Genomic DNA, 72,089 nt, shown 5'->3' with positions numbered 1-72,089 from the left:
CATTTGTGGAGAGAGGACTGAGAGTCTAATCAAAGCTGGTAGGATCCATGATGCTGGTTCCTCGTCTTCATTAAAGAAACCCTTCTCTGGGGCACCTCGCCGTAGAGAAGGAGAGACCAATGCTGTACAGCACAGAGGGAGTGTGTACAGAACAAATGCTAACAGAGATCAATATCGTCCAGTAGCTGCAGTGACTATTCCGGCACCTCAACCTCGTCAACAACAACAACCAAGAGTTCAACAACCGCAACAACAACAACAACAGCAACGTCCTTATCAGCCCAGACAGAAATTGCAGGCTGATAGAAGATTTGATCCTCTGCCCATGTCTTACACAGAGTTATTACCCGAACTACTCAAGTTGGGGATGATTGAGTTGCGTACAATGGCTCCGCCTACAGTGCTGCCTCCTGGCTATGATGCTAATGTTAGATGTGACTTTCACTCTGGTGCACCAGGCCACCATACTGAGAAGTGTCGAGCTCTCCAGCACAAGGTTCAAGATTTGATTGATGCCAAGGCAATCAACTTCGCTCCAGTGCCTAATGTCGTAAACAACCCTATGCCTCAGCATGGTGGGCATAGAGTGAACAATATTGAAGGGAAAGAAGCTGAAGATCTGGTCGTTAATGTTGATGATGTTCAGATTTCTCTGCTAGTTGTGAAGTGCCGTCTGCTGAAGGGGGGTGTCTACCCGGGCTGTGAGGAAGATTGTTTGGGCTGTGCAGAATCTGAGAATGGTTGCGACCAGTTGAGGACCGGTATCCAGGGTATGATGGATGAAGGTTGTTTGCAATTCAGTAGGGCTGTAAAAGATCGTGGAACAGCGTCAACTATCACCATTTACTTTAAACCGTCTGAAGAACGCGGACAAAGGGTTGTCAGTGCACCCGCAGCAAATGGTACCCCAGTTACCATTCCCGTGCCTGTAACCATCAGTGTTCCAACTACTATCGTTGCGTCTGAAAGAAGGGCTGTTGAGAATAGTAGAGCTGTGCCGTGGAAGTATGATAATGCTCACCGCAGTTACAGAAGGGCTGAAGGTCAGACAAGACCAGTGAATCAAACTCCAGTGACAATTGGTTTACCGAATAGAGTTCCTGCAACTGTTGGTCCGGCTGTGGATAATGTAGGGGGTCCAGGAGGTTTTACCAGAAGCGGTCGTCTGTTCGCACCGCAGCCTTTGAGGGACAGTAATGCTGAGGCTCTCGCCAGAGCAAAGGGTAAGCAAGCTGTGGTTGAGGAAGAGCCTGTTCAGAAAGAAGCACCTGAGGGGTCATTTGAGAAAGACGTGGAGGAGTTTATGAAGATAATCAAGAAAAGTGACTACAAGATTGTAGACCAGTTGAATCAGACTCCGTCCAAGATTTCTATACTTTCACTGTTGATGTGCTCTGAAGCACACCGTAACGCCTTGCTGAAGATGTTGAATCTGGCTTACGTGCCTCAAGAGATTTCTGTCAATCAACTGGAGGGTGTGATGGCCAATGTGAGCACCAGGCATGGTGTAGGTTTCACCAACCTGGACTTACCACCTGAAGGGCGAAACCATAACAAAGCCTTGCACATCACCATGGAGTGCAAGGGGGCAGTGTTGTCTCACGTATTGGTAGACACCGGGTCGTCGTTGAATGTGTTGCCTAAGCAGATTCTGAGGAAGATTGATGCGGAAGGGTTTGTGCTTAATCCCAGTGACCTGATCGTTCGTGCTTTCGACGGTTCCAAACGTTCTGTGTGTGGGGAAGTTACCTTGCCTGTGAAGATAGGTCCTGAGGTTTTCGATATCATCTTCTATGTTATGGACATCCAGCCCGCCTACAGTTGTTTGTTGGGGCGTCCGTGGATTCATGCAGCAGGGGCAGTCTCGTCGACTCTCCATCAAAAGCTCAAGTATGTCTGGAACGGTCAGATTGTGACTGTGTGCGGTGAAGAAGAGATTTTGGTGAGTCATCTATCCTCGTTCAAATATGTTGAGGTGGATGGCGAGATCCACGAAACCTTATGCCAGGCGTTTGAGACTGTGGCTCTTGAGAAAGTGGCGTACGCTGAGCAGAGGAAGCCAGGTGCTTCAATTACTTCTTACAAGCAGGCTAAGGAGGTTGTTGATTCTGGCAAAGCTGAAGGCTGGGGCAAGATGGTGGATTTGCCGGTTAAAGAAGACAAATTTGGTGTCGGTTATGAGCCTTTCCAAGCAGAGCAGAATGGTCAAGCGGGTCCGAGTACTTTTACCAGCGCTGGGCTGATGAATCATGGTGACGTCTCGGCAACCGGTAGTGAAGACTGTGACAGTGACTGTAATCTGGACAACTGGGTTCGCCCTTGTGCACCAGGGGGGTCTATCAACAACTGGACGGCTGAAGAAGTGGTTCCAGTTACTCTTCTGACAGAGTAATTTTCTGTTGTTTTGTCATTTTGCATGAAAATCCTACGTTCTGCCCAAGGCGTAGTGATTCATTTTTGTAGGGCCTCATCATGTTTTAATGATTATCATTAATGAAGGACATTTTTTGAACAAACTTTGTGATCCTTGTCTTTCTATTTTTTTTTTTTTTTTTTTTTCATTTTTTCTTTTTTTAAAAAACAATAAAAATGGCAATGTTTTTTGTTTTTGTGACTTTATTGAACTCTTTTTCTAAAACAAAGCATCGAACATGCAGAAGCGACCTTATGGCATTCACTATGAACAGTTCTGTTATGGCTCAGTATGATTTCGATAATCCCATCTACCAAGCTGAAGAGGAGAGTGAGGAAGACTGTGAACTCCCTGCAGAATTAGCCAGATTGCTGAAGCAGGAGGAAAGGGTCATCCAACCTCATCAGGAGGAGTTGGAAACTATTAATCTGGGTACTGAGGACGACAAAAAGGAAATTTCAGATTGGGGCTACTTTAGAGGACTCTGTCAAGAGGAGGCTGATTGAGATGCTGAGAGAATATGTGGAAGTGTTCGCCTGGTCGTATCAAGATATGCCTGGTTTAGATACAGACATTGTGGTGCATCGATTACCTCTCAGAGAAGGGTGTCCTTCGGTCAAGCAGAAGCTTCGCAGAACGAGTCCTGACATGGCAACTAAGATCAAAGAAGAGGTTCAGAAGCAGTGGGATGCAGGTTTTCTGGCTGTTACCAGTTATCCACCGTGGGTGGCCAACATCGTTCCTGTGCCGAAGAAGGATGGTAAAGTCAGAATGTGTGTCGATTACCGGGATTTGAATAGAGCGAGTCCGAAAGATGATTTCCCATTACCTCACATTGATGTATTGGTTGATAATACGGCTCAATCCTCGGTATTCTCTTTCATGGATGTTTCTCTGGATATAATCAGATCAAGATGGCGCCAGAGGACATGGAAAAGACGACATTCATTACACCTTGGGGCACGTTCTGCTATAAGGTGATGCCATTTGGGCTGAAGAATGCTGGTGCTACCTATCAGAGGGCAATGACGACTCTCTTTCATGACATGATGCACAAAGAAATTGAAGTGTACGTAGATGATATGATTGCGAAGTCGCAGACAGAAGAGGAGCACCTGGTTAATTTGCAGAAGCTGTTTGACCGGTTGAGAAAGTTCAGACTAAGGTTGAATCCGAACAAGTGCACGTTTGGAGTGAGATCCGGGAAGCTCTTAGGTTTCATTGTCAGTGAGAAAGGGATTGAGGTTGATCCAGCAAAAGTCAAAGCTATTCAAGAGATGCCTGAACCGAAAACGGAGAAGCAAGTCCGTGGGTTTTTAGGGAGGTTGAACTACATTGCAAGGTTCATATCTCATCTAACTGCTACATGTGAACCAATTTTCAAACTGCTCAGAAAGAATCAAGCGATCAAGTGGAATGATGATTGTCAGAAAGCTTTTGACAAGATAAAAGAGTATTTACAGAAACCTCCAATCCTTATACCTCCAGTTCCTAGGAGACCTCTGATAATGTACCTGTCAGTGACTGAGAACTCGATGGGGTGTGTATTGGGACAGCATGACGAGTCTGGTCGAAAAGAGCATGCCATATACTACCTTAGCAAAAAGTTTACCGACTGTGAAACAAGATATTCACTGCTCGAGAAAACTTGCTGTGCTTTGGCCTGGGCTGCTCGCCGACTGAGACAGTATATGTTGAACCATACTACTTTGTTGATTTCTAAGATGGATCCAGTGAAGTACATCTTTGAGAAACCAGCTCTCACCGGACGTGTTGCCCGTTGGCAGATGATTCTAACAGAGTATGACATTCAGTACACGTCACAGAAGGCCATCAAGGGTAGTATTCTGTCAGACTACCTTGCCGAGCAACCGATTGAAGATTATCAGCCTATGATGTTTGAATTCCCAGATGAAGACATCATGTATCTTAAGATGAAAGATTGCGAAGAGCCTCTTGTCGAGGAAGGACCGGACCCAGATGACAAATGGACACTGATGTTTGATGGGGCTGTGAATATGAACGGTAACGGTGTTGGGGCAGTATTGATCAATCCTAAAGGTGCTCATATACCTTTTTCTGCCAGATTGACGTTTGACGTCACCAACAACGAAGCTGAGTATGAGGCTTGTATCATGGGGATAGAAGAAGCCATTGATCTGAGGATCAAAACCTTGACATATTTGGAGATTCCGCTCTAGTGGTCAATCAAGTCAATGGAGATTGGAATACGAACCAGCCGCATTTGATTCCGTATAGAGATTATACCAGAAGAATACTGACGTTCTTCAAGAAGGTGAAGTTGTATCATGTCCCCCGGGATGAGAATCAAATGGCTGATGCTTTGGCTACTTTGTCGTCTATGATCAAAGTTCATTGGTGGAATCATGTGCCACATATTGAAGTGAATCGACTCGAGAGGCCTGCGTATGTGTTTGCAGCCGAGTCCGTTAATGATATTGATGAGAAGCCGTGGTATTATGACATCAAGAATTTCCTCAAGACTCAGGAGTATCCTGAAGGTGCGTCGAAGAATGACAAGAAAACCCTGAGGAGGCTAGCTGGAAGCTTCTATTTGAATCAGGATGATGTGTTGTATAAGAGAAACTTTGACATGGTCTTGCTCAGATGCGTGGACAGACCCGAGGCAGACATGTTAATGCAGGAAGTCCATGAAGGTTCCTTCGGTACTCATGCCGGCGGACATGCAATGGCTAAGAAATTGTTGAGAGCAGGTTATTACTGGATGACTATGGAATCCGATTGTTTCAAGTATGCTCGGAAGTGCCATAAGTGTCAAATCTATGCTGATAAGGTGCACGTACCACCAAGCCCTCTGAATATCATGAATTCGCCTTGGCCGTTCGCCATGTGGGGCATTGATATGATTGGGAAGATTGAGCCTACTGCTTCGAATGGACATCGCTTCATCTTGGTTGCAATTGACTATTTCACCAAATGGGTGGAAGCAGCTTCCTATGCTAACGTTACCAAACAAGTGGTTACCCGGTTCATCAAGAAAGAAATCATATGTCGTTATGGAGTTCCTGAGAGAATCATCACTGACAATGGTTCGAATCTCAACAACAAGATGATGAAAGAGCTTTGTAAAGACTTCAAGATTGAACATCACAACTCTTCTCCTTACAGACCGAAGATGAATGGTGCTGTAGAAGCGGCGAACAAGAATATCAAGAAGATTGTGCAGAAGATGGTCGTTACGTACAAGGATTGGCATGAGATGCTGCCTTTCGCTTGCATGGGTACCGTACCTCAGTACGTACGTCGACCGGGGCAACCCCTTACTCCCTTGTGTATGGTATGGAAGCTGTCCTACCTGTTGAAGTGGAGATTCCTTCTCTGAGAGTTTTATTGGATGTCAAGCTAGACGAAGCCGAGTGGATTCGAACAAGGTTTAACGAGTTGAGCCTTATCGAGGAGAGACGGCTAGCAGCTGTATGTCATGGACAGTTGTATCAGCGAAGGATGAAGCGAGCCTTTGATCAGAAAGTGCGTCCTCGAAGCTATCAGATAGGTGATCTAGTGTTGAAGAGGATCCTCCCTCCCGGTGCAGATAACAGGGGCAAGTGGACTCCTAACTATGAAGGTCCGTATGTTGTGAAGAAGGTCTTCTCCGGCGGAGCCTTGATGCTTACAACTATGGATGGTGAAGATTTTCCGTCTCCTGTCAACTCAGATGTAGTCAAAAAATACTTCGCATAAATCGACCCGCTGGACAAAAAGAATAAAAGAGTCCAGGCAAAAAAAGGGCATCCCAACGAACCAAAAAGCAGAAAGAAAAGGTTCGGGCAAAAGTTAGGGATAAAATGAAAAGAATTTGTACACCCGGTAAGTCGAAAACCCGCAAGGGCGGCTTAGGCAAAAATGGGTATCCCGGTGGATTGAAAACCCGAAAGGGCGATCCAGGCAAAAGTTAGGGATTAAAGCGAAGACTACAGTCTGAGTTGTCTGTACTTCATCAAGCTTTATCGTCTGCCATCTCGAAAGATGTGATCCGTCCAGTCATTCTTCTCAGAAAGCAAGGAGTTGGGAGGAAACTGATGATCTGTGAGTTATAACAGAATTAGGAAATAGTGGATGCCGTGTTCACATTGCCATTAGGATAGATTTTTCCTTTTATGCGCAATTACCTCTTTCTAGGAATTGCTTCCCAATGTATTTTGCCTCTTCAGGCACATTTTCAATCAATAAAAGTCGTTATTCAGATAAATAGCTCTCTTGTTTTTATTTTTACTGTTTTGTTTGCAAAATGTCCGAATTTTTGATAAGCATTGCATATATAAAACATGAAGGCTACACAACAATTTGCAGAATGATAAAACATTTGAAAATCATTTTGAATGTTGAGGACACTTGAGCGTATTTTGTCCATGTATCCCCTGGGGGCATCTTGTTGTGCTGTTTTTTTCAGATTGGCATCTGTGAGGACATTTCCTCAGCAGATATTTTCCCCAAGCAAGTTTGGAAGCTATCGTAGCTACGTTCCCCCGCGAAGACGTCTGTGGATAGTGTCTTCTATTCCCCAACAGATCTAAGGATTGCCCAACCCCAGCCGGCCTGTGTTTGCCGATTTCCTCCCCGAGTGAGGCAGGTTTATTGAATTTTATCTCCAGCATTTATCCTACCTGTGGACTGAAGGATATCCCCAGCGGAGTTTATCTTTTCCCAGCAGCAGTGCTATTCTTCAACATGAGTGTGAAGTCGTTTCGCCATTCCTCAAGCAGAGTTCCCCGCAGATTATTTCCCCAAGAGGAGTCTCCCCACAGAGTCAGAGTATCTGATCATTTTGGCTCCCTAGCCAGGGTTCATTTGCATTTTGCATGTAGTAATCATTGCATCCTCAAACTGCGTAGCATTCTCATTCAAATATGGAGCATTACGCCATAGAAAAATTCAAACATATGCATTCATGTGTTAACTTCACCAGACCGTATCCCCGGCAGAGGCGGATCATTTTTGTTCAACATCAGCACCAAGACTGCTACAGTTGCTCTTGACGGCATTCAGATTTGTTTATTCCCCACAGAGGTTTATTTCCTCACCCGATGGCCACAGGGGTTTATTTCCTCACCCGATGGTGACAGAGGTTTATTTCCTCACCCGATGGTGACAGAAAGTTTGTTTTTCCTCAGTGAGACCCCCAGCAAGTGATCAGCCTTGCCTTGACATATCTCAGATGTCGTTTTTGTGATACCAGTAAGTGTCATGCTAGCACCCGCGTGTGTTTCTTTGTTTGGTGTCGGTAAACACCATTGTTTCGGTGTCTGTAAACATCGAATTTCTCATTCCCAGTCATCAGTAAATGTCTGGTCATCATTTTTGGTGTCGGTAAACACCATTGTTTCGGTGTCTGTAAACATCGAATTTCTCATTCCCAGTCATCAGTAAATGTCTGGTCATCATTTTTGGTGTCGGTAAACACCATTGTTTCGGTGTCTGTAAACATCGAGTATTTTCTCCAGTCATCAGTAAATGTCTGGTCATCATTTTTGGTGTCGGTAAACACCATTATTTCGGTGTCTGTAAACATCGAGTATTTCCACCCAGTCATCGGTAAATGTCTGGTCATTTTTGATGTCGGTAAACATCATCCTTCGATGTCGGTAAACATCGAGTCTTTTCCTCAGTCATCGGTAAATGTCTGATAATCCCCGGCTAAAAATCCCCAGTAGAGTCATCTGTAAATGTCCTATCAGGTTTCCAGTTGCAAATATTTGTATCTCCCCAATAAAATTCTCATTCCCAGTCATCGGTAAATGTCTGGTCATTTCTTTGGATGTCGGTAAACATCATCTTTCGATGTCGGTAAACATCGAGTCTCATCCCAGTCATCTGTAAATGTCTGGTCAACAAAATCAAGATCCCCAGAAGTCGTCGGTAAACGTCTTGTCTGGTATCACCACAAGGATTTTGTTCCTCCCCCGAGTGGAGATGCCATCGGTAAATGGCCCCGTTTTCTTCGATATCGGTAAATATCGGATCTCCAGTTGCAGCAGCCATCGGTAAATGGTCTTGCTGAGCTGACATCGGTAAATGTCAAGTTCCTTCGAAGCCACCATCGGTAAATGGTCTTGCTTCCTTTCAACATCAAATTTTGTTCCCAGCCACCATCGGTAAATGGTCTTGCTGAAGTTGATATCGGTAAATATCAAAGTTTCCAATTTTAACCATCGGTAAATGGTTTTGTTTTCCAGAAGTTTGTTTTCCCCAGCCGCCATCGGTAAATGGTCGTGCTGAAGTTGATATCAGTAAATATCAAGATTCCAGTTCCTCAACCATCGGTAAATGGTTTCACTTTTTTGAAGTTGTCAATTGCAGTCGTCATCGGTAAATGACGTGGTTCTTTGGTGTCATATCCAGTCTGTGCAAATTCTACGGTTCTTTGGTATTCAATCCCTGTTTACCCTGAAAGTCTGACAGCCATCGCTATCATCCATTCGGGTTCCCAGCTGATTGAATAGGGGCAGCTGTAGCACCTCAAATTTGCACCTATCATTATACATACATTTTCATATTAGGTCATAGCATGTCATGATCCATTGCATAGCATTTGCATTGTTCCTCAGTTGCCTTAAGTGCAAGCAGTCAAGAATTAGGTCAAACTAATCTCCTGATCAGTCAACCAAGCAAGCAAAGGAATTTCTCATTGAACCAAGGCCTTGGGGTTTGTCCAACAAGTTCACATGGTTTGGAGGTCTATTTGAAGTGTTCATGTCAAGGGTTAAGGGCTCAGAGGTCAGCAGTTCATGCCCAGACAGTCGAAAACCCTAGAAAAGTCAACTGTCAGTCAAAGCAGTGGATGGTGGTCATTCTTGTGGAATTTGGGCACCATGGTCAACAATCAAGAGTTCATACAACTTGGGACATCATTTGAAGTCAAATTCTCAAGGAATTAGGGTTTGGAATTCATCAGTCAATGCATAATCAGACAAAACCCTAATAGTCAACTGTTGGTCAACTGTCCATTTAATCAGAGATTCGATGATTGGAATTGGTTTGTGGGAGTTCATTCATGTCCAAATAGTCATCATACATCATGCCAAACACCATCATGGAAGAATTTGAAGCCAGATCATGAATTTCCCAAAATAGAAACTGGGCCTGTAATTGAAAACTGCCATAAATGGAAAGTTTTGATCCTCAAACTTACATCATGATACAAGCCTCAATTGAATTTTTGCCCAACATGAAAGTTGAAGATCTTGTTCTCCCATTTCCAAAAAGTCCTAGAACTCTCAATTCCCATGTGTGGTTGGCAAGTTATGATCAAATCGATTTCAGAAAATCTTGAACTTCAAAGGGCCATATCTCCCAAACCGTTTGGCCAAATTTGGTGGGGTTTTTTCCTACAAACCACATTTTTCATCCTCTTTCCAAAAATATAAATTTCATGACCCAAAACTTCACCAATCAAAATGTCATTTTTGGACCTTTTTCATTTAAATTCAAAGTTTGACCAAGAGTTGACTTTTTGACTCAAACATTTTTTCAGCATTTGGCCAATTGGGAAAGCTCATAAATGTCATTTTAAGTGTGTTTGCAAAGCCAAATTATGCAGAACATGTGAATCTTGTTTGTTTGCTTGAATTACAAGAAAAGTACCATTGCACCATACTTGTCCATGCCTTGCCTTGTACCTCAAGAGGACAGCAATTATGCAGCATTTTTTGATCATTCTTCTGTCACTTTTGAGGCCTTGTAGTGCAGCCATACTCCAATAGTACATATGGCCATATTTGTTTACTTGAATTTTGGAAAATGAGTACAAAGCAACCATTGATCCATGTTGCCACACCTTAATTTGTACTATCCAACAGCAGGGCATGGCATGATTTTCTGTCACTAATAGCAGCATTGGAAGCAAGGAGCAAATCACATTGCAGAACTAGCAACCAAAACAGCAGAAAACATATAGCAGCAGCAGCACAGTAGAGAAAAAACCATTGGAGCTTCATTCATTCAAATTCACTTTCTTGCATTTTCAAATTTGAGGCCATAACCAAAAGAGACCAAACACTTCTCACTGATTTTTTTTAAAACCTCCTCCTCATTATGCTTGGATTTGATCATTTGATGTCAAACCAAAACACACAAAATGAACTAAACTAGTTTGGCCAAATACCATTTCTTCTCATCATTTCCTGTCACAATACTGCAGCAGCAAAGGACACACATAGGACAGTAGAAAACCTGCTGCAGCAGCCCAAAACCATACCTTGCTGTGCAGTTCAAAGGACCAATACCATGCCATGTACTATGCAGCAATTGAGGCCATTCTTTCTGTCATGACAGCAATTAGCAGCAATTGGCATCAGAAAAAAGCCACTTGGCCAAGGCAAAGAAAAAGGCATGCTGATTAAAACAAAAACACTTGGCAATAAAAGAACAAAAACTGACATTGGGCATCTGATTTTTCTGCTATCCAAAACCATTAGCAGAAAAAAACATTTTTCACTCATTCTAAAAAAGATCTCATCCTTGCCTTGCTTCATGACACGACTGCCTTACCATGTGCTGCAAGGAGATGAAACATAGCAGACCAACAAAAGGTCAACTGATGCAAAAACAGGTTTGCTTGGCATTTGGCAAGATAGCAAGTGCTGTTTAAAAGTCACAATAGCAGTTTCTAACAGCAGAATTGAAAGAGAAAAACTGTCAAAATTCATGACCACAACAAGCAACATAGCACTGCAGCAGATTTTTTTTTTGATTCACCTCACCTTGCTTGTGTATTTTCTGCCAAAACCTCATCCATTCCAAACCCCTGCACCTACTCCCTCATTTTTTGGCCTTGGCATATCACTCTTTCTGTCCAAAACAAGTGGACCAAAAAACCTAACTTGCTGGTATTGCATTCCTATTTCTTCCTGTCCAACTCAGAACATTGCCTGGCCAACCATGACAGTTTGGTTCACCTCTATTTTGCATCACTTCTAAACTTTGCCAACATAACTAAACCTAACCTGCCTTGCATTTTCAAAAAGCTGTCCAAGCACAAGTGGACCAAACATCATCAAACCAACATGACCTAACCTCATTCATACAGGCTCATCCCACTTGCATTAACCAACAAAATCTAACCAATTTCCTACAATCTCTAAAACCACCTAACTGCGTTTTGGCCATTTCTTCACAAACCTGTCCCAAAAGCTCAATGAGCAAAAAGCTTGACCATGCCTAGTTTCATATCCCATTTGCATTTACCAAAACCACCAACCAAACCAGAAAATCTCATTGATACACATACATATCCTTGGCCTTTTCTTCCAAAAAACTGCTAACAAACCAATAGAACAAACTCACCACTGCAAAAATTCATTTTCTACTCCAAAATCCAAATTTGCAAAATCATATTTTCCTCAAGTCCCTTGCAAACCATCCATTCAAACACCTTCCATATAACAAGTAGAAGCTATTGTAGGCAGAAAATCCCATCTGTAATCATTAAATCATCATATCCAAACTTCAAGTCTTCACACTTGCATCTTGAATTGGCTAGAACAGTTGAGGAGGTTTCAAGGCAAACTCTCAAAAGCATTACATTCCTGGAGCATCAAAGGAGCTAAAGGGATCATCTAGCATCATTAAAAACACCTCTAACATCACATTCAACATTGCCCTGTTCAGGTTAGTAACTTGCTTTCGAATTGCTTGATAGAATGGTTTTCATGACTTGATGTGTGAATGAGAAATGCTATATTCAACCCCTTGAACATGATTGAATGCCTATTTTTATCCAATTTTGCTTATGTGTGGTTTTGAGTTTTGCTGCTAGGGAGTTAGGGTTTCTATGCTCACTATGATGTATCTTTGTGTATAGCGTACCATTTTAAAATTCAGGACCATGGTTGTTTTAAGCTCATGAAATAGATGAACATTGGTTTTTATTTCATTTGATTTCGTCCACTATAGAGGAAGATATGTGTTGCCAAAGATTGAGAAACATATTTGATTTTGAGGATGAAGATGGTGCCAGGGCGCGCGCATTTCAGATTTTTAAATTATTTGTTTTGTTTATCTTGACTTGGGAGTAAGCTTGTGTCACCAGGTGATTCACAGCCCAGTGGTGGGCGCGCTGAGATGCATTGCCAAGGGGAGGGGTTCGAATCCCATCTCCCCCATTTGTGTTTTTTTTTCTTTTTTAAGAAAAAGTTTTTTTAAGGTTTTCTTCTAGAACTTCCATTTTTGATTTTCATCTTTTGATTTTATTTTATTTAACATAGAATAAATATGTGAGCATGAAAATACCAAAAACATGAATGTTTGACTTTGTTGACTTTTTAGACCATTTTGTGAATCTATCCCGATTTTATGAGTTCTATTGATTAAATCCCATTGTTGTGTGTTTCATGTGGTTATTTTGACCTTTCAGACCTGGGATTTTTGTGTGAAATCAATTTAGGGTAGGAACATGCCCCCTTAAACACTTAGGATATTTTTTCACACAGTGTTCGTTTTAATTCTGACAAAGTCCCGATTAAATGTTGTTGACCTCCTAAACTGGTCCAAATGGGATGAAATTTGACATGCTTACCATGCTATGTGTTAGGTTTGATCATGATTTATTTGGTGATTTTTGAAAATGTTTAGATTGGTTTTGAATCAAGTCTTTCTGTTGACTTCTGTGGGTTTCTGTTTGCCTTACTTTGACCTAATTGGTTCATGAAATGATGACAGTGATTGGTATGAATGTGAACCCAATTGGTTGTGTTTCCTAATGGTTTGAACATGATTTTGGATACTTGACCCTTGCTGTCTTGACTTTCTCATTCACTTTTGACCCTAGGCTTGCCCTAGTGGTCCTGCTACTCACCTTTGAGTTTGTAATTTCAGGTTGACCATCAAATGGCCATTAAGACCAATTCTTTTGATTGAGCTTATCCAAGCATCATTGCCTAACCTCTTTGTTTTGTAGGTGGCTTGGCTCACATGCCATAAGCCTTGTGCCTTGCACATCCATGTGCCTCCAATTAACTATTGTGGTCTGTTTCTGTCTGTTTTGTTTGAAGCTGCATACTAACATCTGCTTGACTGTTTCAGGTGTTTTAGTTGCTTAGTTCCCTTGTGAACTTTTTGCTTTGCTTTGCTTGTATAAGCAAGTTGCATTGAGGTATGCCTCCTTTACTTCATGTAGTCTGGAAGACCTGGCCTGTTACTTGGCCAGGCAACTGTCTGAAGTCCTCCTTAAGAGGCAATGTTTGTGGATGTTTACTTTTGTCCTTGCATAGAGTCAAAGTCCTCCTAAGTGAAGAGGCAATTGGTGGAAGGTAGGGATATGCAATCTATCCCCCACTATTCAGTGTGTCATCCGCTTTGCTCACACCACTGTGTTGATGCATTGCAGATACAAACCCAAGATCTTGTACAACTGTACAGTTGAGTCAGTTTAAATGTGTAGAAGGGTTCCCACTTTCTGAACCCACACATTCTTGTCTTGAGCTCTCCCAGACCAGGGATAAGAGCTGTGAGGTCCCATCCTCACTTCATCCTTTCATCTGCTTCACCTTAGCCCCTCAATGGCAAGGTTAAGAAGCACATTCACCCAGTTCCAGAGGTTTGTTTGTCGAGGTTGATATGACCCCTTGACTAAAACCTAACCCTTGTTTGAGCCACTTGTTTGTGTATAGCGTGTGCTATCTGTGCTTGTAGGATTGTTTGACTTGCTTCCTGTGCAAGATAGGATTGTTTGACTTGCTTCCTGTGCAAGTTAGGATTAGTTTAGATTTGCTTCCTGTGCAAGTAGGTTTTACTTGGCTTGCTCCCTGCGCAAGTTAAGTGTGTGTGTGGCTTGCTTCCTGTGTGAGCCATGCTTAGGATAGGTTGGCCCGCGTGCCATTTAGCTAGAAACCTTAACTTAGGGATGATTTGCATGATAACATCTAGGCTCGAGTCGTAGTCTCCCTAGTTGTGTCTCCCTCTGTTATCTGGTTAGGCTAGTCCTTTGTCCCTGCGTAGGGGAACTACATCGCCCTGATCTTCATACCAGATGAAGTATGTAGGCAGGAGATTGAGCTGATCTCTCCGGGCGCCCTTTTTCTTTTGTGTGTGTGTTGTTTGACCTTTGCTAGGCTCGAGTCCCCGTACTCCTTAGTATTTGCTGTCTGTTTGTTTGTGTTTGACAGTTGTAGGCCGAGTCCCGGACTCCCTATCTGTCTGTTGTGTGCGTTTAGGTTCGGATGTCAATGTAAGTCCAGTGATTGGCATTTGGGCTCCACGTTTGCCTCTTTGCGTGTGTTTTAGGTTCGGATGCTGACATAAGTCCATCGATTGGCAGTCAGGCTCCACGTTTGCCTGTGTTTTGTTTGTGTGCGTGTCAGCCGAGCTACGAATGCTCTGATTCCTCTCTCGTCCGAGAAGATACGTATGCATAGGATGCGATATCCTAGCGAGCATGTGTCGTTTCCCCAGTCCGAACTACTTGGACTCTGATGTCTATGCCTGATAGACTAAGTAGGCCCAGGATGCGACATCCTGCCGAGTTCAGTTTCAGTCAGTTTCTTTTGTCTCTTTCAGCCAGTGTGTGTGAGTTTGAGCAGTGTTTAGCAACCAATATTCTTTCCTTTTGTGCGTGGATCCCGTAGAGTACTACGGATGCATAGGGGTGCTAATACCTTCCCTTCGCATAACCGACTCCCGAACCCATCCTCTTTGGTCGCGAGACCATGTTCTTTCCCAGGTTTACTCTGAGCGTTTCCTTTCCCTCTTTTGGGATAAATAACGCACGGTGGCGGCTCTGTTGTTTCTTTCTTTTCCCGCCGGTTTTTCGCGCGATGCGACAGTGGGCGCTGATGCTGATGCTGATGATGATGATGTTGATGATGAGGCTACCGGTTCTGATGCCGGTAGCGAGGAGGAGTCCTGAGCCCTTAGAGGGTTAAGTTTTTGTACTTTTCAGTTTTTATGTTATTTTTATTTGTATTTTCGGATTTTGTATCTTAACTTTGGTGTTGTACTATTGGGGTGTTTTGTCCCCCATGAACAAATTTATATTTTCAGTTAATGTTATTTATTTCTGTTTTTAATTTTGTTTGTTTAATACATTTTTGGGTGATTAAGTGGCAAACCTTCTAGATTGGTTGCTCCTCAAGAAGTACCCAATGAAGGTGCATCCGAGCTTGGATGGCAATGATAAGAATAAACAAGTGAATGAAGCTAAGGTACATAGTTACCTCCGGCTAGAATTTTAGAATGCATTAGGAACTTTACTCTTTTTGGTAAATTGAATATTGTCTTTTTGCAACATAATTGAATGAATGTTTCATCTAGAACTTAAAACCACAAATTGTGAGGAAACCTCCATTGTACACTTAAATGCTGGATTCTAATAAGTTGTGTTGATTCATGTGATTCATGCTTTGTCTGTTATTATTGTGAAATTGTGGAAGCAATTAGAAATGATCAAGGCACTTGTTTTCTTTTGAGCACAACTACATCCAAAAACAACTTACCTGTGAGCAGAGAGAGTATTTGTTAACCCCTTTGAGCTTAAACAGTTGAATCTCGGCTTGAAATAAAGCGAGATCTCAAAAATCTTTTTTTTACAACCCGGAAAATCTTGATTATTGTTCTTTTGCCGTAAAAAGTTAAGAGCATTCACTTAGGGTGTGTAAGAAATAAGTTGGGGAGAATTGGTAAGTACCACAACTCTTGAAAATAAAAATGAAAAACCGAGCAAGCATAAAAAAATATATGTATAGAAAATCTAGAAAAGAAACATCTGTTTTGTATATTTGATGTGAAAGAAAAGAACAAAAATAGAAAGAATGAAAATGAATGCTTGCTTGGAAGAAAAATAGTGAAAAAAATAATAATAAAAATAAAATAAAAATTGAGTTGTGGAATATGTGTTGTGAAGGTTTCAAATAAGAAACAAATGAAACAAAGTCGAGATGTGTGAATAATACTGTGAATGTCTCTTTTGCATCGGCACTTTCGTTTCAATAGCCTTAGAAATGACCCTTGTTTGTTAACCTAACCAAGCTTCAACCGAAAAGTCCTTAGTGATCTTTATGCTTCCACAGTACCATTTATAATTGTTAGACATTGTATGAATCTATTTGATTTCTTCATTGTTTGTTAGAGAGTGAGATTATTCCCGCGGTTGCAAACGCGTAAAATCTTCATTCCTTATTCGAAGAGGAGAGATAGGATGATTCATTCAGAATAGTATTGTTGTAGATAGATAAATATTTTGCATTGCTATTTAAGTTTTAGTTCTTGTGTATTATTTTATTCGAACCGTTGGAAACTTGTATATGCGGATTTCACTTGTGTTTGAGCCGTTTATCCAACTTCGGAGAAATCTTTTTCTTAAAGCAAATCCTCTTGTCCTTCAAGAGGCATACTTTGCTTGAGGACAAGCAAGAATCTAGTTGGGGAGAGTTGTTAGATGCTCAAAAGTTCTTATTTGAGCTATCATATGTGGGCATCTTTCACTCTATTTCCTTGCTAAATTGTCTAAATCACCTTTGTTTTAGATGAAATGCATTACATTGATAAACAAGTTTGGTGCCTTTGATTTGTGTGTTATTGTGCAGGAAGAAGGCATGAAATAATTGAAATTTAAGACACAAGAAAGTTGGCAAAGGAACCAAAGAAAAACAAGCATTCATCATCATGCTCGCTAGGCGAATGCTGTGGCGAATCCTGCTCGCTAGGCGAGCGCCCAGCGAAAAGCTCCAGTAAAATGTCAATAAATTCGCCAGGCGAGCTGATAGCGAAGGTGGTAGCGAGTTCGTTCAGTTTTGGTGGAAAGCGCAGCCAGCACTCACTCGCTAGGCGAAGCTCTAGCGAGTCCCCAACGAGCATTCCAGTAGCAAAACCTCTCAACCTCGCTGGGGCGAAGGTTGAAGCGTGTCCTTCGCTAGGCGAAGGTTTGTTCGCTAGGCGAACATGACAGTTCAACAGACCCTGTTTCTCTGGGCACAGGTGCCTTGTGTGCCACAATTAGACTCTCACTAGGCGAGCCTTTCTGCTCGCCTAGCGAGCATGACAGCCCAGTACTACTCTATAAGTAGCAGGTGCCACTTTTGAGCACCATACCTAGTTTTTACCTCATTTTTCCACTTTTGTACTTTTGTTAGATATTTTTACAGCATTGTTCTTGGGAGCTTTTATGCCCTAGTTTTCATTTCTCTTCATCTTGTAACCATCTTCTACAAAAAGAAGGTGGATTCCCATCCAATATCGATTATCCGACTTGGATGTTGATCAACCTTCTTCCGAAACTTGCCGACCAAGCTACCATGAAAATGAGTAGCTAAGTCCTCCATTTGTCAAGGTTAGATGTAGGTGATTACTAGCTTTGTGTGTAAATGTAAGGATCTTCATGTGTAAACTCTTTAATGGTGAATCTATGATGAAAACTTTGTTTCTATTTAAAACTCTTTGTGTTGGTTTATGATCGAGAGATGTTTACCAACTCTTGACCTAGGTTTTCATCCAATCTTGTTTGTTAGCTAGAGATATTAATGAATGATTTTGTTCACCATAAGGTTGAACTAAAAAGTTGTCATTTTGATAGATTGTGTTCGAGAGAAACAATGGATCAAAATGGGAAAACTCACAATGTGTGTTCGAGAGAAACATATTGGGAGGACTTTGTGAAATGATTTATCATCTAAAGGAGTTTATAAGATTGTTGACCGAACAAATACATGCAAAGTGATCATCGAACCCTAACTTTGGCAATATTTCTCATTTATTCAAACCATAACTTTTACCGCAATTTATTACCTTTTTATGCAAGATAACGTGGCAACCAACCAAAACCTTATTGTTACATTGAGTTAGAATTAATACAACCATCGAACGGCGGTGATATCTTACAATCCCTGTGGATACGATAACAAAAACCCGACACGTAAATTTACAACTAACACCGTCTCTCTTTGTAAATTTTGCCTTAACCGACAAACTTTCACCAGTTGAAGATGGCTTGTGCTCCTTTCGTTTGTTCAAATACTTAAAGTACAAGGATGATTTAACTTCTTCAAACGTCTAGACTATGTTCCATACAAGAGAGTTTCTTCGAAGTGAGCATGTGTTATGGGCAAAGCACACAACAGTAACAACGCTTGATTTTAATCCTCGATTTTTACATTGATATTTTCAAGATCAAGAATCATCTTGTTGAACATATCCAACTGTTTAGCCACAACCTTATCTTCTCTCATCTTGAATGAATATAAAGCTTGCTTCAGGTAGAGGCGATTGACCAATGATTTGGTCATGTACAAACTTTCGATTTTCTCCCAAAGACCCGACGTCGTCGTCTCCTTTGAAACCTGTCGAAGAACCTTATTGCCAAGACTCAATAAGATGGAGTTGTGGGATTTCTCTACCATAATCAATTTTCTTTATCCTTTAACGCAACGTCCATGGTTGCGGCTCCTTTCAACGCTTCTAAACAACCCTACTGAATCAGTATGACTTTCATCTTAAGCGCCACAAACCGAAATTGTTCACTTTCGGTGAACTTTTCAATCTCATATTTTGTTGACGACATCTACTTCATGCTCACTGCACCAATTTGTTGTGAAAATAAAGTCGAAATTACAAAGTATAATTAGTTTCCTGATCGGTAAGAAACCCACAAGGGTAGAAAAGAAGAAAATAATAAGAACACGGTGAAATTGGTTATAAACTGATATTCTTTACTTTCTCTTTGAAACAAGATTACAAATGTTACATAATAGAAAACAACCTCTCCCACTCTAATTAGGATTTGTGTTATACAATGATGCTAGACTAGTATGTTGTTTATAAGAAAACTAACACACTAAATTAATGGGTTTTTACGCACATGCCTATTACACAAACTAACTTAGAGAACAAGTTAACTTAAATAACTGAGCATAAAAAACATGCCCAATTCGACATGCTAACAATCCTAGCATATTTTGACTACAACATGTGAACAAACTTCAACGACCTGCTAAGGTCCTGTTGAATTATCGAACCAAGAGGCTACCCTTCGACCATACTTGAGTTCGATCAAGTATCTCACAATATCCATTTTAAAAAACGTGTACAGATCCATTAAATGCTATTGGCACATGCACTTTAATTTAACAGGTCATCGAATATCTATCGACACCTCTTATATAAATTTCACAAGCCAAGGAAGGCTTATTGGCGTTTGGGTCATGCTTTTTAAAAGCATGGAAAGACCTATTAGATGTTATTGGCACATCCACTATACTTTTAATAGGCCACTGGATACCTATTGGCGCCTCCATTAGATGCATGTACATGTTTTCGAAATGTATATAACAAATATTAATCCAAAACACCAACACAAACTAACTCACCTTCGCCAATTCACTACAAATATATCTATTAGATCAAATTGAGAGACATACTTCTCTAATATATTTGTATTTGTTTTTTTAAATATCGATGCTATCCGGTTTATAATAAATACAAAATCAAATTTCTTGCATTTCAAAGAGAGAATAAAGACAAAAATAATGTTCGGTACATTCTCACAGATTATATATAAAAATCCCATTTTTTACTAATAATCATGTCAACATTTTCCAAGTAAAGGTTTGAGATGAACATTTTGGATTCATCTATATTGAATTGTATATTTTATTCCATTAATCTTAACAATCTCAAATATTTGATTAATATCAAATAGTGGATCAATCTTAAATACCAGGTCAATCTCAAAGATTTGATCAATCTCAAATGTTTGAACAAGATGATGTACCAACTTCAATGACATCCACCAATGACATTGACAGTGAAAAAGAAGAAAGTAAGGCACATGTCAATTATATGGTGAATTTCTTCGGGATTGGCGAGTACTTTGAACATAGTGAATCTGAACATGAAGATCAATAGCCATTACCTTTAAGATGTATCCATTGTCCCTCTCAGCACATGACTAACTTGAATTTGAATGAAGATGAGTCATCCTAGGATATATTGTACACCCCTTCTATGAATTTGGAGGGTGGGTTAAACTTAAAGGTGGGAAACAAGTACTGCACAAGAATCGATTACGTGCAAGCTATAAAAAAGTTTCACATGAATCTTTTTGTTGATTATAATATAGATCATACAGATGCGGGGAGGTACATGGTATTTTGTTGTAATGAGCTTTGTATGTTTTGGCTAGAAACATCTTATCGAAAGAGAAGTGATACTTGGGAGATAAGTTTTATTTATCCATCTCATAGTTGCATTACCACAAATCTTCTACATGATCATGCTAAATTAAGCTCTCAAATAATATTCCAATATATTTTGCATCTTTTCGGCAAGGAGCCGACCGTGTAGGTGATCACAATAATCTCTCATATCGCTACACTATTCACTTACAACCCCTCATATAGGAAAGCATGGCTTTCAAGGACTAAGGCATTTGAATAGATCTAAAAAATTAGGAAAAAATGCCCAATGAACTTCCATAATATTTGACCACACTTCATAAACATGTTCCTGTAAAAGTTGTAATTATGGAGACATTTCCAACATATACACATGATGAAACTTGTGTTAATGGAAGTAGAATATTCCATTGGCTCTTTTGAGCCTTTCAACCATGCATCAGATGTTTTGGATTCTGCAAATCTATTATTCAATTTGATGGAACATGGTTGTACGAGAAATACAAGGGAACAATACTAATGACACTTATATAAGACGAAAACAATAATATCTTTCCAGTTGTCTTTGATCTGGTTGAAGTTGAGACTAATGGTGGTTGAAGTTTCTTTCTCAAGAATTTCATAACACATGTCACTCTAAAACCCAACATATGTTTTATTTCAAACAAACATGCATCTATTGAGAGTGCGTACAATAATTCTGATAATGGTTGGCAAAATCTCCCTTTTGCGTGTGTCTACTGCATAAGACACATTACACAAAAATTCATGCAGAAAATCAAAGACAAAAATCTTCGAAAAAAAGTTATGAATCAGGGTATGCTTTAAATCAACCATTATTCAAACACTATCACGAGGAAATAAGATTGTCAAATGTAAAGGCATTAAAGTGAGTTGATAACATTCTAGTGGAGAAGTGGACAAGGGCATTTGACGAGGGGCGATGTGTGGAACCTTTTTTTTTGCATGTTATTGATATAGGAAGATCTACTAAAGACGAACTTTATTTTGATGATGGCAACTAGTTCTCGATGATAACAACTAAAGTCAAGTATAAAGCGGTTAAAGATGCAACCAGATTAATAGGGTTTGATAAACTTGATTCTCTGATGATGACACCTACATGAAATATAACTGAAGTCTCAACTCAAAGCAAAGTTAAAGCAAATGTCTACAAGATTGAAATATTTGACAAGACTTGAAGTGTGAGAAAGCTCTCACTGATGCGTCTGGATGAATAACATTATAAAAGCATAAGAACTTTATCGTAAAGTTATACGGTTAATCACACACAAAAAAAAAAAAAACAATTTTTAAACCTATTTTTCTCAAGAAAATATTTCTAAAGTTATCTTGAAGTCATTCCAGATGATTTGGGAACTGTCAAAAAAGTTATGAGTCATTTTTTGTTCTTGCCAATCGATTGACACTTCACCCAGTCGATTGAGTCAATGCAAAAATACGCCCTAAACGATTATGACAACATCTTAATGAATGCTAACAACTATATATTTCTCTTGCCTTTTAAAATAAACCAAACAATTATTTTTAGGGAAACTAATTTATTGGTACATGATACCAATCAACTGACTCATCAATTCCAACCCCAAAATTTTCCTTTTTTGTGTCAACCTCTAAACTATAAAGAGAGGTCTCTTCCCATATTTTTTTACATCCAGAAATGTGAATCATACCACACTTCTTATTCTCTCTCTAACATATTTAGTCTTTACTTTCTCTCACAAAAATTAGTCGTTGCGCTTTCGAGAAAGTCATTTTGCAAGGGAGGAGTAAGTAATTATGGAAGGGTAATATTCTAAATTCACAAAGGAAGTTTGTTTTTACCTTGGTTGAATAGTTCATCCATTTATGTATTATTTATTTGGGTTCGAAGTTAAACCTATAAAAAGTTTTAGTTTGTGGATTGTGTAATTCTCCAATTAAATTCAAAAGTTCAGTATGTTCAAAAGCTTTCAAATGTTCGAAATTAGCCCGATGTTAAAATCTCATATTGGTTGGTTGTTATCCTGAGTAAAACCTCTTTCAATTCAAGATCATCCTGATGTTTAAAGATACTAAGGTTGGAGATCAACCATGTATAAAATCTTATAGGTTTGTGGTTAGCCCGTGAAAACTCCGGTTTGGTTCTAACTAACCCATGGTAAAAACTCATTAAGGTTCGAGATCAACCCGTGTTAAAATCTCAATTTTAAAGCTTGAAGACTAACCACTCCAAATTGTTGTTTGAAAAGAAGACTAACCACTTTAATTCATCATTTGGAATGAAGTCTCACCACTTCACTTCTTGTTCATTGTTTGGTTAGAAGTTAACCAGAAACTTAATTTTCATTGTATAAGGAGTTTCAAGAGTTGAACTTACTAAAATTTAGAGAATTCGATTGTGGAGATACGTGAGAATTAGAAGTCGATTCCCATAAACGACACCAATATTTTGTGCTAGAATGATAAATAAAAAAGGTGTAGAGAAAATGAGATATTCCAATGCAACGACAAAGGCTTCAGGCTCAATAGAGCGTGGCGGACGTGCTGTGTTAGCACCCTAACTCCCAGGTCACTAAAGTGATAGAGATGCAATTTGAGAGTGAGAGTAGGGTAGTATTTGTAAATGGGACATGATAGGGTTTATATACGACAAATGGCTAAAAATGCCTATGTCTAACCCGATGTAAGATGCAAAAAGTCGTCCAATTAGATCTTTCGTTGAGTGATGTTAGGCTGAGTATAATCAGATGCCCGAGTAGGGATGTTCATTAGTTTGGAAAAAATCGGGTCTCAAAATTGAGTAGGGGTGTTCATTAAATGCTTCGGACATCAAATTCTCTCAAAACCGAACCAAACTGGTCTACAAACATCCATATAACTGAGTCTTTAATGTAGTTCTACCTGGTCACTCGTCATACTCAAGGATGCTCTGAGTCAAGACTACGTAATGAGACATAACGCTTTGGATCTTTGACCGACATGGAACAAGAACTAATTTCTAAAAAAATAAATGTATAAGATCTAAAGTTATAGTTTCTAGAGTGGAATAACCATATAAGAGTCCTAAATTTATTTATGTCATAACTTCAAAAAGAAAAGGTTTATTAGTCCACCCTATCCATCTTTTGTTTCGTTTTTGATGTTCAAGGTGAAATACACTCTTTTCTTCCACCATTTCCAACAAAAATGCTACTTTTTCTCTCTACAATCGCGGTTCCATCAATTTCCCGCGTAAAATTCCTTCCCAAACCCTCACTCTTCACTTTCACATCTCTACGCCGAATCCAACTTCCCCACAATCATTCTACTCGCACCGTCTCTTGCGTCACGAACGAACTACACAACCGAACTCCCAAACGCGATGGAGACCTTGTCGTTTTGGGCATCGAAACTAGCTGCGACGACACTGCCGTCGCCGTCGTAAGCTTCATTTCTAGTTTTGTTTTTCTTGTATGGGATGTTATGTAATTTTTTTTAATGGTTTTTGTGGTTCAGGTGAGAAGTGACGGTGAAATTTTGAGTCAAGTGGTGTCTTCTCAGGTATGGTATTGTATATGCTCAGTTTGCTTCAACTGTAGTATACTGTAATACGTGAAATTGATGCATTTTCCCCTTCTTATTCACTTACTTTAGGAGTAAATACCCAAATTGGTGATTGAAATTATCAATTTATTTTAGAAAACAATCGTGGTCGTGTAAAGGATTTAGCAATTTCGGTCGGCGGAGGTGTCGGGACGCTGATTGCTGTCGTGGTGTGAATTAACCATAATTTGTTCTTTAACATAAAAACGATAAATAATGGTATTGGTTGCGGCCGTGTTCGCAGTCGCGGATCGTTTTTTAAAACCTTCACATTGTTGATATTTTAAAGAGATTTCTGAAATTGCAAAATTTTAATCGAATTAGTCCCTTCATTAGTAAATGTAGGACTAGAATGACATTAAGTTGGTAATATTGAGGATAAATTTGAAACAAAGTGGATAATGTTAGAGATGCCTGTGATGATAGACTCAAACATAGGGATGAATTTGGTTAACATTTTGGAATTCTGAGAGTCTTTTTGTAATATTGATGATGTGAGGGACTAGGTCGATACCACCCTACAATTCCAAGGACCAACTTGATTACTTATGTTTCTATTGAACATTGTGCTTTAGTGTATTTTCCATGTTGCATTGGCTAAGATATTAGATAGGTGGAGGATATGTTCTTTGAGTATGCGAATGCGATGCATAATGAAATGATATTTTATATGGATTGGAAAAAACTAATTAAGCATGTTGCCAAGGTTATCTTCATTGTTGCCTTGCCTGAACTAGTAAAAGTAACTAAAGTTTGGCTAAAACTTTAAATTGATTTTGGCATCTCTGAGAAGGTTATCAATAGTATTATAAGGTGTGAGGGAAGCAGATTGTGTTAATCTGCGGCAGTTTATCAAATATCCGCCATGGCGGATATCAATGGCAGTTTTTTGGCTGGCCGCAATGCTAAATAAAGGCCGATATCACTAGTTTTTCTGCCATATTATGCTATGACAGAGCTACAAAGCTGCCAGTATGGTGGGTTTTTGGCTCTCTGCCATGGACCGCCATGCGCTATCGATGACACCGATGTGTGGTAATTTCATGTTCTACCTAATGATTATGTACTAATGGTATGAGTCAGGTTGCACTTGATTTCATTGAATATTAAAATGCTTTCTAACTGTGTAACTTCTTCACATTAAGGCAGATCTGCTAGTGAAGTATGGAGGTGTTGCTCCGAAAATGGCAAGAAGCTCACTCACAAGTGATAGACCAGGTACATCATTCCTATCCCCTTATCAATACATTCCAGCTTGAGCACATCCTTTATACATCAAGGAAGACAGTTTTTGTGCTAAGTATACTTTTGTCGCATACTAATCTAATTTATCGGTGCTTGTCTTAGTTACTTGTCCAATTCTTTCAAACAGAACCTACTAGAATATTAGTAACTGTTGAGTTCTTTGGTGCCCTAGGATGATGCTTGTAGAGTACCGCCAGGTTCTCAACAGATTTCTAATAGGGCTTCCTATACCTTTTCCATCTCATTTTTCTCTCTTCCGTTTTATTGAATTAATGACACACACATAATAAGTTTACTTTTCATTATAGGTTGTGCAAGAAGCCCTTGATAAAGCTTATATGACTGAGAAGGATCTCACCGCTGTTGCTGTCACTATCGGTCCTGGTTTAAGTCTCTGCCTTCGTGGTAATACTCTTACTTAAGAAACCTTAAAAATAGACTCACAAATTAGATAGAAGTTCTGTGCATTCATTGAGTGAAGTGAACATTCATCATCTTTCCAACTATAAGTTCTGAAAAGAATATTGAACATATTAAAAGAATATTGAACATATTATCAAAGAACTATAACTTTAATCTTCCCATTTAAACGTTAGCTCCCGTATTTCCCAATGACATATTAATCACTGCCAATATATCCAACATGCGATATCATATAACTTCAATATATTTCATTGTATTTCCCGCGGATTTCATGAAATAAGCAATAACATGCCTGTTGGAGTTGGGAAGTTAATTGTAAAAACATTATATCATATATGCTGCTTGATGATATTCATTAATTAAACTTTTCTGGTTGAAATATCAACAAAATGAAATTTTACCTTTGCGATTCTTCAAGTTCGCTTCTTATACTACAGAACCATTATTTAGCAGGTAAAAATGCCATGCAGTTGTGCCAGCTCTTGCATGGTAGTTGACAGAAAATTTGTCTGCTTTTTTTTTTTCTTCCTTAATGTATTGGGTGCTCTTACTTTGCAGTACTGTTAGTTGACCATAGAAGAAAATGAAAAAAGAACTGATGAAAAGTGAAAGAAAATTTAGAGATAGTTTGAGAAAATCCTTTGGAGTAGGTATCTATTTCCTAACATCAGAATGAGTTACAAGATAACTGCTCTGTCTATAGAGGACAAAAACTAAGCAATTGATTGTGATGTTCGAGTTCTGATTGAACATAATTCTGTTACACAGCTCAAACATTTAAATCATTTATACATGCGCCTAATATAGAAGCTTCTAGATGCTGCTGCATGATCTAAATTGCCCTGCCACAGCATGCACAATGCGCCCTAACATTGTTGGGTAACTGGATCTTAAATAATACAAAGATGTCATTAAGCCGAAATTTTCAAATTTGAGTGTTCAAACTTCAAGCTGTAGGCATGCATATCTGTTTCTGACATAAAGTAGGCATTGGAAGACATATCTTTCATTTTCTGATCTTCTATATGCTTTAGAGGAATTCTTGCTATCAATTACATTTGTCCTTGTCTTGCACAATGCAGTGGGGGTGCAGAAAGCTCGGAGAATTGCGGGGGGCTTCAATTTACCAATTATTGGCATCCATCACATGGAGGCTCATGCTCTAGTGGCTAGGTAAAGCTATTGTGTTGTGGTCCTCTAATGAATATATATTATTTTCCTCCTATATGATATATGCATGCAGAGGCATGCTTAAAATTTTTAATGGCTATTCTGTTCCTGTATGTTGTTATACTTCTAGAATTTTCTACACTGTTTTAGCACCTTTTGTGCTATTTTCGTGAGACATGCATATCTTTTGTTTTAGGCTAATCGAGAAAGATTTGCAATTTCCATTCATGGCCCTACTTATTTCAGGTAATATTCCTGTACACCTGTTTTGGGGGTTTAAGTTTAATTAGTCATGCTAGTATTCTTCTTTGAAGTTTGAACTTGATCTGCTTTCATTTTTCTTCCTTGGGTTGTGGAATTGTTTCTAGTTCTAGTTTATGTTTCAAGGAGTTTGTATTTTGTGGTGTTTGTTGGCAATAGGCTCTGCATAATAGAACTACCTTTAACTAAGCCAGAACAATTTTGGACAGATTTGAGTTTTGAATTAGTGAAGTTTGCAGCTTGATCCTTCACTTTTTTGATTATGTGGTTAATAACTTTTGGTCAAGCGACATTTGATTAAGTTTGATGACCTGTACATAGGAGTAGGAATAGGCTAGGTCGGGCGAAAATATTTCAAGGTCAAAGCCATGCTTGCTACCTATTATAGGTTTTTTTTAGGTCTGGCAAAAATATTTCAAGGTCAAAGCCATGCTTGCTACCTATCATAGGTTTTTTTTAGGTCTGGCCTATAGCCTTTTTGAAGGTCTGGTCGGCTTTGGTAACCTACTAGTCTGCCAGGTAAAATATGTAAGTGAACCAAATATTATAAAATTCAAGTCTAATATGTTTTTATAAGCTATAACTTAACCTTTTTAAAAGTCTAAGTGACATGATAATCTATTTTGCAATAAGACCTTTAAAATAGTAAATAAAGTTATCTCCATATAAGATTATATGTCCAAGTTTTTATATAGACTAGTTTGCTTAAATTATTGAAATGGTCAATAAGCATATGGTTTAAAGACAGTGTACAAGGTCCAACATTTAATAATGGCAACACAAATAATAACAACAACAAAAGTTATTCTTTATAGTATTTATTTAAATAGGCTAACTTGGTAGGCCTAGCAAACTTTTTGGATGGCCTAAAACTTATTTTTAAGAAAACTTTGACCTGACTTATTTAACAGATGAATCTGGCTTGGCCTGGACTTGATATATGATAGGTTATAGGCCCTTATCAGTGGCCTGATCAATTCCCTCCCCTATTGTAAAACAAATTGACACGGAATGTTAATGAAACTCTTGGCTAGGTTGGCTAGGGAATGCTCTTCATTTGGATATACTTAAGACATTCCATATGCAATGAGTTGTTTAAGTAAACAAACTATCATCTAGTAATCAATAATCCATTGACGGTGGAACCAAGGCACTGCATTCCTCATTCCCACTTCAGTAAGCTGAGAAAGATGGTTGGTTGGGGTGCACGACATTTCTCATTCTTCAAGTTCTTTTCATGTTATAATACTTTAAATTAAAAATATATTAATCACAGCCTTTCTCTACAAAACCACTCTCTCAAATAAGGTGGAAGATTTCTATCTCTTTCCCTACCCTTACCTCTCCTCCAATCTCCCATATTTAGCCCAAGTATTTCCTATTCTTCACATCCTTAACTTTTCATACAAAGAAATGACTTTTCACTCATAACCTTCATTCCCCATCAATAATTTACATTCTCCTAAAGCTGGACACATAATTTCACATTGAAGTCAAATGTAAAGAGATTTTGCTTATTTTTATATGTAGAGATGGTTCTTGAGGTACAATTTCTGAGCAGTCCAGTTTGTTGCAAACCTGTGATTTGACAGTCATTGTTCAGTATATTTTTTAGGTATTGGTACACTTAGCTATCTTGTATGAGATGACTTGAATTATTTTTATAGGTGGACACAATCTACTTATTCTTGCACGGGATCTTGGGCAATACACACAACTTGGAACTACAATAGATGATGCTATTGGTGAGGCTTATGACAAGTCAGCAATATGGCTTGGACTTGACATGAGTAGAAGTGGCGGTCCTGCTATAGAGGAGCTTGCTAGGGAGGGCAACAGCCGCATAACATCATTCCCTTTGTACGGATAATTTTTTTGTCTTCTCTATGATGCTTTCATCTTCTCCTGAATCATCTTGACCTTCTCAATAGTTTACTGAATAATCTCTGACCTAAGCACAACACTTTCACCAGATTCATACCAACACAAAGGTGTCATGCATCTCTTATCATACAAAGCCTCAAAAGGTGGTATTTCAATGCTAGAATGATAACTGTTATTATAAGAAAACTCAATCAATGAAAAATAATTCTCCCAAACACCTTCTTGCTTTAGGACACAAGCTCTCAAAAAATTCTCCAAAGACTGAATAATCCTCTCAGTCTGACTGCCCGTTTGTGGATGGTTGGCAGAACTTAACCTCAACTCAGTTCCCAAGGCTGCCTGCAAGCTCTCCCAAAACCTCGACGTGAACCTCAGATCTCTATCAGAAACAGTACTCGACGGAATATCATGCAACTTCATAATCACACTGACGTAGATGTTGTTAGCTGGAAGTTTCGACGTCAGGCCGAAGTCAATGAGCGAAAGGAGAGAAAATATCTTTGAAGACACTCTGGACTTCGACATAAAAACATTGTTTGAGAAATCCAATCGAAGTGATCCTTGTGTAAGAGGTAATTGTTGTGTGAGACTTATAAATATTTCTAAGTTTAGAATGGTAATTCCACTGAGACAACATTAAGGTTGCGTTGACACAAATGTTTTTTAGTTTATTTTTGTTTAAATTAATGATATTTTTATATAAAAGAATTATAAGTGGTAAATATGCTATATAGATAAATGACAAGATACTCAAATAACTAGTAATATTAAAAGTTAAAAACATCAAACTAGTAATATTAAAAGTTAAAAACATCATGTATTGTCAAATTTATTAATAAAGTGAGTGCATATGACTTATGCAAATGATATATGATATAGTCCTTTCTAAAATGAATTTATTGAATTATACGAAAATAAAATGAATTCAAAGTTATTTATATTTATGTTAATTATTAAGGTATGTTTCATAACCCATTAATTTTTTTTCTTCATAACTACCATCATTGTCTAGTGTTGGAAGGGTTTGGGAAGTTAAATACAACTTTGGGAAACAACTTTGAAATAATTATTTATTTTTATTTTTTATATTTACATAATATTAAAATAAAATAACCAATAAAAAGTTTATTAAATTTCAATAACAAATTGATGAAGAAACCTTTCGAACTTCCCTCTCAAAATCAGTTTTAATAAGTTCAAGTTCCGCGCTCTCACTCTCAAAGACGAAACCTTTCGACATCACTTTCACTCTCTTTCTTCTCACCAAGAAATCACCCCTTGACATGGATTCGAGATCGCAATCACCACCGATCGACGCGGTTTCGAGATCGCAATCACCACCGATTGATACCCTTTCAACATCACAATCGGAGACACATGTCATTAGGGTTTCAGAAGCCCCAATTGAGACTTCAACATCAACGACTTCAAACCATGCAACTAGGGTTTCATAAGCCCCAATTGAGGCTTCAACATCAAAGATGCAGGTCCAGGTCAACAGGGTTTCAGAAGCCCTAATTGAGGCTTCAACATCAGAAGCAGAAACCACAATTGAGGTGGCGGGAATTCCAATCAACCATTATGAAGAGAATTGTCTTGTTTACCAGAACAACCGCGAATTCAGCCGGAACAGACTTAAATGTGGAGGTACATGTTCTTTTATGATTTCAATGGCGTTCTTGTATAACCTAATGCCTAAATTAGAATAGGTTTATTTCAATGGCGTTCTTGTATAACCTAATACCTAATGCCTAAATTAGAATAGGTTCTTGTTATTTTCTGGATGAATTGTCATAAGCTAAGAGAATAAAGTTAATAAATTATGGGTATGTTCTAAGTTATGTTGTTTTCTCAGATCTTTTCTTCCTACATAGGATGTTGGTGGAAAAGTCGTGGGTAGACATTTTAGACGGTGAGTTTGATATAGAGTATGCGGTTAAACTTTGTAAATTCGTTGAAAACGAGGTTAAGTCAGACCTGCCTGCATACGGTCTCTGTCCCCCAAGGATCAAATTTTTCATTCCTTCAACATTGCAACGTTTTCTTCGGTTAAGGTGGTAATCCTTGGGCAGAAGGTAAAATATGTTCGAAAAGCTCACGTATTTCCTTGTGTATGTAATCCTTGGTGGTTAGAAGTAATTATGGTTTTATTTTTGCAGGAACCTTATGCAGTTAAGAGTAGGGCTATGGAATTGACCTATTCGGTTCCCAAAGGGAGGAAACTTCCCTCGGAATTAGAGAACATCTTAATTGAACTTTCCAATGATATAGGCTGTCCATTTCCATCCCATGGTAATCTTAAAAAGTGGGCCCTACAGGTGAATTTTCTATTTTGAAGACTTTACCTTGCCACTTTTAGAAACCTTATTTTCGGTTAGTTAGTGCTTGAATTTTTTTTTAGGGGATACTTTTGTTAAACTTTGCTCTTACAGGTTAGGTTTCTTATGAATTCATTTCAAATATAACTTTTAAAGACACTTATAAATATTTTTTCAATTGATTTCATTGGTCAGTTAGAAAGAAAAGACCTAATTCACATGCGAATAAGGGTTGGGAGCATTTTACCGATGCGGTTATTAAAACCATCTCTGATCAGAAGTCAAATGTTGTTTTTCTACTGTGGGGAAAAATGGCTCAAGAAAAAATCCTCTTGATTGATGAATCAAAGCACTACGTGTTACAAGCTGCGAGTCCGGGCAAAAATGGTTTTTTTGATTGCAAGTAAAGCACTTATAAATATTTCTTTAAAGTTAGATGACAATAAAGTAAAAATTGTCATCTAGCTTTACTTGCAATCAAAAAAACCATTTTTGCCCGGACTCGCAGCTTGTAACACGTAGTGCTTTGATTCATCAATCAAGAGGATTTTTTCTTGAGCCATTTTTCCCCACAGTAGAAAAACAACATTTGACTTCTGATCAGAGATGGTTTTAATAACCGCATCGGTAAAATGCTCCCAACCCTTATTCGCATGTGAATTAGGTCTTTTCTTTCTAACTGACCAATGAAATCAATTGAAAAAATATTTATAAGTGTCTTTAAAAGTTATATTTGAAATGAATTCATAAGAAACCTAACCTGTAAGAGCAAAGTTTAACAAAAGTATCCCCTAAAAAAAATTCAAGCACTAACTAACCGAAAATAAGGTTTCTAAAAGTGGCAAGGTAAAGTCTTCAAAATAGAAAATTCACCTGTAGGGCCCACTTTTTAAGATTACCATGGGATGGAAATGGACAGCCTATATCATTGGAAAGTTCAATTAAGATGTTCTCTAATTCCGAGGGAAGTTTCCTCCCTTTGGGAACCGAATAGGTCAATTCCATAGCCCTACTCTTAACTGCATAAGGTTCCTGCAAAAATAAAACCATAATTACTTCTAACCACCAAGGATTACATACACAAGGAAATACGTGAGCTTTTCGAACATATTTTACCTTCTGCCCAAGGATTACCACCTTAACCGAAGAAAACGTTGCAATGTTGAAGGAATGAAAAATTTGATCCTTGGGGGACAGAGACCGTATGCAGGCAGGTCTGACTTAACCTCGTTTTCAACGAATTTACAAAGTTTAACCGCATACTCTATATCAAACTCACCGTCTAAAATGTCTACCCACGACTTTTCCACCAACATCCTATGTAGGAAGAAAAGATCTGAGAAAACAACATAACTTAGAACATACCCATAATTTATTAACTTTATTCTCTTAGCTTATGACAATTCATCCAAAAAATAACAAGAACCTATTCTAATTTAGGCATTAGGTATTAGGTTATACAAGAACGCCATTGAAATAAACCTATTCTAATTTAGGCATTAGGTTATACAAGAACGCCATTGAAATCATAAAAGAACATGTACCTCCACATTTAAGTCTGTTCCGGCTGAATTCGCGGTTGTTCTGGTAAACAAGACAATTCTCTTCATAATGGTTGATTGGAATTCCCGCCACCTCAATTGTGGTTTCTGCTTCTGATGTTGAAGCCTCAATTAGGGCTTCTGAAACCCTGTTGACCTGGACCTGCATCTTTGATGTTGAAGCCTCAATTGGGGCTTATGAAACCCTAGTTGCATGGTTTGAAGTCGTTGATGTTGAAGTCTCAATTGGGGCTTCTGAAACCCTAATGACATGTGTCTCCGATTGTGATGTTGAAAGGGTATCAATCGGTGGTGATTGCGATCTCGAAACCGCGTCGATCGGTGGTGATTGCGATCTCGAATCCATGTCAAGGGGTGATTTCTTGGTGAGAAGAAAGAGAGTGAAAGTGATGTCGAAAGGTTTCGTCTTTGAGAGTGAGAGCGCGGAACTTGAACTTATTAAAACTGATTTTGAGAGGGAAGTTCGAAAGGTTTCTTCATCAATTTGTTATTGAAATTTAATAAACTTTTTATTGGTTATTTTATTTTAATATTATGTAAATATAAAAAATAAAAATAAATAATTATTTCAAAGTTGTTTCCCAAAGTTGTATTTAACTTCCCAAACCCTTCCAACACTAGACAATGATGGTAGTTATGAAGAAAAAAAATAATGGGTTATGAAACATACCTTAATAATTAACATAAATATAAATAACTTTGAATTCATTTTATTTTCGTATAATTCAATAAATTCATTTTAGAAAGGACTATATCATATATCATTTGCATAAGTCATATGCACTCACTTTATTAATAAATTTGACAATACATGATGTTTTTAACTTTTAATATTACTAGTTTGATGTTTTTAACTTTTAATATTACTAGTTATTTGAGTATCTTGTCATTTATCTATATAGCATATTTACCACTTATAATTCTTTTATATAAAAATATCATTAATTTAAACAAAAATAAACTAAAAAACATTTGTGTCAACGCAACCTTAATGTTGTCTCAGTGGAATTACCATTCTAAACTTAGAAATATTTATAAGTCTCACACAACAATTACCTCTTACACAAGGATCACTTCGATTGGATTTCTCAAACAATGTTTTTATGTCGAAGTCCAGAGTGTCTTCAAAGATATTTTCTCTCCTTTCGCTCATTGACTTCGGCCTGACGTCGAAACTTCCAGCTAACAACATCTACGTCAGTGTGATTATGAAGTTGCATGATATTCCGTCGAGTACTGTTTCTGATAGAGATCTGAGGTTCACGTCGAGGTTTTGGGAGAGCTTGCAGGCAGCCTTGGGAACTGAGTTGAGGTTAAGTTCTGCCAACCATCCACAAACGGGCAGTCAGACTGAGAGGATTATTCAGTCTTTGGAGAATTTTTTGAGAGCTTGTGTCCTAAAGCAAGAAGGTGTTTGGGAGAATTATTTTTCATTGATTGAGTTTTCTTATAATAACAGTTATCATTCTAGCATTGAAATACCACCTTTTGAGGCTTTGTATGATAAGAGATGCATGACACCTTTGTGTTGGTATGAATCTGGTGAAAGTGTTGTGCTTAGGCCAGAGATTATTCAGTAAACTATTGAGAAGGTCAAGATGATTCAGGAGAAGATGAAAGCATCATAGAGAAGACAAAAAAATTATCATGATAAGAGAAGAAATACTCCTGAGTTTCGAGAAGGTGACCATGTGTTTTTGAGAGTCCCTTTAGTGACTTGTGTTGGTTGTGCGCTGAAGTCTCGGAAGCTTACTCCAGGTTTCATTGGTCCTTATCAGATTCTTCAGAGAGTTGGAGCTTTTGCTTATCGAGTTGCCTTACCACCGTCTCTTTTGAACCTTCATGATGTTTTTCATGTGTCTCCGCTTCAGAAGTATATTCTCAATCTGTCTCATGTGATCCGAATTGATGATCTGCAAGTGAAGGATACATGATTATTGAGGCGTCACCGTACGGATAGAGGATCGAGAAGTGAAATATTTGAGAGGTAAACAGATTTCTCTAGTGAAGGTAGTTTGGGTAGGACTTGCTGGAGGTAGCGTGATGGGGGGAGTTGGAGCGCGAGATGATAGAGTCTTACCCGGAGTTGTTTGCGCCAGGTAACTTTCGAGGGCGAAAATCCTTTTAAGTATGAGAGAGTTGTAACCCTCCAACTTTAGTTATTTATTTTTAATTGAATTTATATTATTTTATTTTATTTATTTGAGTGATACATGAGTGTTATTTGATTTATTTGTAATTTATTTAATTAAATTAAATATTATTGATATTTTAGAGTTAAGAGAACATAAATTTTTATTTAAAATTAAGGAGTGAGGGTGGATTGAGTAAAAGCTGAGGTATGGTGAGAATTAGAGAGTTATTTGAATTAAAATGAAATAATTATTATAGAGTATTATGTATTTACTTGAATAATAGAAATAAATTAGAAAATAGAGTTTTAGTGAAGGTGTGAGCAGAGTTTAGGGGTGAAAGAAGTAATTGAGATATTAGGTTAGAATAAATAGATAAGTGTTGGGACTTTTTAATGTACGTGTAAAAGTTGGAAAAAGTGGAAAAGAAAGTTTAACGTACTACAATATCAAGGTAAGAAAGTTTAACGTACTACAATATCAAGGTAAGGGAGAAACTCTTTACATATTGATTTTTAGGCAGTAGGATAGTGAGGGATCATAACCCTCATATCTCCTTAAATTTATACATGCGATTGTTGGTTGTATGTTTGTAGGCAAAAGGGTTGCCTTGAATGAAGGAGAATAGCGATCCAAAACGCAGCGGAAATTAAAAATTTCTCCTTTAGTGATCCTTATGAATGAGCATGATCAGTGATAGAATCTTTACCCCTTGTGGCGATTGAAATCTTTGATACAGATCTAAGGAGTGATCACGAACGTTGAATGGTGACAACGCCTCTACTCAGTCCACACGAACAGATTCCTTCAATATCAGTGCTAGATGCTACGAATGAAGGCTCTGAGTGTGTGTGTGTGTGTGTTCGTGTGTGTGTGTGTGCATGTGTGTGTGTGTGAGAGAGAGAAATGAAATTTCATATGAACAAATGCTTCTGCTCAATGGTTCTATTTATAGAACCCCTTATTTGGGTTGTAAGCTAAAAAGCCCACTTAAGTGTATGTGGCCCATATCTTATGATATACCAAAACCACTTAAGTATGTGGTACCTTACCATATTTCGTATTCTACTTAAGTGCACCGTACCTTATGATGTTCTACAATTCACTTAAGTGAACAGTACCTTACGGTGTTCCTTATTTACTCTATCTCTCATCAATCCGTCCTTTTGTGTGTGATCTTGTAGGTTCTCGCGACTTTGGTAATTATATTAAATCACGTACTTAACATAATAAACAGTGAACGGTATCTAGCAACACATCACTGCTACCCAAGACACAAAAATGTCATGTGATCTGACAAATCCTTTTGTGATAATACTTATGTGTACAATTATCCTTTTGCCCTTATGTCTATATTGAAAATAAGGCATAGACTGTGTCATCCTTGTCCAGTTCAATATTGGGCCCGTAGACATTTATCCTGTTACGTAGGATGGGAAAATTCCATTTAGGTCACTCATGTCCCTCAACATGCTTCGTGGAATATCCGTCAATTGTCTTTATGGTCATCCAGTTATGGACAATGTTTGATCAGCAATAAGGCACTCGACTCTACATCCAGGGTCCATAGTGGTTTTAGGTCGAAAGTGAAGGTGAGAAAAACAAGAAAGGGGGTTTGAATTGTTTTAAAAATTAAAAGCTTTTTCAAAAGCAAGAACACACAGAATTTTATATTGGTTCGCTTATAAAACAAAGCTACTCCAGTCCACCCGACCAAGGTGATTTCGCCTTCAAAAAGGACTAAATCCACTAATCTTGAAAGATTAATACAACCAAACGTCTAAGAGAATGATCTCTTAGTCCTCTCAAGTATACATACTACGCAGAGTCACTTGAGGAACAAAAGCAATTTAGCAAAGTAAATTTGTAATAGAAAGTGCTTCTAAGAGTAAGCAAGTATTACAACCGAATATTTAAGCAAGGGTTTTCACGTATGAGCAGCAGCTCGTGAAAAACTGAGAGAGAATGTAAAGGATTTTTCTGTGTGTTATTGTGTATCTCTCAATGAGGTAGGCTGTCCTTTATATAGTAACGAGAAGGACCGTTGGAGTGATGACAAAATATTGGTCTTTGATGAGCATTCAATGTTATTACTTCTGTGTTTCTTGCCATAACCAATTTGTCTCCCTGAATAACTTCTTTCTTAAAAAAAACTTCATTTCCATATTGAGAATTTCTTTCCGTTACTCTTTATGTATTTAGTGAATCTTCATCAGAGTCTTTGTTGTCTCGAAATCATACGTCAGAAGGAGATTATGTTGAAGTTACATCAGAGCTTCTCAGAGTACTAGTCTTCTAGATCATCAGAACTAAGACCAGTGGATGTTTAGAGCTTCTGGTTCTTTCTACTGTCTTGCTTTGCTCATATTCAGAACTTTTTGGGCGCACTTGTTCCTCAAATGCGTCTGATCTTCTAGTACTTTGTATCTGATCAAAGTTTGTATCTGATAAAATGATCAGAGTCCTTTGTTGCTGTTCAGAATCCTGCACACTTAGAAAAATTTCGTTAGGGTGCCATTTTTTGTTTCATCCTTTGTTATCATCAAAATCCCGGAATTCTATTGTAGAACTAATTTTGTTCTTACAATCTCTCACTTTTTGATGATGACAAAACAATCTTAATTCAGAGATGAAACATTTTTAGATAAGAGTTTTAGATCAGATAGAAGTGAGATCCCCCTGAGATAAGTTTGGGAGTTCAAAAGTTCTTACCGGACTTTCCATGATATGGTGTTTCTAGATACTCTTCTGCAAATTTCTAAGTTAAAAGGATTATAAATAATGTTTTTGCAGAGTACTGATAGGAGTTAGATATGTTTTCATCAGAGCTGTTTTTAGTTCTCCCCCTTTTTGTCAGAATAAAAAAGACTTAGTGAAATGAAGAAGCAAAAAGATGTATATAAATATATTCACAGATGCCAGAAGCACAGACAACAAATAACAGCTAGAGAACAGAAAGCACAAACAAGTAAAAACAGAAAGCAACAAGCAAATCAGAGCAACAAACAAAAGAACACATAAACAAGTCCTAGGTGCCTAAGGGTTTGGAGGTGGAGGCATCCTTTGGAGCAGCTGAGTCAGCAGGTTCTGAATGTTGACATTTACTGAATCATGTTGATCCAATCTGGCTCGGACTTCCTTTTGTTCTTTCTGAAGATCTTCAAGTGTCTTGAGAACCAGAGGGACAAAGGTGGAGGACTCCCCCTGAGTCAGAGCATCCGGTTCTACCCTGGTGGCAAACTCTTCAGCAAGGCGTGCTTCAGCTTCAGCGGCTGCTTTGGCTTCAGCTTCAGCAGCAGCAGCGGCCTCAGCTAGAGCTTTGGCTTCAGCTTCCTTGATCCTTTGCAGTTCTTTTTTCCTGGCTTTCTCTTATGCTTCCTTGCGGGCTCGCTCCCCAGCTTCTCTGGCTAGGCGCTCTTGTAGTCTGATCTCAGCGTCTCTGATGAAGTCGTTGTGGACTTGCTCAGAGAGGCCCTTTAGTTTAAAGGCTTCAGCAGTCATCCAACTGATCACTCTGTTCCAGTGTGTCCTTATAGCTGAAGGATCATCACTGATGCCAGAGTTGATGGTCAGAGACTTGACCTTGTCAACTGAGGCTTCTACAAACACCATTATTGCTTCCTCAAGGGTTGGAAGGGTGTTTTCAGGTTCAGAGGCTAGGGGTGGAGAAGTGGGAGGGCTTAGGTTGAGTGTGGGAGTTTGTGGTTCAGCGGATGTATTTGGTGGGGGTATGTCAGAGTTTGGTGGTTGTGTTTCAGCGTGGATTGTTTCAGATGGTGGAGGGTCAAAGGTGGTTGTGTTTGGTTCTTCTGTGGGTGAAGAGGTGACTTCTAGTTCAGGTGTGGGTTGTGTTGGTTGTTGTGAGGCCAGAGCACGTGTTTGGAGCTGAGCCAAAGTCGAAGAGGAAGGGTCAGATGGTTCAGTATCTGTGGAAATGTTGTAGTAGGGGGTGATTCTGGAGAAGAAAATGAAGAGGGTGAGGTGGTTTCGTTCAACATTTCTGCTTCTGAAACAGGTAAGGTTGTAGTGGCAAGGTTGAATTTCTGAGATGGTTGGTTAGATGGTCAGGTGGTTGAAGGAGGAGTTTCTGAGTTGGTATAAATGAGTGTTGGTTGAGGGATAGAGGAAGCAATAGGCTTCAATTGTATAGAAGGAGAGAGAGAAACAGACTTACCAGAAGATCCAGTCAGAGGTACTGGAGGTCTTGATCCTGAGGATTCTCCTAGCTTTGCTTTCTTCGTTTGCTTTGCCTTCTCAGATGGTCCTCGTGGTCGCTTCATGAAGTTGGGAGGCTCGTCTGGCAGTTGGCTTATGTTGAAATCTGAGATATCTACTCCTTGTTTTCGCATATCATCTAAGTAATACAGGATTACCTCTGGAGGGTCGATCTTTGAGAACAGATAGAGTCCATTTGGGATCTTCCTCTGATCTTGAGAGCTTCCCAGGAGGTATCCATAGTGGGTTTGGCCCTCACTTGATCCAGAATCCCCATGCTCTTTAGATTGCGGGCGTTTAGAGCTCTTCCAGTTTCGATCATCACGTCGTCCATGAGTCTGAAGGTAATCAGATGATCTACGAGACCGCTTTCAATAAGAACATCAGAGATGAGTCTGCCCAGGGGAATGTAGTTTCTGGGCTTCATGTTATTTCTGGTATCTCGCACAGAGTCTCTAAGGTACTTGAAGAGAAGTGCAGGGAGGCGGAGCTTCAGACCCTTGTGGATGCAGTACAGAATGCACTTCTGGTCTGTGTTGATGTAGTCTGAGGAGTTTGAAGTTGGGCGATGATGGATGGTGCCCAAGATGATCTTCAGCCAGACTCGGAGGTTCTGATGTAGTTCCTTGTTCTTGGAGTGGTTGCCTTTAGCGTTCTGTTTGAAGATAGTTGGATTAATCTCATGGGACAGATATTTTGCCCTAGGATTAATGTTGTAGATCCTTCTTCCTCCATCTTTCTCCATGCCCAGAAGAGCAGCAATGGACTTCTCAGTGATCACCATTTTGACTCCTAGAACATAGGAGACGATGTAGTGATCGTCAGCATTAGCGAATCTCAAGAACTCCTTCACTAAGTTTGTGTAAACTGGACCATACAAACATTGGAAGTAGTTTCCCCAACCTTGATTCTTCAGTTCTTCAGTGAGGTCAATACCATTTCTTCGCATATTTTCAAAGTCCACCAAAGATTCACATAAGACTTCCAGTTTCTCAAACGGTGTTGCAAGGTTGATATGTGGCTCACGATCAAGAATGTGAGGCTCTTTATAGATGAGGGTTGAGACGACACCAGTAACTGTTGGGTTTTGGTTACTTGAACTTGGAGCTTGTTCGTTGGAATCCATTTGTTGAGAGAAGTTATACACGGATTGTTGTTGGGAATCCATGAATGTTGTTGATGAGCTGAGTTGAAGGTTGAAGAAATTGAAATGCATGCTGTAGGAATGCCTTGAGGGAGAAAAGGACTTGCAGAGGAATACGAGTGTTTGTGAGAGTGAAAAGTGTGCAATGTATGAAGAGAAATGTTTAAATACCCAAATTAGGGCGTATAGCGGGGTATTCGTTACCGTTAGAGATATTGACTAAATCCAAGGTAAACCATACAAGTCGAGTCGCCAATCCACGCTGAATGAACATAAAATCTTATATCGGTGTGGATTGTTTTAAATATCCTTTTTGGCTTTCACTCTAAAAGTGAGAAGAAATAGCAAGAATGAACATAAAATCTTATATCATTGTTTTTTCAAAATATAAATTACTTCCTGTTTTTAGTTATAAAAAGTGAGTTATACGTTGATTTTTAAAAATTGAATTTTGAGTTGATAATATTTTATTAATAATAATATTTTTATAGGATATAAACAGTAAGTTAACCAAAACAAATTTATGCATAAATAAATTAAAATATTTTATTAATTTAATTAATTAAAATTTATAAATTAATTTTAATTCAAGGATATTTTGGTCTTTTTTTATTTTTAAAAATTGTCTTGTTCTCTTCTATTTCTCGTTTATTCTCTTATATCAAATAACATATTAAATTTATTCTATTTCTTTATCTCTTTCTCTCCTCTCTTACTCTTTCTCATCCCTTTCTCTTTATTCAGTTTCTCAAATATACTCGTAGTCTTTGTATACTTTATTCTAACTAATTTTTTAAAATATATATTTCATAAATTTTAATAATTTTTTTTTCTTTTTTTGTTATAATGTTATATTTAATTAAAAATTGTAAGAAATCTTTAAGGTTTATATTAAACATTTTTGTATGATGCTCTCCACCAGCTGTAGAAAAAAACATTATGTTCCACCGCCACCATTATTCCTCTTTTTGTACTACACTTGATTTGATTGATGGATAATGAATTAGTATTAAAAATATGAACCGGATGGAATACATACAAAAAGTGAATTAATGAATTATGACTTTGCCTTGGCTAATAGATGCTGAGAGGTACAAACGGGGCCATTGCATGGCTGGCATCTCTCATGGGATTCATTCACCTTATATTTTCTTTTATATATATATATATATATATATATATATATATATATATATATATATATATATATATATATATATATATATATATATTCTCTTCAACTTTGTTTTTTTATATTCAATTATAAGTATTTTCTCTGGTCTTTAATATACAATTTTTTTTTTTAAATTTATTGAAAAATCAAATTTTCTGAAATATATTCATATAAATTTAAAAAGTAATTTTTTTATATTATATTAAAAATTAAAGGTGTATTAGAGTTTAGTATAAAAGATTCAGTCTATTAAATATATTTATTTTAAGGGTCATGTTAACTAATGTTTTTGGAATTGATTAAGAATTTTAAATAAAAGAAATATTATATGTTAAGTGGATTGAATATACACAATATTCTCCAAATAAAAATAATTATTTTTGTTTTCATGACATTAAATACAAGTGTTTTTAAAAGAAAAATATCTTTTTAATTTCTTAAAAAATATTCAATTTTTCTTTTAATCTTTTAACTAATATTCTAGATGACTCCTTAGCATTTTCTTTATTTTAATTGTATTTTTTTATGGAAGGACTAAAATTCTAAATTCATGTTTAATTCATTCCTTTTTGTTTTATTGTAGGCTTTTGAACACCTGGTATTAACGATAAAGAAATTACAATTTTAAAAACTATTCAACATATGTGTCATAACTACACCCTTACTCTTTACTAATATACTAAAATTTTAGCTTTACACCTTCAATTATATTCGTTTTTTTCTGCTATATTATTTTTTCTTTCGAATTTTAGGATGGACGTAATTGAAACATACTTGTCTGTCATTTTTAAATATAATTATAAATTTGAATATCTATAGTATTTCTATTTTAATAGGGTAATGATATATGTACGCTTTTATTTGTATAATAATGTTTTAATGAGAATGTATATCTCCATTATACTCTTCATTATTTTGTTTAAAAATGTAGGTGGCGGTGATAATTTTCCTTAATTAATTATGGGATAGTACATGCCTTTTAGTTCATAATAAATAATAACAATGATTGGGCTTTATCTTTGACGCCATGTTATTGAGTAAATCACTACCACAGCCGTTGGATTAATAGCTAATCAAGACGAGGTTTGGAAGTGAACGTCTGAGATTGGCCTTTTGGTGACATGTAATTTTCTAGTACGAAATCATTAAATTTAAAACGTAGGGTTGAGTCATATTTATTTGCATGTCCAATTCTTTGTCCCTTGCTTAGTGGCCGGTGTTACTTACTTTTCTAAAAGTCACTATCAAAATGTTTTTTTTTCATCTTCAATTTTTTATCTATTAAATCGATTAATTTAATTTGAAATTAATTTTAATATCAAATAATTTCAATCATCTTTGGATCATAATTGCAAAGGATCAAAGTGTAATTTTCTTTATCAAATCTTGGGCCTCCATTAAATCAACTCAAAATTGGCCATTATCAAAATATTTTATACTAAATAATCATGAAAAAATTGACTCGTACCCGCCACGTAATAATCTCCATTAGACCAATTAAAAATTGGTCACTATCAAAATGTTTTGCACAAAATGATCATGACAAAATTGATTCGGGTCCGCCACATAATATAATGTTATAATACTTTTAATGCAAAAATAGTACTCCTCATCAAGATATTATATATATATATATATATATATATATATATATATATATATATATATATATATATATATATATATATTTAATAAGTTCACGAATAGGATTTACATACATGAGATATGGTCCCTCTATCTTTACGATTATTAATATATCGATGAACAATTTAATATCAAAATTAAAAAATTAATTTTTTTTATTTTTTATTTAATATTACTTTGTTATTAATATATTTCATAATTAAAAAGCTTTTGGCAGCTTTGAATATTTGTTTTTAGTTTATTAAAATATTTCTTTCAAATGGTGCTCTTTCTAAAAATAATTGTCCATAAAATCAAATTTTTTCTCAAAGAAATTCAACTAATGTGACATGGCATGTCATATAGTAATTTATTATGAATGTTTGCTGACATGATTGAGTTAACATAGATTATAAAACTCATATCAAATAAAGAAGATTTAAAAAAAAAAAAACTTGCAACCCTAATTTCAATTAATCCAGAAATTGAAAACATGAATAATAACTTAGAAATTAAAATCATAACTATAAATCTTTGAAACTTAAATTGCTTCGCAGAAATTAAAATCATAAAGGAACCTAGAAATCAAAAGTGATATTGACCGGATAAAACAATGTTGAACTTGAAGTTGAACGAATTATATCTATAAGGTCCCTCGACTAAAGCATTGAAAGTGAAGTGTACGATTATCATTGAAGGTTGGTGAAGACATTGAAAGTTGCGTTTTGTGATCCATCGACGTAAAATATTCACTTTTCTAAAAGGTTGCTCACCATGTTCATATTTTTTTCGTATTGAACCTATTAATGCATATATTATTGTATTCTTGTATGTTATGTGTATTTAGATTGTATTGTATTTGTATTGCATCATATTGTATATGTCATTATTAAGTGAACTATATTTATTATGTATTTGACTATGTTAGGTATGTATGTGTATAAACTTGAACTATATTATATTTATTTGTTGATTGTTTGTGTGTAGATACATGTTTAGGTTTAAATTTGTGTGTGTATATAATAAAGATTACATTTGGTCCAATGTGTGTATTTGATCATTGTATTTATAATGTATATTTTTCTTTTCATTTTGCAATATATTGGTTTGTTTAAGGTTAATTTTTATATTAATGTTTTTTTGTCAAAGACTTAAAGTTAAGGTATAAAGGTGGATTCCAAGTTTTTAGGCTTTTAGTATAATAAAGGAAATGGATTCCAAGTTTTAAGAAAATGTCGTGAAACTAAGGTGGAAACATGAGAATGGATCTTTGGATGAAGATAAAAAACGATTCATAAATGATAATGATCACTATTATAAATATACTCATTTTATCTCAGAGGCGAAAGAGATTTTACCTCGGTTAGATAAGAGAGGTAACAAAGAGTAACATGAAAACTTGTCACATTACCCCTCGATTTCTGAATAACCGAGGAGATAGTTGAAAATGTCATTTGTTTGATCCCTAACAACAACATCTTTTTATTTTCAAAACTATGTAACTCACGTGATATACCTCTCGATTTTTGTTAATAACTGAGGAAAAAATGCAGAATATACGTCGGTTTTTGTTAATAACCGAGGGGTATAATTTTTTTAATCTCATTTTGACTGACCTGTATCATTTTTTTACACAAAACCTACAAACTATGTGATAAAATCAGATCATTTGTATTTTATACATAACATAACACAAAATACCAAATTTATATTGGTTACAAAACCAAATGTGCAATAGTTATAGTGATATTTGGGATACATAAATCCTCTATCAAAAATAAAATAATATCAAAAAGTACAAGTAATACTTCTTATATGTTGTTCTATGAACTTTGACTTTCTACCAACTAAATTATGTTTCACAAAATTGTATCCCTCCATAGCTCTATATGTTGGTAAAAAATAAACATGAATATAAATTATTCAAAACCAAAGGTAAAATTTGAGTATAACAAATAATACCACTTACCCGCTCAAAATATTTTGCAATTTTTCATTAAGTTTATAGTGTAACGAGCATAACATAACTACATCGTGCTTCAGACATAAAATAATTTGTTGCCAATGGTTCCTATATAAACACTCAGAATAATTGATAATGTGTATAAAATTGATTTATAAATGAAAACACAAATTAAAACATATACTTACTTATGGATAAACGGTGTCATGTAACAATCTTTATTCTCCTTATTTCAATGGATCTATGAAATAATATTTTTTCAATTTCCTTTCAACACACATATCATGCATGACCCTAATTAAAAGTTAATGCAAAATTCAAATCTTTATTTTAAAATACGAGAATAATTAATATAAATTGAAATCATCATAAAAATTATACTTACGAGCCCCACAATTGTAGTACGAGTATGTCCAGCCAATCACATGCCTTTAAAAATTCCACAAGACAACTATTATGAAGTATAAAAGACTTGTGTGGTTCATATTTTAATTTAAACGCAACGACTTTTGGAATCTCATCTATCATTCTTAATAGTCTCTGAGTGTTATCTAGTTGAAGTGGTGTGATCTTAATATTGTGACGTGGGTCATAATAATTATCTTTCGTGTTTGTACCACCCATAATAACTTTCTCAACTACTTTTTCATGTATGTCCAACTAATCTAGAATTGGGTAGTTGAATACACCAATTGATTTCAATTTCTACGTCATAAAAACAACTAAAGTACAATACAAAAATTAAAATACATAAACAATAACAACAACATACAACACAAATATTTTAAATTATACTTATACCTTAATCACATCGTGGATAGACTTCTCTCAGTCAACCTCAACCAACCTCTCTCGCTCCTCCTAGACCCTCTCCCGCACCTCCTACAACATCATCTCCCACTCCTCCTACAACATCCTCTCCATTCCTCCAGATGCACCCTCTCGCGTTCCTCTTAAGTCCACTTCTCCATTGCCTCCTGAGTCTACCTCTTTCGCTCATGTTCTAATACCTCTCCAATCTTTTCAACAATTATCTATTCAATTTCTCTATTATGGTTTACTTCATTAATTGGTTGTGATGATCCAAAAAATAACTTCAAGTCGACACCTCTTCCAAGACTAGGGACACGCCTAACATGCTCCTCGGTTCCAATCGCTTCTACCAAGGTGTCACAACGACCTTGTGGAACTAAGATACCAACTTTGACTTGTTCAACCTATACATCCTACAAAACATATAAAAGTTCATTTTTACCAAATTGAATTAACTAAAATAACTAATGTTGAAAAAAGTATCTCCTTATAATCTTTTCTTCCACTTCACGTGTAGCCTCTGATGTGAACTCGCCATCTGGTTTTTGACGTGCCTGATAAGTGCCAAATTATGGTGAATTTCTCCATGAAAAAATGGCACTTATTAGCTTGATTCTTTGGATTCACGAGTCAAAACCTCAACTTTGTGTGTAAATATTGTGTATATTTTCATTTGCAACTCATTTTGTAAGTATGTTTGTATTGGAGGAGCTTTGGACATCAAAAGCGAAATAAATAGCTTCAAAATGCAATTTCTGGAAGAAATAAAAGCTTCAGGTGAGGATTAGCGTGCTCAAAGCATACTTTGAGTTATTGAGGCATGAGCTTTCGAGCTTAGATCCATTTGAGGCGGTTTAATGTGTTTTTCTGGATTTGGTGTTAAGCGTCAAATTAGGGGCTTAACGTGGTCTGCAACTTTTTTTATTTCTATAAATAGATTTCAGTTGTTATTTTGAGATATATATTACATTTTGGAGAGAGATAAACTTATAAAACAATAGGAGATGGTGCTTCTTGAAGATCATAAGTTGGGTTCGCGTCAATCGTTGGGAAATCACGATTGATGCATGTTCACCTGCATTCTTATCTTTGTATCTAGCTACCATGAGTAGCTAAGTCCCTTTCTTATTGGGAATGGATGTAAGTTCGTCGTAACAATATTTATTTTTATTGATCATGGCATTGTACACAATCTCTTTATGAATCTATTTCAATGTTATACTTGTTTACTTGTTTTACATATTGATTTAAACTATTACTGAGAAATACTCTTTGAATCTCGATCTAGGATAATCATATGTTATATACTAAACTCTAGACATAGATTTAGACTTAACATTCACTTGAGTATCGAGTCTTAGTGCTACTGAGCTGTTTAATAGGCTAAGAGATCATTGATTCAACAATACGGTTCAACTCTTGTCAGGAGTTTAAACATAAACATTGTCGACGAGTGATACATGATGATATTGATAAATGTTTAGATTATGTATAATTGATTGGTAAATTACATATTCTTTTGGTAGATGAAATCCAATCGTGACAAACTCTTATCTCTCTGAAACATTTTCTATCATTTATTGATTTACACTTTGTAACAAACATCTTGCCAACTTATGCTTAAAATCATAGTAACTATTGAACGACATTGATATCACATCAGTCCCTATGGATACGACAAAATAAATACTTACCCTTGATAGCAATGATGCAATTCAACAAAATGATGTCGTTGTCGGGGACTGTCGTTTAGATATTAAAGCATCGTAATAATTTATATTTTTTTAAGCTTTGTACATTTATCTATATTGTATATAGACTTTTTTACCGTCATGTTTGCTCAAGTTTTGGTTAGGGGTAACTGTTGGTGAAGGAACAATAGCAAAACCAGGGAGAGCAAACAACTAGTCAAGCAAAAGAAGCAACAAGAGGGTGTGTCTACTTGAAAAAGGCATCGAGCTAACGATGTTAAACAAGCGACTTTTGGGAGGAACCCCTACTTTATAAGTATTTGATAAATTTGAATTAAGTAGTTTAAGCCTTAAAGAGTGAAAGTGGATGGAAAGCTTGACAAAATTTACATTTTGAAAATTCTTGGCAGCAAAGACGGCGCTAAGCAACAGCAGAGGGTGCTAAGCGCGCCCTGGAAAATTTTGAGAAGCTAGAAGTAGTAGAAATTGCGTTAAGCATGGTCTGATGGCGTTAAGTGTGTCCTGCTATACCAGTAAAAATTATTTTTACTCAGCCCACTTATCCACTTTCACCGATGCCCATTTACCCCATCTTTGTGGTGATTTTTATTAATTAAGTTGTGTTTTGTTTAATTTGTTTCAAATAGATAGTATAGTAGTTTAGTTTAATTTCAAGAGTTTTATATAAATTTTATAGTTTGCTCTCAAAGTTTATTTTTGAATGGCTTGAAAAAATATTGAGTTATTATTCCAAGTTTGAATGTTTTAACTAGCAAATGCTTTGGTAATGATAAAAGCTTGAAGGATGGTACAATGTCAAGGTACATATTTATTGCTTTCTAGACCATAGCATGATTATGAAACTTGTAGTTTGTACGAATAACTTGTCATACATTATTTTACAATACTTGTTCATGATTGAATCACTTTAAATCAAAGCCTAAATGTTAGGATACATTCCATTATTTACTACATGCACAGAAGACTAATAATATGTTGTTTCAACTCAGTTGGTTTATGTTTAATATTACATTTATGTTTGAAGTTATGAAAGCATGAAAATTATCAAGGCAAGTTTTGATTATGAGCATAACCACTGGACCAAAAGTAACCTACATTGTGATTGAGCGAGAATTTGTTAACCCCTTTAAGCCTTAATGTCAGGACCTACTTGATGTTAAACTGTGAAATTGTACATAAATATTAGTTCATCATTGATTTTTGTATGGATTATAAAATCTTTTTCTTGAAACATTTGAACCATCAGCCTTCAAATTATGGTTAAAATTTTGTCCCATGTCATAGAAAATCGAGGAGCATTCACGTGCAATGTTGGTTGTATTCCAGTTTGGGAGAAAAGAGAAAGGAAAAGGATAGTTTGCCTAGAAATTGAAAAAGATTTTGAATAAGAAAGAGAGTGGTGAAAAAGAATTGAAAAAGAAATGAACTTGTTTGAAAAAAAAAGTGGCAAATAGTTGTGTTAGAAAGTATGATCAAGGGTGTATCATATGAATAAAGAAAAGTGATGAATTAAATTGTGAATTGTAAAGAAATTGAAAACTAAATGCTCTTCTAGATTTTGGCAACTTTGTTTCAAAGACCTTTAGATATGACCCTTCTTTGTTAACCAAGCCTCATTACAACCCTTGAAAGTCCTTTGTGATTTATGCTTTTATGCTTTCAATATGATTTGCTTAGATGAATGCATATGTTAATCAAGATGTTAGCAAGATTGTTTGGTGTGAGTCAAGTTCCTCATTTTTGTTATTCATCATAAATTGAAGATGTGTGCTAGGCGTGATTCATAATTGAGCAAGTGTTATTTTAGAATTTATGACATGATTTTTATGTTTAGAATTTGTTTCATGCTCATGGTTTTGTTGTAGTATAGTGGTAAGCATCACTTTGCTTGTACTTTTGAAATTTGAATAATACAATTTTCTTATTTTTATTAAAAACTTATTTGATCATGAGAAATCTTGGTAGTTGCTCTGGTTTCTTTAGGTTAGTAAGACTCTTGTTTGAGGACAAACAAACTTCTATGTTGGGGAGAATTGATAAGTGCCAAATTATGGTGAATTTATGCATGAAAAAATGGAACTTATTAGCTTGATTTTGTGGATGCACTAGACAAAAGCTCAACTTATGTGTAAATATTGTTTAGATTGATAATTTGCAACTCATTTTGTAGATATGTTTGAATTGGAGGATCTTTTGACATCAAAAGCGGAAGAAATGGCTTCAACATGCAATTTTTGGAAGAAATCAAAGCTTCAGGTGGGACTTAGCACGCTCAAAGCATGCTTTGAGTTGCTGAGGCATGAGCTTCAGCGCTTAGCTCCAAATTTGGAACTTAGCGCCATTTAAGGCGGTTTAAGGTGTTTTTCTGGATTTGACGATGAACGCCAAATTTGGGGCTTAGCGTGGAATGAAACTTTTGTTTTCTATAAATAGCTTTCAGTTGTTATTTTGATATATATATATTAAATTTGAGAGAGAGAGAGAGAGAAACTTAGAAAACAATAGGAAAGGGTGTTTCTTGAAGATCGGAAGTTGGGTTTGTATCAATTGTTGGGAAATCACGATTAATGCATGTCCATCTTCATTTTTCTCTTTATATCCAGCTACCATGAGTAGCCAAATCCCTTTCTTTTTGGGATTGGATGTAAGTTTGTCGTAATAGTGTGTATTTTTATTGATCATGGCATTGTATACAATCTCTTTATGAATCTATATCGATGTTATCCTTATTTACTTATTTTACATATTGATTTGAATTGTTATTGAGAAATACTCTTCGAATCTCGATCTACTATAATCATCTATTATATGCTAAACTCTAGACATAGATTTAGATTTAACATTCACTTGAGTATCAAGTCTTAATGGTAATGTATTGTATTGTTTAATAAGTCGAGAGATCATCGATTCAACAATACGGTTGAACTCTCATCAGGAGTTTAGACATAAACACTGTCGGTGAGTGATACGTGTTGATATTGATAAATGTTTAGGTTGTGTATAACTGATTGGTAAATTACATATTCTATCGGTGGATGAAATCCAATCCTGACAAACTCTCATCTCTTTGAAAAAATTTCTATCATTTATTGACTCACACTTTATATGAAACATATTTCCAACTTATGCTTAAAATCATAGTAACTGTTGAACAACATTGATATTGCACCAGTCCTTATGGATACGAAAAAAACAAATACTTACCCTTGATAGCAATACTGCAATTTAATATTGCCCTCTCCCATTTCTCATGGCATGATGGTGGAGAAGCAATGCGATCAAGACTTCTAGAATGATCTTCCTGCTCTAGTTCTCCTTGTTTTCTTTTTTCATTAATCATTTTATGTTCAATTTTATCATATCCTCCACAAGACAATCTATGTGGATAGATATTTCTAGCTATATCCTCATTTCCTTTTTGGTCCTTAACTAAGAATTCAGGAGTGGTGCAATACTTTACAAAATCCTCCCAAACTTTATTATCAATATATGAATACTTCACATATGGACGTGCTTCATTATATTTTGGATGATTAATATAATCATTTGTGAGTTGAGTCCTAAAGCCCCTCCAATGATCACCAACATATGCAAGTCATTTGTTTTTCAACATAATATCCTCTGGAATAATAAACCACTTCATACATTTACATAATATAGTTGATATTAATATTAAATGAAAAAAATAAATGGTCATATATACTTGTAAAACAAATCATAAAATTCATAATAAATATCATAATATCGGTCTATATGCTATCTTTCAAAACACCGTCAACCTCGTGCCAATTATCTAGAAAAACACTCATTTTGCTTCTAGCTTGTAATGCCATGTACCCTTTAAAATCATCAGCATTTTCACTATAAGCCTTACCGATTCTTAGATCAAAATTAATCGGGGTGTGAACACTGGTTTCGTCGGCTTTTTAAACCTTGGTCAACATTGTGGCACCTCTAGTTTTTCTTTTACCTTTGTATTAACAGAGGTTGCAACAGATGTTGTACGAGAGGCACTTGTCGAATCACCCATGTCTGTGTAAATTAAGAAAAATAGTAACATATAACGAAGACACCAACATGAAATTCAAAGCCACACCGCACAACACTTCATCCTACATGATTCAGAACAGAGAATAATAATAACTACAAATATACACTTAAGTAATAAGTTATGATGAAACATTTCAAGAAAAATAACATATATGGAAAAGTTACATACACTTATATGAACATTTCTAATACTAACACCATAGTGCATAAAAACATTTCTAACAACATTTCTATGAACATTTCTAAAACTAACATCATTTCTATGAACATTTCAATGGTGAGTTACGTACCTCAAACGTGATTATTAAGCTTCAACGAGTTTTAAAAAGAGATGATGTTCGAGTTGATGTTGGAAGAGTTGATGTTGAAAAGGGATGATGTTCGAGTTGATGTTGGAAGAGTTTTTATGAAAATTGTCTACGCTTTTGTAAAGAGAATGACAATGAAGTTAGAGTGTTTGTTGATAGGTAAATGTAAATTTAGAGTGTAGTTTTATGAAGTATTCATGCAATAGAACAAACATGTCAGCTTTTAAGCTAAACCGAGGGAATATATTAATTAAAAAATAGGAAAGCCACATAGCGCCATATTCTGGAAATTCTTTAAAATAACTATCACGTCGGTTTTTAGACAAAACCGATGTAATGGATTAAAAATAATTAAAAAAAAAAAAGACATTTGAAAATATTTATGCAAAATATATTACCCCTCAGTTGGCAAATATAATCAAGAGTGATACAAATTAAAAATAAATAAAAAAGTAGAAAAGGGAAAAGAGAATGGCGCCATGTGACCCTAAACCAATTAAAAATAAAAATAAAACATAAAATGCAGTAACTGAGATCAAAACGAGCTCCCTCGTAGTTATATTTCCTCATTTTTGGTAATAAACGAGGGTATAGGTTGTATATATTTAAAAAAAAACTAAATGACGGCGTTGCCAGGACATATACCTCAGTTATTGGTGGATCGAGGTGAAAGCTTTGTCATGAAATATATTATTTGTAGTAATGGATGCAACTGAAACATCAAAATATGTTGATGACAACAAGTGGGATATAGAGTAGTATGTTGAAGTGAAGGTTAGTGTGTGTAATGTTATATTTGTAAAGGCCCTAATAAGGGCGGGAGCTTGGTCGCCCCCAAAAGAGGCAACAACCATATGCCGCTCTCCATGAGGTATCACATCGCCCTCAAGTGCCTCTCACTCATCCAGTTATAAAAACTGTGAGAAAATATGTTTCTTGGTTAAAGAGAAGTTAGAGCCAGTAGTTGATCCACATCATCCCTAGGAAATAGGGATTCAACAATCCACCGTTGACTGAGTGGGAAGCGATCCTTCCCAAGGAAACTCTAGGCCCAAGGCCTCTATAAATACTTCTCCTCTAATGGGATAAAGGGGAAAACCTAACTTAACCACATATCACATAATACATAGAGCCTATCACCCTGTGTGAGATGGACTCTCATATCTCCATTAACATCGTAAAACCACAATACAAGGTTTCTCGCCGCCACGGGTAACTCTAACTATCCTAAACTGCTATAAACTTATTAAGGCCTTTGAGTATCCCTTACCCTCGTATAGATACCACACACACCTGTAATGTTTTACTAGTACAATGGCGCTCACTATGAGGCCTCGGTAAAAACTAACCTAGACCACACATCTTTCATTCTCATTCCTTTCATCTTCCTTCCGAGGATGGTCCATAAAACTCTACACTCTAATGCAAACGCTATATTTAGGGGTTTCGCTGGTTGAGGAATTCCAGCTCCTCCGGAAGGAAATACACAAGGGGGGTGTTAGTTGAAAATATGATATATCCTAGTTTCCCCAAGGGTGAACGAGGGGAAACATAGGTTAACATCACCTTCTCTGACATGGATGTCATCGGGGTCAACCCTTATGATAATGACCCTATGGTCATCATTATGCAACATGGCAACCAGGATATCAAGTGAGTCCTGTCATACGGTGAACTGACTTTTTGTGCTTTTTTAATCGCAATGTCGCGGTTAGCAAGAGTCGCCACCGACTTTTCTTTTATCCAATAAGGAAAGGTGGAAAAGAACAGGAAAGACCTTAATTTAGATTCTTAGGTTCGGGAGGTACATTATACAAAGGGAAGGTGTTAGCACCCTTTGTATCCATGGTTATCCATGGGCTCTTAATTGCTCAATCATTTATGTTTTCCTAGCTTGAAAAAGAGTGTTTGAGAAATGTGTAGGAAATGCTTTAAAAAGGAGAATTTAACTTTGTAATGATCCTTGCATGAATGTATACAAAGTGGTTATCTCATTTAGTTTTGAAAGTTGTTTAGAAAAATATAACTCGACAATGATTCTAGTGTGAATATATGCCAAGTGGTGATTTTCTAAAAAAGGATGTTTTGGAAATGTGTTGGAAATGTGTGAGGTGTGAAAAGTATTTTAGGTTATGAATGAGCAATTAAGGGTTATACCTGTCCGAGGTCTTTACTGTATTTCCTATCCTTGTGAGGGTAAAACTGTCCTTACTATTGAGAAATAAGTAGTTTATCCTTGGGATGTAGAAGGGTCATCGTAGGGTCATCGGCTGGTCATCGAAGGCAACAGTAGTGAGGATACCTTAGCATTCGAAGGGACTATCATCATCTAGCCATAGGCTACACCGAAGGGTCATCGAGGGACAAAATCGTACTTTCGAAGGCAACATCCGAGGGACCATGATTTATTTTATGATGATTTAACCGAGGGGCCATTGCTAAGTGTATCCCCATATTCGCGGGACATGACCGTATTACGTAATCGTGGGGTAACGAAGAGCGGTCCGATATCATTTATTTAAAGTCCATATTTTAAGTTCATTAGGTAATTATGATGAATCTCTACATTAAAATCAACACATTAAAATCAATACATTAAAAATTAATACATTAAGATTAATTAGGCAATCAATATGAATCTTCACATTAAAGTGAAGTAATTTAGAATCCATCTCCACTAAGGTCTCCCACACGTAAAGTGGAGTACCTAGCCGACCACTTCATTGAGGATATGGAAGCCTTTACACCATTCAACACACAGGTTAGAGCATTGAGATAAAATATGATTTGACAATTGCACCATAAAATAGACATAACAGTTATGAGCTCAGGCCAGGTGATGCAAAAATCGCAATTAGATAAGCATAAGATAGAACAACAAAGAGACAAAGCAGCCCCTGTCCCGCTCGCCTCTGCTTCGCCTAGCGAAGGCTCGGCGAAGGCTCGCTGCGGGCTCGCTTAGCGACGTGCTAGCGAGCGGCCACGGGTTTGGAGTTTGGCAGCAGCACGACTTCCGAAAACCTGCACTCTTATGGCATTTGATCACAAGCATAACATAGACAAATATACAGGATGTTCATACTTAGATTCACATACGAAATCAAATCACATATCAAAATTTTAATCAAAAGGCATCATGTGTGTAAAGAATATCAATTGGAAACGTAAAACAGCGATGATACGCAAACCTGTGTGCAATTGCGATATTGAAAGGGACTGATTGCTTGGAGGCAGCGGTAGTTTCGGCGCGGAGGGGCTGCCTTCAGGTTAGCAGGGTTTTTGCACCAGGGTTTTCGTCCTTCGTCTTGGTCTCTCCGTCTCGGTGTCCGTCCGTCTATGCGTGTTTCCGTGTTTCTCCCTTTGGATCTGTCTGTTATTTTCGGGGCTGAGGAGCTGGTATTTATAGTAGTAGTGGTAGTGACCTAATGGGCTTAAAATGAGGTCCAAAACTTCAGATTTTCGCAAGCTTCGCTAGGCGAAGGAATTGCTCGCCTAGCGAGCAAGCTATTCTGGGCTTTTTTCTGGATCTGATGCTTCGCTGGGCGAGTGTCATGATGAAGTGTTCGCTAGGCGAAGTAATTGCTCGCCTAGCGAGCAAGCTAGTTTGGGCCACTTCGGGATTGGGCCTGTTGTGAGTTGGGCTTTTGTTCATTTGATATCAGTGCCTTGCAGAGCAAGTCGGAGGGTCTTGAGAAATGCCTTGAAAGATGCTTTATAATATCAACGGGCAAATTTTGGGGTATGACAGCTGCCCCTGTTCAATATTCTTGAACCGAGAGAGTAGAATGGTATGTGTCGTTCGTGGTCTGGAGGTGAAAGATTATTGAACATCAGAATGCCCCAAAAATTTGCGCTTGTCAATCGGGAGCTAGTCTTGATGGAGATGGGCTTAGAGATGCCATCCAGGAAGTTTGATGACGAGCTTCCGATTGTGCCGTACGTTAGGCGATGTCTGAAGACATGGATGTCATACCGGGTCATACGCTAGACCGTATAGTGAATCATCCATCATGTTGTTGACTTCGCTGGGGAGTCAGAGTATGCTATATACTGCTGGGGATAAGAGATCAGAATGGATCATACACTGGACCGTATCTGAATACCAGAGTGAGCTGTTCGTTAGGCGGATGACTTTGCCGAGGATGAAAAATCAGAACGGATCGTACGCTAGATCGTCTCTGAGTTGAAGATCCAAATGGGTCTTATGATAGACTGTATTGGAGTTGCAGGATGAGCCGTTCGTTAGGTTGTGTCTGATGATGAAAGGGGAAGTAGTCGTATACTAGACTACAATTCAGAAATGTACCTGTCCTAAGGTAGCATCTGAGTAACAGAATGAGCCGTCCGTCAGGCTGAATCTGCTGAAAAGGGAGTAGTCGTATACTAGACTACCATTCAGAAATGTACCTGTCCTAAGGTAGCATCTGAGTAACAGAATGAGCCGTCCGTTAGGCTGAATCTGCTGAAAAGGGAGTAGTCGTATACTAGACTACCATTCAGAAATGTACCTGTCCTAAGGTAGCATCTGAGTAACAGAATGAGCCGTCCGTTAGGCTGAATCTGCTGAAAAGGGAGTAGTCGTATACTAGACTACCATTCAGAAATGTACCTGTCCTAAGGTAGCATCTGAGTAACAGAATGAGCCGTCCGTTAGGCTGAATCTGCTGAAAAGGGAGTAGTCGTATACTAGACTACCATTCAGAAATGTACCTGTCCTAAGGTAGCATCTGAGTAACAGACTGAGCCGTCCGTTAGGCTGAATCTGCTGAAAAGGGAGTAGTCGTATACTAGACTACCATTCAGAAATGTACCTGTCCTAAGGTAGCATCTGAGTAACAGAATGAGCCGTCCGTTAGGCTGAATCTGCTGAAAAGGGAGTAGTCGTATACTAGACTACCATTCAGAAATGTACCTGTCCTAAGGTAGCATCTGAGTAACAGAATGAGCCGTCCGTTAGGCTGAATCTGCTGAAAAGGGAGTAGTCGTATACTAGACTACCATTCAGAAATGTACCTGTCCTAAGGTAGCATCTGAGTAACAGACTGAGCCGTCCGTTAGGCTGAATCTGCTGAAAAGGGAGTAGTCGTATACTAGACTACCATTCAGAAATGTACCTGTCCTAAGGTAGCATCTGAGGAGATGAAGGTCTAACTTGGTCGTACATTAAACCATACTTGAGTTGTTGAAGATCAGAATGGATCGTACATTAGATCGTATCTGAGTTGAAGATCCAAATGGGTCGTACGTTAGACCGTATTGGAGTTGCAGAATGAACCGTACGTTAGGTTGTATCTGAAAAAGAAAGTAGTCGTACGCTAGACTACACCCCGGAATGTACCGTACGCTAGGCAGCATCTGAGGATTTGAGTATCCAAATGGGTCGTACGTTAGACCGTATTGGAGTTGGTGAAAGTCAGAATGGATCATACGTTAGACCGTATCTGGGCTGAAAAAGTCATATGTTGGGCTGAATCAGAATGAACCGTACGTTAGGCTGTATCTGATAATATTTGTTGTATTTGCAGTGAATATCTGGGGTGGGCTTAGAGATGCCACCATTGGGAGGATGTCAGAACGTTCGTCAGATGGATTATATCTGAGAGCTGTATTCGAATCTTGAATGTGATCAGGAGGATAATTAGCCTGAAAAATAAAGTTAGTTTCATGCAATGTCATGATGCATGAGATGTTTCATGCTTTCGAAAATAACTGCGAACGATGTATGCATGCATATGCTGTGAAATGATGTGATGAGTGAATTAGGCGTCTGGAATAAATGCGAGCATTGTATGCATGTATATGTTACGAAATGATGTAATGTATATGATGCGGTATGTGATGTGAAATGATGTAATGAATGCACTTATGCGTCTGAAACGTTCCTCCAGGGAACTCTACCGGGGAGATAAACCTCAGTCTGCTGGTCGGAGACATTGGTATTGATGACCCTGTCTCGGCTGGGGGATACTTGATTTCTGTCTGACGATGAAAACCCTCAACAGAGCCTGGCTGGGGATGGAAGAGATGACTTGTCGGTATGGCGGTGCCGACCTCTTCTGGGGAATAATTGGCGTTGCCGGGGAATCGAATTAGCAACGGACTCATTGGAAAGCGTGGTTAGACCTTCTCCTTGGTCCTGAAGTCTCGTAGTAGTTGCAATTTCCATTTTAGGCATGTATTTTTTGATAAACATTGATCATATTCAAATGCATATATCAATTCAAATTAAATCATTGGACGTTTATGCAATCAAAACAGAGGAAGTAAAACAAAAGCATCTTTTTGGAAATAAAAATGGGATTGATTTTGAAAGAGGGCCTATAAACAGGCAATTTGTGTACAAGGAGACAGAAATCCTAGTAATAGGAAATTGTCAAGAAAACAAAGAGAAAGCTATGCAGAAAAAGTCCTATTGATTTTAATTTCACTACTGTCATCATGTCTTCAAGCATCTCATCTCCTGCTGTCGGATAGAGATGATTGGCTTGTTCAATCCCTTGAACTTGGTTGACGCTGACAGCGAACGGGATGTAGTCATATGCTTTAATCCCTAACTTTTGCCTGGACCGCCTTTTCAGGTTTTCAGTCCACCGGGATACCCTTTTTTGCCCAAGCCGCCTTTTCAGGTTTTCGACTTGCCGGGTGTACATTTTTTTTATGTTTATCCCTAATTTTTGCCTAGATACGTCGACCTAGCGGGTCTCTTTCATGCGTAGTATTTTTTAACTATGTCCGCGTTCACAGGATGCGGGAAGTCTTCGCCATCCATTGTAGCAAGTACCATGGCTCCACCGGAGAATACCTTCTTAACCACAAATGGCCCTTCGTATGTGGGAGTCCACTTGCCTCTGGGATCACCTTGTGGTAGAATGATACGCTTTATCACCAAGTCGCCAATTCGATACATCTGTCTCTTGACTCTTTTGTTAAATGCCTGAGTCATGCGCTTCTGATATATCTGTCCATGACAAACAGCCGCAAGTCTCTTCTCATCAATCAAGTTTATCTGATCGAGTCGAGTCTGAATCCATTCATCTTCATCTAAGCCCGCCTCTTTCATGATTCTTAGAGAGGGAATCTGAACTTCCACTGGTAAGACGACTTCCATTCCGTAGACTAAAGAGAAAGGAGTTGCCCCTGTCGAAGTGCGTACTGAAGTGCGATAACCGTGAAGAGCAAACGGTAACATCTCATGCCAGTCTTTGTACGTCACCGTCATCTTTTGTATGATCTTCTTGATATTCTTATTAGCAGCCTCTACGGCGCCATTCATCTTTGGCCGGTACGGGGAAGAGTTATGGTGTTTAATTTTGAACTGCGTGCAGAGTTCAGTAATCATCTTGTTGTTCAAATTAGTACCATTGTCAGTGATAATTCTTTCAGGGATGCCATACCGACAAATGAGATTATTCCTGATGAATCGTGCCACCACACTCTTGGTGACAGAAGCAAACGAGGCGGCTTCTACCCACTTCGTAAAGTAATCAATAGCGACGAGAATGAAGCGATGTCCATTAGAAGCCGTGGGTTTAATCTCTCCAATCATATCGATGCCCCACATTGCAAAGGGCCAAGGAGCTGTCAACACGTTCAATGGAGCAGGAGGCAGATGCACTTTGTCCGCATAGATCTGACACTTGTGACAGGTTCTGGAGTGATGGTGGCAATCAACTTCCATGGTAGACCAATAATACCCCGATCTCAGAATCTTCTTAGCCATTGTATGTCCATTAGAATGAGTCCCAAAAATACCGTTATGCATGTCTTCTATAATCCTTTCTGCTTCCCTTCTATCCACACAGCGAAGCAGAGTCGAATCATGATTACGCTTGTATAATATTCCATTACTCAGAAAGAATTTAGCGGAGAACTTCCTCAAGAGTTTTTTGTCATTGATGGATGCCCCCTCGGGGTATTCCTGAGCTTCTAAATATCTTTTTACGTCGTGGAACCAAAGTTTCCCCTGTACCCTTTCAGTGTGAAGTTCATAACAGTGTGCTGGTTCATCTAATCGTTCAATAGTGATCCTGGGAGCTTCACCGTCCCATCTGACTCTGAACATAGATGACATGGTAGCCAACGCGTCTTCCAACTGATTTTCCTCTCGTGGAATATGTTCAAATGTAATCTCTTCAAAGTATGGGATTAATGTCATCACCCGCTCTCGATAAGGGATGAGATTCGGATGTTTAGTGTCCCATTCTCCTTTGATCTGACTTATTACCAAGGCTGAATCTCCGTACACACTCAAAAACTTGATTCGCCGGTCAATGGCAGCCTTGAGTCCCAAAATACATGCTTCATACTCAGCCATATTATTGGTGCAATGAAAGCACAACCTAGCAGTGAAAGGTGTATGGTAGCCTCCGGGAGAAATAATTACAACCCCAACACCATGGCCCAATGCATTAGAAGATCCATCAAAGACCATAGTCCATCGGGATCCCAGTTCGGGTCCTTCATCCGGTCTAGGTTTTTCGTAATCGGCAACAAGCATGACATCCTCATCTGGAAACTCAAAATTCATAGATTGGTAATCGTCCACCGCTTGATGAGCCAAATGATCGGCTAGCACGCTTCCTTTGATTGCTTTCTGGGTAGTGTACTGGATATCGTACTCTGTTAAGATCATCTGCCATCTCGCTATTCTTCCGGAGAGGGCAGGCTTCTCGAACATGTATTTGATGGGATCCATCCTAGAAATCAACAAAGTGGTATGATTCAACATATACTGTCTTAGTCGGCGAGCAGCCCAGGCCAAAGCACAACAAGTTCTCTCGAGCAGTGAGTATCTTGTTTCACAGTCGGTAAACTTTTTGCTCAGGTAGTATATGGCATGCTCTTTTCGACCAGACTCGTCATGTTGCCCCAACACGCCCCCCATTGAACTTTCTAACACGGTCAAGTACATGATTAGAGGTCTTCCTTCAACTGGTGGTATCAGAATTGGAGGTTCCTGGAGATATTTCTTGATTTTGTCAAAAGCTTCTTGGCATTCGTCATTCCATATCATCTCTTGGTTCTTCCTCAGTAATTTGAAGATGGGTTTGCAGGTAGCGGTCAAATGGGAGATAAATCGGGCAATGTAGTTCAAGCGTCCCAAGAAACCTCTGACTTCTTTCTCTGTACGGGGAACCGACATTCCTTGAATAGCTCTCACTTTATCCGGGTCAACCTCAATTCCTTTACCACTGACAATAAAGCCCAAGAGTTTACCGGATCTTACTCCAAAGGTGCATTTGTTCGGATTCAATCTCAATTGGTATTTCTTCAACCTCTCGAACAGTTTGTATAAATGATCGAGATGTTCTTTTTCAGTATGAGATCTGGCTATCATGTCATCCACATATACCTCTATTTCATGATGAATCATATCATGGAACAGAACTACCATAGCGCGTTGGTACGTTGCTCCTGCATTCTTCAAACCGAATGGCATTACTTTGTAGCAGAAAGTGCCCCATTGCGTCACAAACGTAGTTTTCTCCATGTCCTCAGGTGCCATCTTAATCTGGTTATAACCTGAGAATCCATCCATGAATGAGAATACCTTGTGTTGAGCGGTGTTATCTACCAGAACATCGATGTGCGGGAGTGGAAAGTCGTCTTTGGGACTTGCTTTATTCAAATCTCTGTAATCTACGCACATTCGCACCTTACCATCCTTCTTCGGTACCGGTACCACATTAGCAACCCATTGAGGATAAGAAGTAACGGCTAGAAAACCGGCATTGAATTGCTTCATAACCCCGGCTTTGATTTTCTCAGACATTTCAGGACGCATGCGACGAACCTTTTGCTTAACAGGACGACATTCTTCCCTCGTTGGCAGTCGATGCACCACTATACCAGTATCCAATTCGGGCATGTCTTCATAAGACCAAGCGAAAACCTCTACGTAATCATGTAACATCTGAATCAATCTTTCTTTGACACTGTTTTCCAAACCTGCTCCTATTTTGACTTCTTTTCTGTTCACTTCAGTACCTAGATTTACGATTTCGAGTGACTCTTCATGCGGCTGTATAGTCCTTTCCTCTTGCAGTAACAGTCTGGCAAGCTCTCCAGGTACTTCACAATCTTCCTCACTTCCATCCTCGGCTTGGTAGATCGGATTTTCAAAGTCATAATGGGCAGTAGCAGGATTATTATCAATAGGATCCGGAGTGGATACGGATCTGCAATTTGTTACGTGAGTGTGTGTAAGAAAGCATAGCTTGTTTGAAAGACGACAAGAAAGATAAAGAGCGCAATATTTGAATGCAAAAAGTCCATTGATTTATTGAATATGAATATGCTTATGAAATGACAAAACCCTTAACAAATTAGCTATTGTGCCCCGGGTATAGACACAATGCTTTAAGAAGTTCAAATGTAAAATTAAAAATTTGCAATACTAAATGGACGATAACAATTACTCCTGACTAAAGGAAATCGGGATAGTGTCTTCAGCCTTCCAATTATTGAGTCCGTCACCAATTGTTGGGTAGATCCAGCCATCCAGGTCGCAATCACTGTCAGCATCTTCCACAGCATTAATCTGATTCTTGACTACCTTCTCAGAGTTGAATCCCAGACCAGATTTATCAGACTTGTAGGGTACATTAATCAGTTGACCCCAACCAGTACAACTACCGTTGTCAACCACAGCTTGAGCATCTTTCAGAGAGATCATGACGGGAGGAGCTCGAACAACTTCGGGCGCAAAGGGAGTTGGCTTAAGGACAGGACTGGGCGGAGGAACCACTTCAAATGACTGAGACGGAGTCTCGAAGAATTCACCATCCATCTCAACGTATCTGAAGGTATGCACACTACTGACGATATACTCTTCTTCCCCACACACAGTGACGATCTTACCCTTTATTGGATATCTCAGCTTTTGATGGAGAGACGAAGCTACAGCACCTGCCCCATGAATCCAAGGGCGTCCCAGCAAGCAGGAATAGGCGGGGCGAATGTTCATTACATGAAAGGTAGTGTTGAAGACTTGAGGTCCTATCCTGATAGGGAGAACCACTTCACCATGGACAACACTCTTTGCACCATCGTAAGCACGCACCACAATGTCACTAGGCTTCAATTCAATGCCTTTACAGTCAAGTTTATCGATCACGGCTTTCGGTAGCACATTCAAAGAAGAGCCATTATCGATCAACACGTGAGACAAGGTGATCCCCTTACACTCAATGGAGATGTGCAGAGCTTTATTGTGATTCTTTCCTGCTGGTGTCAGGTCAGCATCGGAAAAGCCTAGGCCATTGTCAACAGTCAGATTAGCAACATAGTTTTCGAACTGATCGACAGACGTCTCCTGAGGCACATGAGCAGTCTTCAAGAATTTCATCAATGCATGGGCATGAGATTCAGAAGATAATGTCGCATCCGCGAAAAAACAACCGGCGAAGCTCAAATAAAAACACACACAGAGCCGCCACTGTGCGTTATTTATCCCAAGATAGGGAAAGGAAACGCTCAGAGAAACCTGGAAAGGAAATGGTCTTGCGACCAAAGAGAAAGGGTAAGGGAGTCGGTTACGCAAGGGGAAGGTATTAGCACCCCTCACGTTCGTCGTACTCGACGGGATCCACGTTCTAAAATAAAGAAAAGGTTGCTAAACATCACACACACACAGGGGAACGCAGGTGGGGTTAACAGAAGGGAGCTCGATAGGATGTCGCATCCTATGCCTACATATCTTGTCTGGAACAAGAATCAGAGCCACTGTAGTTCGGCTTACGCACGCCAAACAACACAAAACATACAAACAAGCAAGGGTGGCAAACATGGAGCCCGACAACCACTGGATGGAATTACGTCGGCATCCGAACCAAAACACACTCACAAGGGCAAACGTGGAGCCCGACTGCCAATCACTGGGCTTACGTCGGCATCCGAACCAAAACACACAGTCAGATAACAAGTAAACGCACGCAAAAAAAGAAAAAGGTTGCCCGGAGAGGTCTCGCACGACCCCCTGCCTACATACCTCGTCTGGAACGAGGATCAGGGCGATGTAGTTCCCCTGAAAGGGACTGACTTGCTAACCAGAAACCAGGGAAAGACACACTACTAGGGAGCTGGACTCGAGCCTAGTGTTGTCATGCATCGTTACCCTAAGTTCAGTTTTCTATCCTACTTGCATAAGCAAACTACTCCTATCCAGGAAAGAAGCCAACACACAAGCATACAACATAATTCAAGCATACATCAAATGAGAACAAGCATCTCAAACAGATATTCACACAGCACGCACTATAACCAAACAAGTGGCTCACACAATAGGTTTGACTGCCGAAGCGAGTCGTCTGTACGGGCTGGGTTTGCTCTTAACCTTGCCATTACGAGGCTAAGGTGAAGCAGATGAGAGGTGAAGTGAGGATCAGACCTCACAGCTCTTATCCCTAACCAGGGAGAGCTTCTGACAAATGAGCATGGGTCCAGAATGGGGGAACCCTTCTATACTCAGAGACTCTGACACAATGTGCACTGCACAAGATCTTGGGCTAGGATCTCAATGCTACAACCATGTAATGGGAGCAAGGAGAAGACTCCACTGAATAGTGGGGGATAGATTGCTTATCCCTACCTTCCACCAATTGCCTTGATTAAGGACTTTTCCTGCTTAGGCACAAAATTAAACAATCACAATCATCGCCTCTTAAGGAGGACTTCAGACATTTATTTGCCCGGCCCGGTAACAGCCGGGTCTCCAGACTACATGAATTCAAGATGACCTACCTCAATGCAAGTTGCTTAAGCAAAGCAAAGCAAAAGTTCACAAGGAACTGAGCAACTAAAAGTACCTGGAAACAGTCAAACACAGTTAGTACTCAGACAGACAAAACTACACAGCAAAAGTTCAATCAGTTAATCTATACAGATCAATGCACAACAAAGCAAGTTCAAAGCTCAAGCCCAAACTTCACAACCTACAAAACAATGTTATGTTATTGTACAAACATCAAACAACATCAATTGCATTTAACTTGATTCATTCTCCATGTGCATTATGCTTTTGATCCTGAAAAATCAAGCAAATATTAGCAACAAGACCACTAGGCTAAGCCTAGGGTCCAAAGGCAAGAAAAATTCCTAAACAGCAAGGTATTCACCAACCAAAGTCAAATTAATGTCAAACAAGAGCCAACACAATTAGTCTCATGTTTATATCATTCATCATGTTCATGTTATGCACAAAACAAGGCAAATTAGTTCAAATGAAGCACCAAACATGCAAACAGAACTATTGCATTCAAATCCACATCAAAACAACTTCAAAAATTCTCAAATAAATTACACCTAAACAGGACCTAATCCAGGTATGGCACACCAAATTTCAGCTTAATTGGGCAAAGGTAACTATGTCAATGAAAATCAACAAAACAGACATAATTACATGCTCCAATTCACACTATCAACATATGCATTCACTTCAAAAATTCATAACTCAATGAAAACAGTAAAGAAATGGATGGGACCAAAGCAGGGATGTCACATCATGTGTCTATTACAAGCATATCAAATTTCATGATCACACAATACCATATGAGCATTTCACATTGATTCTACCAACCTATGTCACATGAACTTGCAAATTCAACCACCAGAGATGAAAAATAGCAATCAATTTGAAAATGCAATGTAAAATTCCACAAAAATTCACATAGCATCTTAACATGTTAATGAACATCCATGCAAAATTTCACATTAATCCAACAAGTATAGGTCACTCAAATAAATCCAGCAAGTTGGCATAATGAGGTGTGACACAAATTGTCACACCTAAGTTCCAAAATTCATAACTCAAACACCAGGAATCCAAAATTTATGAAATTTACATGTAAATAAACATCAACATGTCTACAATCATCACAAAAATTTTCAAGAATTTCTTTGTAAACATGAGAATTTCACAATGGATATGGCAAAAGGTATCAAAATTGCACACATGTTAATCAACCCTAGGTCAAACTAAATTCTCTCCAAGCACAACTTCCAAAAATAGGTCAACAAAATTCTACAGGGAATTAGGAAGTCATAGAAAAAATCCTCACATTTTTCTGATTTTTGATTAATTTTTATGAATTTTTTAAGGTGTTTGTGATTTTTAGACATTTTATGAGTTAATTATAATTAATAAAAAAATGCCAATGGCATTCTGGTAAATAAGTTATGGCGGGAGCGGTAAACTCCGAGTTCAAAAATTCAAACCATATTTTGGATCAAACCAGTCAATTTTCCAGAACTTCATCGTCCCTAACCCAGAATACCTCAAGAACACTCGAATTTCAAACCAACACCAAAACGCACATGCGAGTAACCGTTCGAACCGTCTGAGTATAAGGATCTCAATTATCAACTTAATTTGACCTAATTGTTCCTAAATCATACGAATCGCGCGAGTTAGGGTTTGGACATGAAAATTTAAATCACGATTTCGTGCGCTACAGTCGTCTATTCACAAAACTACCTATATCATTGGATTCTATGTGAGATGAACTTTAGAACGCATATGAACATTAAGCATTTCGTGCGATTCGATTTTTACTCACCTGGAGATGGCAGTGATGAAACCGACGGAATCCTTGCGTTTTGGCTGCAAACAGTTCAACTAGAAGCTCCAGGGAATGGAATGATGCGCTCAGGTTCGAACAACTCTACTCCTATTGCACACAATCGTGATTCACCATGGATGATGTTGGTATGAACAGTCGAGATTCACCACTCCATATGCTCCAATAACCAAAAACAGTTGATGAGGATGATGAAAGGAGATTGATGCAACAAGAAATTCGAGAATTGGTTGAGATTTGATGAAGTTTGATGAAGTTTTGTGTTTATGGTGTTCTTGAGATTTTGAGAGAATTTGGAAAGTTTGAGATCCAATTTTGGGGAATGTGATTTTCTGTTATGCTTAGAAAGTGATTAAGATTATATACCAATACTTAATTACCACCTAAACATGTTTAATCAACCATTTGGAGATGATTAGTGAAATTGGTTCTTTTCAAGTGAGGGCAAAAAAGGAATTTCACATGCCAGCTCATTGCCACCTATTTGACAGCTCACACACTCTCTAAATGACATGTGTGAGCTGTTGCAACTTGGTGCACTCTCATTGGATGAGTATTTTTGAAATTCACCATGTGGTAGCTTAATGTCCAATTTTGCACTTTCATTTTCCAAGCCAATTTCCAAACCATGAAGCCTAGCCATGTAATGATGATTCCAACAAGTTTCAAATATCATTTGTGAGGTGTAGCAAAAATCCCCACTCAAAAATTCCAATTATTTCACAAGTTGGACAATTTTGCCCTTGATCCACTTAACTGTCCAGTTGAAAATTGACTTTTTGCATTGACCACTTTTGGAAAAATCCAATTATGCACCATGAAAGTACATGTCAAATGGAGTTTGTGCATATAAAGAACTTGCAATTTGGACAAACCATGTGGAAGTTATGGCCTCCTGATTATGGGTCATTTTTGAATTTCACTGAGCCCTAATTTTCCAACCATACATGGGATTTTCAAGTTCTTGGACTTTTTGGAAAGGTGAGAACAAGATCTACAACTTTCATGTTGAACAAATTTTCATTTGAAGCTTCCTTGGACACGTGGCTTTGAGGTCCAAAACTTTCCATTTTTGGAAACTTCCATTACAAGTCACTTTCTATTTCAGGCAGTTTTTGTCCTGACTTGATTTTCTTCATTCTTAAGCTTTGAGATGTCATGTAACACTTGTTCCAACATGAATGAAGTGTATCCAACTCATTTCCACCTCCAAATCCATCAGATCATGTACAGTTAACCACAGTTGACTTTTTCATCTGATAGATGAATCTGGCCATGCATAGATCAATCTGAGCCCCAATCTTCAACTGAAATGGCTCAAGGGTGACACCCTAGCCTCAATAAGCACAATATAACCATAAAATGAACCCCATAACCATCATAAACCCCATCTCCTGACCATGCCCTGACTGGCCCACAACTGATTAGGGTTGACCAATGGTCAAAGCCCTAATCTCAAGGAATCTGCCTCAATCTCCTGATGACATCCAACCATGATGATGATGATGTATCACTGCCAACAAGATGAAGACCAACATCCATTGAGAATCACAAAACCCTAATTCACAGCCCAATCCTCAGATGGCCAATGATCAGTCAATAAACCCTAGGCTTGCACTTTGACTCCCTCATCTTCTGATCAAGACTTGGGAAGATGGCTTGCACAATGTAACCACATGATATGCAATATGCAATGCCTAATGACCTAAAAATGTATGCAATATGTTAGGCTAGTCCCAAGAGAGGAGGGCAAATTTTGAGGTGTTACAGCTGCCCCTATTCAATCCACTGTGAACCTGTCGATATGAATAGCCTCGGCTTTCAGATGATCAGGATGAAGAGTGATTGAATACCAAGAACAGACGAACAATTTTCACTCTGATGGGATAATAATTAACAACGCCTGTCAGAATCGACGAAGAAACAATCTTGAAGAAAAATCCGTCTGGAACGGAAGAAAAGTCGGCTTGATCACCGAAACAGAAACGTCGACCTGGATACCAAAATAAATGGTAACGCAGGGATAACCATGGCCTGAACACCACATCCGCTGGGGATTATTATTCTCTCTTCTTTTTATGCTTTTCTTGAACCCCGAATTTTTTCTTTCGCGCAAATAATCCCAGATCACTGCATTTGAACCCCGAAATCTTCTTTCCTCGTGATAACTCCGCTGGCAATCGTCGGAAATAACACCAATCACCACTCTGATGGCGACATATCAGAGGGTACACCTTCAACCAGACACTGACTGATGACCGGGAAGAAACTCGATGTTTACTGGACATCGAACGATGATGTTTTACAGGACACCAAAGAAAACTCGACCAAACATTAAACAATGACTGGGAGAAAACTCGATGTTTACAGGCATCGGACAATGATGTTTACAGGCATCAAACAATGATGTTGACAGGCATCAAATAAGGATGTTTACAGGCATCAAACAATGATGTTGACAGGACATCGAACTATGATGTTTACAGGCATCAAACAATGATGTTGACAGGACATCTAACAATGATGTTTACAGGCATCAAACAATGATGTTTACAGGCATCAAACAATGATGTTGACAGGACATTGAACTATGATGTTTACAGGCATCAAACAATGATGTTGACAGGACATCTAACAATGATGTTTACAGGCATCAAACAATGATGTTTACAGGCATCAAACAATGATGTTTACAGGCATCAAACAATGATGTTTACAGGCATCAAACAATGATGTTTACAGGCATCAAACAATGATGTTTTACAGGACATCAAAGAAAACTCGACCAGACACTTACTGATGACTGGGAAATACTGTTGCTCACAATGCTGAACTCCTCGGAGTATCGTCTTCACTATCCGGCAAAACCAAATCCCAAGCGGTAACCACGGCTTGAATCGTGCTGATCGCGTAACGTCCTCTGATGTTATTTCCATCTCTGTCCGACGAAAACATTTCCTCCAATATCGCACTACTGGGGAACACTGCTGATCTGACGTCATGATGCTAAACTCCACAGAGTAACATCTTCGCTTTCTGGCACAAACCACCTCTCAAACAGTAACCACAACTTGAGACTAGCTTATGCGTGCAATGATGCATGATTGATTTTTTCTGCGTAATGCTCCATAAACATGGAAATGCTACGCGATTATTTATTTTTCTATGAAATATGCCATGTTATTTTTTCATGATGAATGCATAAAAAATAAAAACATCCCCCTCAAGGGACTCTTCTGGGGAGCACGAGATACTCTGCTGAGGAACTCGTCAATTCTCCAATCTCCACCCTGCTGGGGAATAAGCACTGCTGCTGGGAAATAGGCAACCCTTGCTGGGGAAACCTCCTTTGCACCCAATCCTACTCGAGAAACCGCTGGGGATAAACACCACCAACGCTCTGTGGGGATACAATAGCTCTTGACTTGCTGGGGAATATCAATCCTGACTCCGCTTCGGGAAAACCCTCACAGATACCTGCTGACTTCACTGGGGAAATGCTCACAGATACTCCGCTGGGGAAATAGCAATCTCCAGACTCATCTGGGGATGCATCACTCTATCACCTGCTGGGCAACCATCCTGACCCTGCTAGGGAAACGCATACCACTCCGTTGTGGACAATCCATGCAATCCATAGGTAGGATCAGCTCAGCTGGAGCTGCAAAAATCCGTCCGCTACGGGAACTTGTCCAATCCACCGGGAGGATGAACACTGCTGGAGATATATTTCCTTGAAAAGAACCCGCTCCACTCGGGGAATATCAACCTTCAGGCCTGGCTGCTGAGGAAACACCGTTGTAAACCTGCCGGGGATAACCATCCTGACTCGGCTGGGGACGTGCACAGACCTTAGATCTGCTGGGGAGCTAGTCCTATGACTCTGCTTGGGGACTTAGCTGGGAAACGAGAACAATTGGCACAGAACACCCGTCGACTCGTCGAACCACGGCATCTACCTCCCAATCTCGTATCAGCTTTCCACTTTTGAGAATTCCCAGACTCATCTGGACCTTTTCTGCTCCATCATCTTACATTCCAAATCGCCTCGCGCTCGACGAGAAAGCGTACTCCTGGGAGTTATACATACTTTTCAATTTTCCGACTTTGAAGAGTCTTCTTGGTTAATTTCAAGGGTCGTCGGACGTCTCTCGTCGTCTCTTCGTCGCCCTTCTACCCATTCATCTGTCCCTGATCGAACTCTGTGGGGAATTACATACTTTCAAGTCTTTCGACTTTGAAGAGTCTTCTTGATTACCATCAAGGATCGTCGTACGCCGCAACGTCTTCGTCATCTCTTCATCATTCTTCATGCACTCGTTCCTGAGCGAACTCTCTGGGGATCTGTTACAAAGCTTCCACATCACAACCTGCAAGTGAATGAAGAATATCCAACAGTACCTGCAAAACAGATCGTCAGTTAAAACCGTGCCCCAGGCGTGTCAAGATTTCAACACTTGGGTCACTCAACCTTCCAAATAAGATTTCAAGCTTTCAATCTTATAAACATGCATTGGAAGGAACCTGTATGTGTTAAAAATGCAAGATTCTTTATCAAAAATATCTGGATGTTTTTGCAATCAAAGCGGTAATGAAAAAACAAAAACAAAATTATTTGACTGAATATGCATTTTATCGACTGGAAAAGTGTGTGGCTCAAATGAGCAATACAAAGGAAGAAATTCCTGAAAAGAGGTAATTGCGCACAAAAGGAAAAATCTATCCTAATGGCAATGTGAAACCCGTAATCTCATCGAGTTCCAACTCGGTTACACCCCATATGTCCTCAGACTCTCCATGCTTTCTGCCTTCTGAACAAGACGTTTCTGATTGATCCCTACCGGGTATTATCCATGATGCTTTAACCAAAGCGCAAACGATCATGCTAGACACAGTTGTTCGTTTCAATCCCTCTTTTGCCTGGACCCCCCTTTCGGGTTTTCAGTCCACCGGGATACCCTTTTTTGCCCAAGTCGCCTTTTCAGGTTTTCGACTTGCCGGGTGTACAGTTTTTTCATCTTATCCCTAATTTTTGCCCGAACCTTCTTTTCTGTTTTTGGTTCGCCGGGATGCCCATTTTTTCCTGGACTATTTTATTCTTTTCGTCCAGCGGGTCAATTTATACGAAGTATTTTTTAACTGCGTCCGCATTCACAGGGGATGGGAAATCCTCACCATCCATGGTCATTAACAACAAGGCTCCGCCAGAGAAAACCTTCTTGACCACGAATGGACCTTCATAATTCGGTGTCCATTTGCCCCTACGATCGTTTTGAGGAGGAAGGATCCTTTTCAGCACCATATCACCTACGTGATACACCCGAGGTCGCACCTTTCTGTCGAAAGCACGCTTCATCATTTGCTGGTATAACTGCCCA

At 38.2% G+C, this 72,089-nt stretch overlaps 1 protein-coding gene, 1 long non-coding RNA gene and 2 pseudogenes across 2 annotated transcripts; 2 read left to right on the top strand and 2 right to left on the bottom strand.

Annotated features, from left to right (window-relative positions):
* Window positions 1–23,654: 23,654 nt before the first annotated feature.
* LOC127137089 (probable tRNA N6-adenosine threonylcarbamoyltransferase, mitochondrial) lies at window positions 23,655–29,843 on the top strand (annotated as a pseudogene).
* Window positions 29,844–30,324: 481 nt separating this feature from the next.
* On the top strand, window positions 30,325–31,842 carry LOC127137100 (uracil-DNA glycosylase, mitochondrial-like; annotated as a pseudogene).
* A 62-nt stretch (window positions 31,843–31,904) lies between these two features.
* On the bottom strand, window positions 31,905–33,149 carry LOC127107336 (uracil-DNA glycosylase, mitochondrial). The gene is made up of 5 exons (XM_051044631.1): window positions 32,984–33,149; window positions 32,666–32,775; window positions 32,313–32,471; window positions 32,200–32,230; window positions 31,905–32,118 (listed from the first exon to the last, which is right to left on the bottom strand). The coding sequence occupies exons 1-5, from the start codon at window positions 33,147–33,149 to the stop codon at window positions 31,907–31,909; spliced, it is 678 nt and encodes a 225-aa protein (XP_050900588.1). The 3' UTR covers window positions 31,905–31,906.
* A 758-nt stretch (window positions 33,150–33,907) lies between these two features.
* On the bottom strand, window positions 33,908–34,642 carry LOC127137072 (uncharacterized). Its single transcript, XR_007808697.1, has 2 exons — window positions 34,487–34,642; window positions 33,908–34,398 (listed from the first exon to the last, which is right to left on the bottom strand). It is a non-coding gene; the product is annotated as an uncharacterized LOC127137072 (long non-coding RNA).
* Window positions 34,643–72,089: the final 37,447 nt, after the last annotated feature.

This window comes from Lathyrus oleraceus, chromosome 1, assembly GCF_024323335.1.
Source record: "Lathyrus oleraceus cultivar Zhongwan6 chromosome 1, CAAS_Psat_ZW6_1.0, whole genome shotgun sequence".
Lineage (NCBI taxonomy): Eukaryota > Viridiplantae > Streptophyta > Magnoliopsida > Fabales > Fabaceae > Lathyrus > Lathyrus oleraceus.
Note: the sequence above shows the minus strand (reverse complement) of the source record. Positions and strands in the feature narration are given on the sequence as shown.

Bases quoted from the DNA above. Each gene is read 5' to 3' on its own strand.
- LOC127107336 (XM_051044631.1), bottom strand. From the start codon at position 33,149: ATGCAGGTCCAGGTCAACAGGGTTTCAGAAGCCCTAATTGAGGCTTCA. The intron at 32,472-32,665 runs GTTAAGTCAGAC...TTATTTTTGCAG, and splicing joins GTAAATTCGTTGAAAACGAG to GAACCTTATGCAGTTAAGAG. The intron at 32,231-32,312 runs GTGAATTTTCTA...AATTTTTTTTAG, and splicing joins TTAAAAAGTGGGCCCTACAG to GGGATACTTTTGTTAAACTT.